The following is a 72,089-nucleotide window of genomic DNA, read 5'->3' as shown; positions in this document are numbered from 1 at the left end:
CCAGATGTCTGACCCGACTATTTCCTTTTTCTGTCCGGAAAAACTCTCTGCTGAGCTGACTCAATCATGAGGGGTCTGTCCAAAGTCTCCAGATAAGATGCGCAACCAAGACCGGCAAGTCTTACTTTCAAATGTCCATCCAACCCCTAAATGAACTGCTGCATATGTGAACTGTCCTCAGCAACTAGCTTTGGACAAAATCTGGCTAATCTGTCAAACTCTGCATTATACTCTGTCACTAATCAGTTGTTCTGTCACAGACTCAGGAAATCCTACTGGGGAGCCATCTGATAAGCTCGTGGGAAGAAACGACGCTCAAAAGCCTCTCTGAAGTTGACCCAAGTAATGTTCTGCTCGCCGATGATGGAACGCTGAGTAATCCACCAAGTGTCGGCTGCGTCCCGTAAGTGAAAAGCAGCCAGCTCTGCTTTCTCCCACTCGGAGCAAGCCATATAGAAGAAAGTCCACTCCATTGTCTCTATCCATGACAGGGCCACACTCGGATCAAGGTCTCCTCAGAAGAGTGTAAATCGACTCTTCATCGACTCTGCCAACGCTGGAATCCTGGCTCGTGCCACGACAATGTTAGTGAGGTGCGTCGGAACGGCTGCAGGAACTGGCAGAACCACTGGAGCTGGTGCTACAGGTGGTACCGCTGAATAGACCGGAGGAGGTACTCCCGGTGCTGCTGTATAAACTGGAGCATATGCCGTCGGTGGCACTGCAGGGTGAGCATAGGTGGTCGCGGCTGGATGTACTGTAGGTAGTGGTACCGGAGGTGGAGCAATTGGTATCGCTGATGTAGGTGCTGCTGGGTACACCGTAGGTACTGGGGGCACAGGTGCCACTGGTGTCGGATACACGGTGGGTCCAGGTGGCAATGGTGCCGGGTACGCCGTAGGCTGCGCTGGAGCAGGTGTAGGGTATGCCAATGGCACCCCTGGTGGTACCGTAAATACGGTAGGGGTGGATACAGTCAGTGCAGCCGGTGTAGGTACCTCTAAAGGAGCCATCGGGATCTGAGAGCCCGACGCGCCCGCAGTATGCTGAGTCTGTCCCTGACTGACAGGCTCATCCCCAGTAGGCATCTCTGGCAAATCCAGAGATCCCACGGTCCTCGTATGTGGCCGTCCAGCACCACGTCTCGCAGCAATACGTGTAGATCTCCTCATATCTGTTAAATTATATCACAGATATTACTACAAGTATAAACAATTACAAAATAACATCATACCTAATTGTTGTCTGGAGATGTTCCGTCGCTGTCCAGTCCCCAATTTACCTCGAAATTCCATACAAGAAAATCACCGGAAATCCATACTAAAATCCGAAACAAATACCCAAGTTTAACTCGCAAACTAGGGCTAACCCAAATATCCAGAACACCAAAAGCAGGTAACATAACCCGCTCTGATACCAAATAAATTGGTATCAGATAAATCTTGAAAATTCGTAACACGAAAATCAAACAAGTATCGCCAAACCTTGGCGCTCTGATACCAAATAGATTGGTATCAGGTTATCCCAAATATCCAAAATACGAAAACAAAGATCGTAAAACTGTGCTCTGATACCAAATAAATTGTCACGCCCCGGAGGAGTCCCTGTCCGAAGAAATTTTGACAGCATCTTCCCTGTACGGCGGACAATCTGAAACTTTCTACATCGCCCTCTGGGCCACATATACCTCAGCCAACACGGCCGGAACAATAACAATAATATAAACAATCACCCACACAGTTAATAATTTAACAAACTATAACAGTGATAATATGACTCAAAACAACCCTACTCAACTACACCCATAAAGCTCAAAACATATTCCTACTCCACTACACTCATAAAGCTCAAATCCGACGATAAGATCAACTTACCTCTTCTGCCGTCCAGGCAGGCATGTAGTAAAACAAATCCAAATAAAAACTCATCGACAATGTCCATATAAGATCCAAGTGTATCAAAATAAAACAAGTGTCAACATAGTCTAGTAAAAGACTCCAAAAGACAAATAAACATCCTCTTGGACTGCAGGGGACTAGCGACTGGAACTCTCTGGACAACATCAACCTGAAAATAATAATGGAGGAGGGTGTGAGTCCAACACTCAGCGAGTAACAACTGATATGCATAATAAAGAATATAACAACTAGCACTAATCATGCGTACAGTCTCCTGATACAAGAAAGATAAATGTAACTGAGGAATACAGGAGAAAATTGTACTAACTAGGACCAAGGTATAAGGATAACAGGGTCGTCAGACTGAGAGTGTCATAATCCTGTATGCATGTCAATCATATGCATCCATATAAATGCAGCAAGTAAATGCAGCAAACACAAGCAATAAATGCATCATGCATATGATGCAAATGTCATGGTCACCCTTGACGCTAGTCAGTCATGTCACACACAATGGTGAGACCGAGTGGGTAGAGCTGTGACAACCGTGCACTCTGCCGTCACTGCTCCTGATGAGTGATCGAGTGGACGGGATGTTGTCGGAGTACACACATACTCCTACCCCAAATCATAAATGGGGGAGCGCAATGCTCTCATCTCCCGGTACACCATGACAGGTAGGGATCCCTGACGTGCTACCACGTTGCGTCACACTACCCATGAGCGGACCAATAGAGCACCGAACAGCAAAACTGACGTGCTTCCACGCTGCGTCACACTACCCATGAGCGGACCAACGGAGCACCGACAATGATGAAACTGGCGATGTGCTCAACAATAATAGAGCAGACTATCGCACAGCATGCAATCATGTGAATGGTGCATGATACTAAGCATGGCAAAAATACTGAGCAGCATAGCAATAATCCATATACATGTAAAATGTGTACCATTGGGAAGTGAATCAAATCAAAGTACACAAACCAGATAAGGTATCAAAAACCCTAGGTCCTGAACATGATAAATAATATGGTTGTGTCACTACCTCTATAAATAGGCATAATCAGGTATACACTAGCATGATGTGCAAAATAAATAAACAACTAAACATGTAACAGGTCAGGTAGTGATCAACCGAAGCAATTGAGAAGTATAATCATTGCTATATGTTAAAATCATTATTATGCATATCAAAAGACATAAGTCAAAGTACCCTCCTCCAATCGAAATGTCCAAACCAGTCCAAATCGGACGTAGAGATACTCGTCTCGCGTCAAAGTCCTGTGTCACCAATATAAATATATTTTATTTAACTACAATTACACAACTAGCTAAATAAAATTCTTAAAAACTATTTAGGGCAAAACCCTAAACCAACCTCCTCGACTTGCCTAAATTAAATCCATATCATACCTAATTTAATCCACACCTCTAATCAAGCTATACATGATCATCTTACTACAAAACATATCAAATTCCTTCCCTTTACCTCAATTCACAGTAGTGTCTGTTGATCCACAGCAGGGGGCGTTGCTGCTAACAACAAGATGGGCTGCTAGACGAAATAGCTGCCGGAACCAAGAAACAGTTAGCACATTCAAATCCCAAATCCATCTAGTTAGGAAATTCTAGCACTAATTTACCTAAATCCACATCTCTGGTGGAAGTGAACAAGAGTTTTACCTACTTCCTCTTCACTGATGATGGTAGCAAGTAAATCAGAGGCTATGAGGGCACTAGGTCAAAGTGGGAGGCTCGGCAGAACCTAGTGGCCGACAACAGTGAAGATGTAGGGGTACGGCGGCGGCGCTTTGCCGAGATGCGACAGAGAGGAAGAAGGGTACAGGCTGGTGTCGGGGCAGAGTCGCCACGAGGGAAAGGTGCTCAGCTCGGGCAGAGGAGAGGAGGAAGGCGTCAGCGGCAATGATTAGGGCACGGGGAAATCGGCGAAATTTCCTCTCCAGGCGAGGGGATCGGAGGTGGGCAACGCCGGCAAGCTTGGCCTCGTCTCGTTGTCGCAATCTCGACATGAGCAGGGAGATGGAGAGAAGACCTTGAGCGCACGGAAGAGAAGATGGCTAGGGCACGACAGGGGAAGAAATAGGAGGAGTGGGCGTCGGCGGTTTGAGGAGAGAAACTGTCGGGTTGGGAACAGAAGAGGTTCGGCGCGAGAGAGCTTCGGCTGGGGAGAAAGGAAACGAAGAAATAAAAGAAAATAAAAGAAAAGGAAATATAATTAATTATAAACATTTCCTCGCTTAAATGGGTAGCCTAAACAGGCTTTCCCCGGGCCACATTTTTGTCCCCGTGAACTTGTCCATACGAGCTCCGAAAAATTCCAGAAAAATTTCTAAAAATTCTGAAAAATTCCCTTAAGGTATTATGTCCATTTTTGGTATTTTACATTGATGATGATGGCTGCGGATTGAGGGGGATCTTCCCTGGAAAATCCTTCGCCTAGCTCAAGCAGACCTTCAGGTCCAAGGCTGCCTCCCTCGTGTCGTAGCAGCTCTCTAAGTATCCTCGAAGTGAGAGAGAACTGATTTACCGTGCATGGTGACGAGGAAATATCCTCTTCCAAATCCAAAACTCCTACCCCCATATTGATCTCAAAGTCCCTCGCTCTTGTCACTCCGCCTCCCCCCGCCATCGCTTCCAAATCCCCCCTTACTGGAACCCCATTGCCGCCAAGAATCCCTTGAATGCTTTTGTTGCCACTGTCACTTCGTCTTAAATTCTCTCTTGTCTGAACTAGTCTCAAACCAACATGATACCTTTTAAGAAGTGCATCGTCAAGATTGTCCGCAAAGTCATTCGTAAAACCAAATCCAAAACCCCCACTGTAGCTTCAGTCATGAGTCCCATCACTCCTTTTGCAGTCATTGTACCCTTGTGCCTCTGTATCCCCCACGCTTGTCATGTTGCCCTCCTCTTCCATCGGTTACAAAGGTCCCCTCTTTGTTGTAGTTCCCCTGCACTATGAAGCCCACACTGTGTGGCTATGGAGAAACCCCCTTGAAATCTTCTGCCATTGCTAGCGCTTCTGCCGGAGAAGAGAAAATTGGAGAAGGTGGAACACTGGCAGAGAGAACAGATCTAGTGTGCACGACAATGTGGACATGGTGTTAGTGGCTCGAATGATTGACGATGATTGAAGAAGGATTTAGCTTCCACCTGATTTAGGGAAGACAAAAAATAGACTAAAATCAATCTACGGACGGATTTACAAATCCGTCCGTCTATTATTTCGTAATAAGTAAATAGAGGAAAGATTAATAATCCATCTTTCCTTACAAAATAAATAATGAAAAGTTTTATGATTTCCTCAGTTTTTTGAATCCATCCCCCCAAATAAATAGAACATAAAAGCAATAGGAAGGAGCCTTTGTATGAATATATGACAATCATAACTTTTCATGCCAATCAATTTGTATTCATTCATGTCAACACATCTTCCAAGATTAGGGACATAACCATCTAGAAATTTTAATAATTTCAACCATTCACAAACAGTAAGTCTTTGATCTTTATTCAATGTATAAACTACCTTTGACTTTGATCCCCTACTACTTTCATCAACATCAAGAGTGAGTCTTTTATAAAGGAGGCACATATCTTTTCTTGCATTCAAATTGTCTTTAGTTCTTTTAGCGATATCCATCACTATATTTATCAGATTATCAAAAAATATTCTTCTTAATATGCATTATATCAAAATTATGATGAATCAAATGACTAAACTAAAGGATTGAAAAGGTGCGATAGAGAAGGGGGGGGGGGGAGGGTGAATATCACACTTTAGATTTTTTTTTTTTAAACGTTAAAACAAGAGTAGTGCAGCTGAAAACAAAAGACTCGTTTCGGTTACTTGGTTCGGAGCCTAAGTCGACTCCTACTCCAAGTCTCACGATCTCTTGATCGTACCGTTGGACAATCCACTAGAATTCTTATTTCCGAAATCTTTAGAAAGAAGTAATACGTATAAAATGATGAATGTAAGATAGAAACACACTGCCATCTTTTGGAATTAAAAGAATACAAGCCTAAAAAAATATACCGACAATATGTAGTAGATTGAGCTCGGTCGATACTTCTGGATGGTGCAGTAGCTTTCTTGAAGATGAGAAACAGAGTAGTAGCACGAATAGAGATTTAGTAGAGAGGTGAACCGAAAACTGATAATCTGCCTTGGACCTTGAGCTCCCCTTTTATAAGCATGGTTCGGTCGATTGATAAATCCATCGATCGACTGATCCGTTCGGTCGATCGAACCTCCTATTGGTTGACTGAACGTGCTCCCTTCCTTCTTCGCCGAGATCTAATCTTCGCGCATTTATGAGATTTAATGGTTTGGTCGACCGATCACCTTGTTTAGTAGATTGAACAATGAACTTCCCTGTTTGCCGAGATTCATACTTAATTCTATATTAATGAAGTGGTTGTTCGGTCGATCGATCCTTGGTTTCGATCGACCGAGAAGTCAGGATTCCTTTATTACTTTGGCTCGATCTGATCTGTGCCACATCATCAAGGTTCGGTTGACCGATCTGCTAGTTTGGTCGATCGATCAGGTGTTGATTGAACTCTGTTCTGCTCTAATTTGAATTCTGATCTAAGTCGATGTTGTTCAGTCGATCGATCCCTGGGTTCGGTCGATCGATCCCTCGGTCAACGGATCAGGTCGATTCCTGTAAAACAGAGTTAAACACAATATATCCCTATAAAACAAAGGTTAGCACAGTATAGTATGATGCATGAGTAGTAATTGACAATAACACTATCTTGATCTCAACTTGGAAACTTTTCCGATTTCTTCAATTGTATCAACGACCTAGGGTTTGTTCCTTCTTGGAACACGACCTCACTATTGCTCCTCTCCAGTTTGCTTACATCAACCTACCTACCAAACATTTATCCTCCAGACATGTTTGAACTTTACCGCTTAGCATCCGATCGGCTCATAAGGACTTTCCCTTGAACTTCAGTCCTCTAGACTTATCGAGATTCTCTGTCAAGGGTTGGGTCCTCTTGACCCACTTGGGGTTTCTACCTAGCTTCCACGATCTGCTAAGACTTCCCCGATTGAGTAAACATCCTGCACACTTAGTCAACTTATTAGATCACAACATGACTTAACTTGAACCTTTGATAACATCAAAACTAAGGTTCGACTCTAGTGTACCCTGCACCAACATATACCAATACGGTAAATCCTAAAATATACTCTATTTAGTCCATTTATGTTTACTTTCATATTCATATATTGTACCATTGACTCTTTAATAATAGATGGAAAGTTAAATACTTTGTACCAAATTTGTTCACCTCTTAATCTTAATGATGTAGGTATTCTTTCAATTCTATTCTTAATGAATTCATATTTATTCCTTCTAAAATTATGATTTGGTGGTAAAAATTATCTATGACAATAAAAAAACTTAATTTCTTCTCATATTTTAATCTAATTGACTTTGATCTCTCTATACATATTGGACATCCTGAGATCCCAGCGATACTCCGTCCGGATAGCATACCATAAGCTGGAAAGTCATTTATGGTCCAAAGAAGAGCAGGTTCATTGTAAACATCTCATTAGTATGAATATCATATGTAGGAAAACCTTCATCCGATAGTTGTTTCAGCTTTACAATCAGTGGTTGTATATCAACATCTATTAACTTCTTCAAATTTTACAGGTCATACACAACTAATGTTAAAAAGATATACGGTGTTTTCATACACATTCCAGGTGTAAGATTATATAGATTTAAGATAACTGACCAACAAGAATAATTTCTTCCTAATTTTTCAAATGGAGAAAATCCTGTAGGGGATCGGTGGCCGGCTAGAAGGAGGGTTGAATAGACGACGCCCCCAAATCCTCGCTTCTTCCTACACTTGTTAGTTATGCAGCTAAAATACAAACAAACAAGTAGAAAGCTAATCTAAATACAAGACAAGAAATGCAAACCAATACACGTCGATTTACGTGGTTCAGAGATAAAGTTCCTACTCCACGACTGTCCGTAAGGTTGATGATCTTGATCCGTCGGTGAATAACTCCCCGACAAACTCCGGCTAGCTCAAACCTCCTTGTGGGTGGAGAAACCTCATCACAACTCTCACAAGAACTCTTTTGACTCTAGGGCACAGGTAGACTACTAATAGGGGTTAACCACCTCTATTTAGTCAACCTTAACCAATCTCCGAAGGCTTGGTTATATAGGTCGCGGGTTGGAAAACCCCACCAATTAGTCGACTGTCTTCTGTGGAAATTCAACCGTTACATCCCAATAGCTTGATATCAGTCGACTGGTAAAAGTACCAGTCGACTGCTCTACACTGGTAGAGCGAACAGAAGCATTCTGTTCGCTCCTAGTTGACTACACCAGTCGATTGGTATTTTCACCAGTCGATTGCTACAGTAGCTGCTATAATACTGCTACAGTACTGCTACAGTAAAATCCTAAACCTAGGATTTTACTCTGAGTATAATCTCTCATGCACTCGTACCCTCACGACTCACTTGACCCTTCATTATAGCCTTGACCTCTAGCCTTCAAACCTACTTCCTTTGGCTCTCGTCCCTCGGATGCATCCAAGCTCATGGCTCGTCTCCAATGTCATCTTTCGCGTATGCCACGAAGTCGCTTCCCTCGACCCTTGTGCTTGCTGCCTTGTCTACGGTCTCTCGGATGCTCTATCCTTCACCGGACCCGAAGCCATCAAGCTGAGTCATACGTGTATTCTACAAACCTGCACACTCACATACACATATCAAATAACAAGGGTGAACCTAACTTAAACCCTTTGCCCAAACACCAAAACACATGGTCGCACGGACCATTGAAATTGCTCTAACAATCTCTCCCTTTTTGATGTTTGACAATACATTTAAGTTAGGGAAAACAAATAACAAATAACAATACTAATAATAATGGACTTACGTTGCCAAAGCTACACACTTGGACTTACACCGTCGAATGGACTTACGATGCGAATGCTACACACTTGGACTTATACTGTCGAATGGACTTACATTGCCAAGGCTACACACTTGGACTTACACCGCCGAATGAACTTACATTGCCAAGGATACACACTTGGACTTACACCGCCGAATGAAAAATAATGCAACATGCATTGGAACCTATCCCAAGGCTCCCCCTATATCTATGCTCCCCATTGAGCTAGGAATTTCCCATCGCAAAGGTATTTTCAGGTTTTCCCAACTAAACCTTACTTCTCCCCCTTTTCCTAACATTAAAAAGCTCCAAAAATATCTCAATGGTTGAAAACTTGATCATAAAATTGACCCTAAACTCTTATATTTACCCCCCATGAATCTCATACACATATACGAGCTGACCTGATCACTAACCAGGGCTGAAAATAATTTCATATTGGTATCAATCGACTGCTAGAAGTACTAGTCGACTGTTTTTATTGAAATGAGCTTACAGAGACATTCTATGCTCAAAAATACTATTACCAGTCAACTGATAACTGTACCAGTCGACTGGTACCCTATTTCTGTAAAAATCAATCTTTTTTGATCAACTTCATAAATGCACCAGAAATTCCACAGACCTCCAAAAATTCTCAAATTTTATTGAGATGTCTGTTTTACCCATGTCTACTTGGAAAAAATACATCTAAAAATGTATCTATCACTAATCCCAAGATTGACACAAAACTCAAAACTAGCTAAATGGTTCAATTAAACTTTGACCTAAAGTCCTAGTTTTGGCTTCCTCTTGATGTATTTACCCATACTAACCCACAATGCATCCCTAGTATTAGTTTATATGATATCTATACATCCAAAATTAATTATCATTCTATATAACCCTAATGTCATATTTTTAAGCATGAAACACAACCCATGTGTGTGCCAATTCCCTAGGTTTGAGACACAAGTCCGTCTCCAAACCACTTGGCACATTTCATGACGCAATCTAGACTCCCAAGTTGTACCCACTTGAGATCCATTTTCCATGGGTCCCAACTTGACTCTTAGAGCTCCCCCTAGAGCTCTTAGTCTTAGCCACCTCCCTAGGTGATTCATCCACAATTACTAGGCCACATCGGTGCACCTCCGGTGACGCTTGGCCTACAAACCTAACCTTGGAAACCTTATCCTTGGTTAATTTCTTCTTATCATTAAATGATTTTCCCTTGCCATTTATTGGCTTCTCCTTGCTATAGTCATATGCAACCCTAGCATAAGACTTTCCCTTAGCATTGGAGACACTAGATCGGTATCCTAAACCCGATCTATCATTGTTGGGTCTTTGGCTATCCAATACCATATCTAAACCCTTAGATCCAACATTGAATCTATCTAGGGTTTTCTCCAAATGATCAAGCTTTACCTTCAAAGCTTGATTTTCTCTTTCTAGGTTTCTAACCCTAGAATTGACTTGTCCACATTGGACATTCATAGATCTACCCTTCCTAGGCATATGCCTCCCTTTCTTGGGATTAATGCCTTGGTTCTCCATTACTTTCTTCTCCTTAGGTAATGAGAGGCTAACATGTCTAGGTTTATCATGCATATGTATCTTAGGGTTATAATCTACAATGCCCCTATTTCTATCATGATATTTGAATTCAAAATTTTGCATGGGCATATAATAGAAATTATTTCTAGCATGCATAGAGGAGTTTAAATTTGAATTAAACTTCAAGTTAGGATATACCTCCCTTATCCTTGAAGCTCCCCCTAGACTCGAGCTCTTTTTCTTTTTCTCCCATTTCTTCAATTGCTCCAACTTCTTGAGCTCTCCCTTCCTTGGGCATTTTGTGTGGTAGTGCCCTATTTCACCACACATGAAGCATCTAATGTGCTTCTTCTCCTTCTTCTTCTTGGCACCATCATTCCTACAACCCACATTAGTATCTAAAATAATTTGGGTGGGTTTAGGTTGTACCTTCTTGAGCAAAGGGCATCTACTCTTGTAATGTCTCTTCTCATTGCAATAGAAGCACACAATGGAGTTCTTTGATTTGACTTCGGTGGATGTGCTCACTAGGTTGACTTCCAAGACCTCTTCTTCATCCGTCTTGGATTTTTCTTCCACCCTTGAGGATGTTGATGATGCCTCATCTTCCTGTAGGATCGAAAAAAATTTAGATATCTCCATGATAACCATGATTTTGCTACATTATTTTAATTCATAATGCATGTTTTTATTGGATTATTCACAACATAATCTCACATTTAGATTGCATTTCATAAATTGCATTTGAATTTGGACTTAATTGCAAATTAGCCTAATTTCATGGTATTTGAAGCTAATATTTGTTTATTATTTTGTAGGCATCAAAAGGGTCATGGACCCGATCAGATTGGACCACATTTGGGCTCAAATCTAGGGCTAAACGAAGTAATCAAGCCTTGGAGTGTTTTGGACCATTCATTGAAGATCAAGCAGATCTAGGCCATCCGTTGAAGATCCGACTCATCCAACCTAATGAGAAGTAGATCTGGACCATAGAGGAATATCAGTACTGTTGGATCATATTTTGGGCTATTTTTCACCGTTGAATTGAGTCTTGATCATTCTCAGCCATCCGATCAGTTTTGAGGAGGTTTAAAAGCTTCGTGAGAAGCTACAGTGTAGCTGAGCTCGGTTCGCGATTTCTCTACAGTGCCTTCATATTCTTCGCCGCGACGCCGACGCTTCCATTCCTCGATCCAGATCCGTGAGCTAGATTTCTTCGACGACGACGATCATCAGCTGCCGGCGTTCATCTTCCGGTGATCAGAGAGCTTGAGGGAGGTTTCCCGAACGGCGATTTGGGTTTTGTTTCATCGTCGCGATTCCGATTGTGGAGGTCTCCCAATCGGCGATCTTCGCATCCACCAGAGCTGAAGGGAGTTTTCTCAGATGCTACTGGACCTTTTCCGATCTCCATTCCGCAGCCAAACTGTGTTGAATTGGCCATTCGATCTGGTTTGCAACTTCACAGGACCTGGGCTCTGTTTCTTCGGTCGATGAGGTTTCCAGATGGATGGAGCTTGAACGGAGGTTTCCGTGAGCTGTGAGTGCCCTATGGAAATAGCTGGAAGCTTGTTTGATTGTTGTTGAATGCTTATAGGGGTTCCGAGAGCATTTCTGTTGGTTTTACAGCAGATTGGAGGAGTTTGAGCTTGGATTTGAATTGTGGAATGTTTAGGGTTTTTGTTTTGTCTTTATTTTATCTTTGATTTGTTTCAAACTTGCTCAGATTGTCAGATCTGATTCATTGTCTTTACAATTTCTCTTTGTTTCAGTTTTGTTTTGAATTTACTTTGCAAACCCGTATCTGATGTTATGATTTAGCAATTCTGATTTGTTTGAATCACTAATTAGTTAACTACTAATCTTGTTTAACTACTAATTAGTCAGCTAACTAGTTTGTGTTTTGAATTAGAAGTTCTGGTTCACATTAGTTGCTTAGTGTAGGTAATTTAGTTAGCTAATCTTTATTTTCTGCATTCAATTTATGAAACTGAGATGGAGCTTATTGTTGAATGATTAACTTGATATTCGGATTGTTTACATCAGTTATATGTTGCTGATCATGTGTGAGATTGGATAATTTGTTAGTGGAAGAATTCGATTCAATGATACTAAATTGATCCTAATGTGTTGAGATGAAGTGGAAAATGTTTGGATAAGGAACACATTTCTTTGAGCCATTTTAAATTGTTCTAATGCACTTTTGGAGATTAGATGTATTCAAGTTAAATTAGATTTTTTATTGGAACCAATTCTAGAATGCACACATTTACTAGTTAACCTTGGGAAAAAAATACGACTTGGGACTCCTTACTACACGCATTTTCTTTAGCTTAAATGAGTTCCAATCTTTATTAATTTGGAGCGCCTTGTGACATGCAAAAAGGCTGACACCAAATTTTGGCGTCGTTGCCGGGGAGCAACTAACTAGTAGTGTGTTTATTTTAGATTGATGCATTGATTGATTTTATTTGTTAGCATGTTGATTGATTTGATTGCTTATTTCTCTTTTGTATTTTCATGTTGGGTTGTTCTTGAAATGTTTAGTGATTTTACTGTTCATGTTTTCATGTGTATGAAACTTTATGCTCTTGAATCTTCTAACATTGATTTGTAGTATTGTTTTGAAAGAACAGGAGATTTCTTTAGCATGGGTCCATATTTTCAGAATTTTGAAGGTGGAATGGAGAGTTATCAGTGTTTTCAACCTGAGTATCAAATTTACCCAAATTTGGATCAACAAAATAGGTATGAGTTATTTTCAAATGGTTTTAATGCTAATTGGGTGGATACTTCATGTTTCAGGTATGAAAGTGCACAAGGACCATTTGTTGAGCCATATCCAGTTTACCAGAGTTCATATGGGTTCCAAGAAGTTTCAACAAATTTTATGCCACAACCTTTTCAACAAAACGATCTTCAGATGGATGAGTCAACATGGAAACTCAAGGAGATGATGCAACAAATGATCGAACATCAAGAGCAACAATTTTCAAGGATACAGAACATACAGATTCAGTTAGATCAAATTGCATCATCCATCAATCAGCTGCAAGCACAAAACTCCAGTGGAGAGATGGAAAGTAGCGATTCTGTCAGGCCTGACCCTACTTCCATTAATTCACATGATTTTTCTAATACTTTTTGTGATGATTATGTGATTATGTAAATTTCTGATCCTATTGATATTGTTGTTGAAGATGTTGTTAGTGATTCAGGTTCTGAACATATTTTTGAAGATGATCTAAGTGTAGGGGAATGCTTACTGGAAGCATTACCTCAAGAATCACCAAGAGTTGAAGATGTAAGTGTAGGGACTTGTGCTATGGAGCCAAGCACCCAAGAATCACTACATGAGGATGTACAACCACCAGAACAAGAGCTTGAGCCATATCTTGATGAAAAGGAGGTAACAATCACCACTCCAGGTACCTTTCAACACAAAAAGGTTAGTATTTTTTGTGATTTTTCAGAGAATTTAATTGAGGTATCAATTGTTGATTTTATTAGTTGTGATTCATTGATTGACAAATTTTCTACCAACACTAATATTCTCCTATTTTCTTTTTACCCCACATGCATGTGGGAGATGTTTTATTTGATTGATGTTGTAGGAGAATATAAGCTTCCGGAGTGGATGCTTACACTGAACCGCCTTAGACCTCCAGAGAGAATTTGCAATGGAAAAATGGTCAATAAAAAGAAGTTAATTGCAACCAAAAGTACTCCATTCCCGGTGTGGATTTTGTTGCTAAATCTTCTTCGACCGCTGGAATTAAAGGGGAGTTGGTTCTAATTTTGCTTAATCTTTCATTTTAATTCATGCTTTGTTAATAAATTCTTGCTTCATACGTGTCTTTAGTTCCATACTTAGCAATTGCATTTTATTTCCGCACTTTGCTTACACACTTTTGCATTTAGTTTGGTATACATAGCATTTCAATTTGAATAAAAGTCTCCATGGGAATTTTCTAAGTAATATTTTTAAGATGGTAAAAGTTTATTAAATTTGACCATCAATTTTAGGTCATTTAACATGATTAGATGCTTTTCTTGCATGATATTGGTTAATTTGGTGGTGGATTCCAATTTGATCAATTAAGCTTGATTGCATAAAAATACCTAGAGATGACCACTTTAAGCCTATACACTATTTTATTTTTTGTGTGACATGCACTCATAGCAATTGAAACTCTTGAACTTGCTTAGTTTTTTTTAAAATCACAATAGCATTTGTGTGCATGGAAATTGAGGATTTTAATCAATTTTGTTCCCCTTCATACTTTCAAATTCCTTTCCTCACAATTTTCTTTATACATTTTCATCTAGCATTTTAACCTTTGATTATCTTTGCTTGTCATGTTTCTATTGAGAGTGTTGGTTGAATTCTTGATGAGTTAAATTGTGCAAGATGACAAGGTTGTAAGTGTGGGGGAAGGATTTGGATAAAATCAGAAGTCTTGAAGATTTTTAATGGATTCATGAGGGTTGTTTTATTTTTATTTTCAAGCATGAAATGGAAATGAAAAGAGTTCTTCATTTGTATGATTTATAAATTAGAAGTTACTGAATCTGAAAATACACTATTGTGTGCCAAGGAATGTTTCAATTTCCTGAAATCTTTGGATTTTCTTTGCTGGCCCTGTTTGTGCAGTGAAGTTCCCTACTTTTATTGCTAATGAAAGAGCTATGTTTTGTGTAACTAGTGCATGTGCAAACTGTCCAGAAATCAACATTGCCTATTACTGGTTGAATCAAGTGGTTGTAAAGAGAACAAGAACTTAAATTGAATCTTATTTATGAAATTCTGAGCTTGTCTTGTGGATTCTTCTGATGATCTGTAGTAGTGCTGAATTTTGCAAAATTGTAGAAACATTCATCAAGTGCATGATTAGTGCAGAATCTCTATGATGTTAAATTTAGAAAAAAAAATTTGGTCAATGGATTTGTCAGTGAGCTTGGAGTCAAGGAAATAGCAGTTGTAAGAAGGCTTAAAGATGCTGGAAATCGAATTATTGGTAGCTGGATATTTTAGTGATTTAAACTATGAGCTTGTGTGCCAAGATTTCATTGCAGTTCTTTGGTCATTGACGTTCTGAAGTGCTGATTTCCTGGTGATTCTGGACTATGTAGATGGTATCATCTACTTCCTATTCTTAGGTCTTTCAATAACTGGAATTTCAGGATTTAATGATGATACATTCAAACTCAAGGAGATAATTGTTGGAAGAAGAAGTTAATGTGCTGGATTCTACAAAGATGTTTCTGGAAGAAGGAAGTTTACACAAATTTGTGAATCAGAGAAAGCTGGAAATTGTAGAAGGAAGAAGAAGAAAAATTTGCAGAAGATTTAAGTGCAGAAACAAGGAAGCTGGGAATTATTTTGTATCAAGTAGTGTATCAAAATCTAGTAGCAAGTTTAAACCAGTGAGAAATTCAAGGAGAGTCCTATATTGTGCAGCAACAAATGGTATCTGGCCTTGCAAAACCTTTAAAACTCTGGATAGAAAAAAAATGCAGGATGACATTTCTGCTATACTGTACTCTGCAGGAATGGAGATATCTGATGAATTGCTAAATCTGTTTTGAAGTTTCAGAATGCTTGGAAGATTTAGTGAGGAAACCTGGCTAATGGGAACTTGTCTCAAGATTAAGGAAATGGAAGTTGCTGTTGGCAGTAAATTGGAAGACAAATGAATGCAGGAATTGACATTGCTAATATGCAGTAAAACCATGGAGTGGATGTTGGGATAAAGAGGATACTGGATAAACAGTTTGCAATTCAGAAATAAAACTTTGTATCAAAGTTGTATCAGAAATCAAGAGCAACATCTAAACAAGGAAGAAATCAAATTAAGTCTTGTATGATGCAGAAACATTTAGTATTTCAGCCTTCTATAGCCTTTATAATGCCTTATCCTAATTACTGAAAAGAGGAACAGGTGATGGATTTAAAGTTGTTCAGTGAGACTCATTCAAGGATTATAATTTCAGCTTTAGAATAAAACAAATGAAGGTAAAAGAAGAAGTTTCCTGCAATGACATAAATGAACAGAAATGCAGGAATGAACTCTGATCTCTGAAATCTAGATGAAGCAAGTATTGTGTCGAGTTCTTTCAAAGTTTCTTGATCAATCAAGAACCCAAGCAAAGTCAATTTCCAGTCATAGGCAGTGTAGATTTCTGAAAACAATATCTGCATATGCAATTTCTGATATGCACGAATTCTCTTTTGACACCTTTTGTTCCTTATCTGTTTGAGAATGAAGTTGAGCTGAAATTCTGCTGTGAACAGATCTGTAGAGGTAGATTACAGAAATCGGAATCCATTTACAGATTGCAGCTGGACCTTAAAACATTTGTTGGTTTTCAGTAGCATAAATGTTGAGTTCAAATGAAGCTTTAAAATGCCAAGATTCAGTGGATAGCTGTCAAAGATTGAGGAGGAAAAGGAGTGTCAAGTGTTTCAATTGATAACAGAAAAAATCAGAGATTCGAACCAATTTTTCTAAGAAGCTCTGGATCATAACTGTAGTGTGTCAAGATTTGATTACAAACTGATTTTTCTAGTGTTACTACTGAAATCTGAATTATTGATTTCTGAAGTTTATGTTGCTGTAATGCTTGAGCAGTTGAAATTCATTTCAAGTTGTGACTGGAATCTTAAGTAACTCAATTCAGTGAGGAACTCTGCAGATTTTACTGAATTGGCTTTCTGAAATTATTTAGTTTTATAAGAATTCAGGGAAGTAGGCTAGTTAAGAAAGGTGGCATTGGATACAGTGAGTGCAAAATGAATAATGGAAAAGAATACATTTCCCTTGCAGCTTTGAAATCAGAATTTAGAAGCATAGTGTTCTTCATCAGGAATGCAAGACAGAAATTTAAGATTGCTGTGCAGAAATGCTGAAGTTTTAAAATTTGACAAAAATGAGCAGAAATGCATGTAAGTTAATATGCAGGAGATGTGCTGATTTCTGGAACTGATCTATGGAATGGAAATGGTGCAAGAACTGAAATTTGTGTTATTAATGCTGAATTTTGTGATCAAAGCTGCATTTGGTGGTTAATGAAATTTGATTTGGTCTTCTACCAATGCAATAGAGATACACATCCTTATTAAATCTGCCAAAGACAGAAACAGAGGAATAGAAGAGAACTTGCAGAAAAAAAAAAAAAAACAAACCAGTAGCTTGACGAGTATCAAGTATGTGTATAGCAAGATTTGTTTCATTGACCGAGACGGACAATGTTTTAAGTGTGGGGGATTAGGGACTTCTTTCTCATTACATGATGTGAGATTAGCTTCAAAATGCTGGAATTTAAGTGCAAAAACAGTGAAGAAGAGAAGAGAAAAATGGCACATCAAAAGAGTATCAAATATGGAAGATAGAGTATCAAGATTCTATATTTGCCATCAAATTGAAGGAGAGGTTAGCTTGATATGTTGAATTGGTAAAAATAAATGGTATTCATCTTTTTACACTTCAAAATGGGTCAACTCATCAAGTATATTCCTCCAATACTCTCATCTTCTCAATGTCTTCATTAATGCATTTTCTTTTGCTACTTCATTCACTTTCATTGTTCTTTTTGATTCCATTTCAATTCTTGTTGATAAAATCCTTTTGATTCATGTATGCTATGTTTATAGTGGTGGAGAATTAGACACTAAGCAAGCTTATGGTAGTGAAATGTTGTGAGTTGCATTGAGTGAGCTCCACTAATACATATTTTGAGTGTGAGAGCTAGAATAGGTAAATCCCTTGTGAGATTGCGTCTTGCTTAATTTTTCAATTGGATTGAAACTACCATACCTACTGATTATTGTTTGGATTGTATTTATGATTGTTTGTGATATTTAAAATGATCGTAGTTAAATTCTTTTTACCATCTTCTAGGTATTGGTAGGGAATTTGTATGGAGATGATTTTAGGTTTTATTGACTTGTACGGGACGTCCAAGGCTAAGTGTGGGGGATTTGATAACCATGATTTTGCTACATTATTTTAATTCATAATGCATGTTTTTATTGGATTATTCACAGCATAATCTCACATTTAGATTGCATTTCATAAATTGCATTTGAATTTGGACTTAATTGCAAATTAGCCTAATTTCATGGTATTTGATGCTAATATTTGTTTATTATTTTGTAGGCATCAAAAGGGTCATGGACCCGATCAGATTGGACCACATTTGGGCTCAAATCTAGGGCTAAACGAAGCAATCAAGCCTTGGAGTGTTTTGGACCATTCATTGAAGATCAAGCAGATCTGGGCCATCCGTTGAAGATCCGACTCATCCAACCTAATGAGAAGTAGATCTGGACCATAGAGGAATATCAGTACTGTTGGATCATATTTTGGGCTATTTTTCACCGTTGAATTGAGTCTTTATCATTCTCAGCCGTCTGATCAGTTTTGAGGAGGTTTAAAAGCTTCGTGAGAAGCTATAGTGTAGCTGAGCTCGGTTCGCGATTTCTCTACAGTGCCTTCATCTTCTTCGCCGCGACGCCGACGCTTCCATTCCTCGATCCAGATCCGTGAGCTAGATTTCTTCGACGACGACGATCATCAGCTGCCGGTGTTCATCTTCCGGTGATCAGAGAGCTTGAGGGAGGTTTCCCGAACGACGATTTGGGTTTTGTTTCATCGCCGCGATTCCGATTGTGGAGGTCTCCCAATCGGCGATCTTCGCATCCACCAGAGCTGAAGGGAGTTTTCTCAGATGCTACTGGACCTTTTCCGATCTCCATTCCGCAGCCAAACTGTGTTGAATTGGCCATTCGATCTGGTTTGCAACTTCACAGGACCTGGGCTCTGTTTCTTCGGTCGATGAGGTTTCCAGATGGATGGAGCTTGAACGGAGGTTTCCGTGAGCTGTAAGTGCCCTATGGAAATAGCTGGAAGCTTGTTTGATTGTTGTTGAATGCTTATAGGGGTTCCGAGAGCATTTCTGTTGGTTTTACAGCAGATTGGAGGAGTTTGAGCTTGGATTTGAATTGTGGAATGTTTAGGGTTTTTGTTTTGTCTTTATTTTGTCTTTGATTTGTTTCAAACTTGCTCAGATTGTCAGATCTGATTCATTGTCTTTACAATTTCTCTTTGTTTCAGTTTTGTTTTGAATTTACTTTGCAAACCCGTATCTGATGTTATGATTTAGCAATTCTGATTTGTTTGAATCACTAATTAGTTAACTACTAATCTTGTTTAACTACTAATTAGTCAGCTAACTAGTTTGTGTTTTGAATTAGAAGTTCTGGTTCACATTAGTTGCTTAGTGTAGGTAATTTAGTTAGCTAATCTTTATTTTCTGCATTCAATTTGTGAAACTGAGATGGAGCTTATTGTTGAATGATTAACTTGATATTCGGATTGTTTACATCAGTTATATGTTGCTGATCATGTGTGAGATTGGATAATTTGTTAGTGGAAGAATTCGATTCAATGATACTAAATTGATCCTAATGTGTTGAGATGAAGTGGAAAATGTTTGGATAAGGAACACATTTCTTTGAGCCATTTTAAATTGTTCTAATGCACTTTTGGAGATTAGATGTATTCAAGTTAAATTAGATTTTTTATTGGAACCAATTCTAGAATGCACACATTTACTAGTTAACCTTGGAAAAAAATACGACTTGGGACTCATTACTACACGCATTTTCTTTAGCTTAAATGGGTTCCAATCTTTATTAATTTGGAGCGCCTTGTGACATGCAAAAAGGCTGACACCACTCCACAATTGCATGATATTGTCCACTTTGAGCCTAAGCCCTCATGGTTTTGCTCTTGGGCTCTACCCAAAAGGCCTCATGCCAATGGAGATATCTTTTCTCTTATAAACTCATGATCTTTTCCATGTGTTTTCAATATGGGACTATGTTTGCAACCTTGCAACCCCAATAATCCTCCCCTCAAACAAAGGACCATAGGCTTCCCACGTCTGATCCTCGACCCACCAGGTCTTCCTGCCCCTCGGTCCACCTGACCTACTAGGACTTCCTGCCTGGTGGCTGGTCCTCTTTATCCGAACATAGGAGCCCCCACTTTCTTTGTTCGAGGTCAATATTGTACCCATATGGCTTAATCAGACCATAGCTCTTGTGCACAGTAGGCGGTTAAACCTTCTGATAGTCCGGGCTCTGATACCAATTGTAGGATTGAAAAGAATTTAGATATCTCCATAATTGCATGATATTGTCCACTTTGAGCCTAAGCCCTCATGGTTTTACTCTTGGGCTCTACCCAAAAGGCCTCATGCCAATGGAGATATCTTTTCTCTTATAAACTCATGATCTTTTCCATGTGTTTTCAATATGGGACTATATTTGCAACCTTGCAACCCCAACACTTCCTTCTCCTCCTCGGATATTGAGCATGGCTATCCTCAACTTGAGCCACTTCATCCTTTTCTTCGGATTTTATTTTTTCTTGTGTAGGCATGAGTTCTTTCCCTAGAACTTTTTTCAATTTGCTCCACAATTCATGGGCATTCTTGTATTCACCTACATCACTTAACATGTTAGAAGGTAAAATATCTACCAAAATTGATATAACCTTATCGTTTACCTTTGACCATGTGGTTTGCTCTTCCGTCCAATGTCGTGGTTGGAGTTTCTTCCCTTTCTTGTCCTTCGGGACTTCAAATGGTTCCATCATAGTGTCCTAATCTCTCTCGAGGAAGTTCTTCATCTTCACCATCCAAAAGGTGATGTCCCATAAATTTCCTCCTTCAAACTTTGGTGGTTCTATCAAGCCAGTAATCCTTGCTTCTTTGGTGATAAGTCCAATGGACGATCCTGATCCGTCGATAGATGACTCTCCGGCAAACTCCGGCTAGCTCAAACCTCCTTGTGGATGGAGAAACCTCGCCACAACTGTCACAAGAACTCTTTTGACGCTAGGGCACAGGTAGACTACTAATAGGGGTTAACCAACTCTATTTCGTCAACCTTAACCAAGCTCCCAAGGCTTGGTTATATAGGTCGCTGGTTGGAAAACCCCGTCTACCAGTCGACTGCTAAAACCATCAATCGACTGCCCTCTGTGGAAATTCGACCGTTACATCCCAACGGCTCGATACCAGTCGACTAGTAAAAGTACCAATCGGCTGCTCCACATTGGTCGAGTGAACAGAAGCATTCTGTTCGCTCCCAGTCGACTGCCTAGTCGACTACACCAGTCGATTGATGTTTTCACCAGTTGACTACTACAGTAACTGTTACAATACTGCTATATTGGTTGCTACAATATTGCTACAGTAACTTCTACAGTAAACCCTAACCCTAGGATTTTACCCTGAGTACAATCTCTCATGCACTCGTACCCTCACAACTCACTTGACCCTTCATTGCAGCCTTGACATCTAGCCTTCAAGCCTACTTCCTTTGGTTCTTGTCCTTGCTGCCTTGTCCACGGTCTCTCGGATGCTCCATCCTTTACCGGACCCGAAGCCATCAAGCTGAGCCATATGTGTATTCTGCAAACCTGCACACTCACATACACATATCAAATAACAAGGGTGAACCTAACTTAAACCCTTTGCCCAAACACCAAAACACATGGTCGCACGGACCATTGGAATTGCTCTAACAAATCCATCAGCACAAAAATCTAACCTAATGTTTCTAGTCTTCTTTGTAAATTTAGGATATGTTTGTTGGAACCCTGTGGTAGTTTTGATGTGATCAACCAGATTAAGTTAGGTCATATTGTGTTTAATCCTTGTCTCTAAGTGTGCAGGAGTAAAGAACACAAGAAGTCGAGCGGAAGACGCAACTGTTGGGGTTGCAAGGTTGCAAACATAGTCCCATATTGAAAACACATGGAAAAGATCATGGGTTTATAAGAGAAAGATATCTCCATTGGCATGAGGCCTTTTGGGGAAAGCCCAAGAGCAAAACCATGAGGGCTTAGGCCCAAAGTGGACAATATCATGTCATTGTGGAGATATCTAAATTCTTTTCGATCCTACAATTGGTATCAGAGCCCGGACTGCCAGAAGGTTTAACCGCCGACTGTGCACAAGAGTTATGGTATGATTGAACCATGTGAGTACAATATTGACCTCGAACAAAGAAAGTGGGAGCTCCTATGCTCGGATCAAGAGGACCAGACACCAGGCAGGAAGTCCTAGTAGGTCGGGTGGACCGAGGGGCAGGAAGTCCTAGTTGCGGCTAGGCAAGGAAGTCCTAGTATATAGGTCGGGTGGACCGAGGGGCAGGAAGTCCTAGTTGCGGCTAGGCAAGGAAGTCCTAGTAGGTCGGATAGACCGAGGGGCAGGAAGTCCTAGTAGGTCGAGTAGACCGAGGGGCAGGAAGACCTGGTGGGTCGAGGATCGGACGTGGGAAGCCCATGGTCCTTTGTTTGAGGGGGGGATTGTTGGGGTTGCAAGGTTGCAAACATAGTCCCATATTGAAAACACATGGAAAAGATCATGGGTTTATAAGAGAAAGATATCTCCATTGGCATGAGGCCTTTTGGGGAAAGCCCAAGAGCAAAGCCATGAGGGTCTAGGCCCAAAGTGGACAATATCATGCTATTGTGGAGATATCTAAATTCTTTTCGATCCTACAGCAACTAGCGAAAAGGATGGTACGGGAAAGGAGCCAACATGCTCGGTCCATCCGAGGGACGAGGTGCTGTAGAAGATTACACTGGTGGATGATAAGGACGTGCGCGACGTTCTGAGGGACGAGAAGCCGGAGCGGAAGCTTGCTCAAGGAGAAGGCCGGAAAATGGGTTCGGGTGAGACCTATTTCGGATGGTCGTGATCATCCAGGCAATTAGAGCAATAGAAGAGTGAAAGGAGGCTAAAATTGCTGCTGGAGGCGCCTTCAAAGTGAATTGAAGGCGCCCCGTACCTTCACTATGGAAGGCGCCTTCCATGGTTGGAAGGCGCCTTCGATAAACAGTACGAAGACACCTTCCAGTCCTATGGAAGGCGCCTTCGACCAGGCTGAGTTTAGCTATTGCCAAAGGATAAAACTTTATCCTTTGGCTCCTCGTTGGAGGCACCTTCCAGCCTGTTGGAGGCGCCTTCCAGCCTCGGATAAGATTTTCTAGGAGCTGTAAAATGACCCCTGGACTTAGAAAATAGATAACAACTCCTGTATTCTTTTCCTAGCAATAGTCTAAGAAATTGACAAGTGTAAGAGGCTTCTCCGCCTTCACTGAAGGAGATTTTTAGAGCTTTCATTGTCCTTGGATTAACAATCACCTAGGTTGTCACCAAGTAAACTCTGTGTCTCTTTCTTTATTTTCTTGTTGTCTATTTTATTATACTATTGCTGCTAATCTGAGTTGAACTAACGAGAAAGGTGTTTGTTTTACTTTTTGACAGATCAACTCAACCCCCTCTTGCCGACCCTAACTGCTCCAACCATAGTTTGCAAAATCGCGATCCGGATCGTAGGATCGTACGATCCTACGATCCGGAAACCCAAAATCGATCCAGGATCGTGCAGAATCATTTTTGCAGTAGGATCGCAGCAGGATCGGTAGGATCGGAGCAGAATCGATAGAATCGGAGCAGAATCGGAGCAGGATCGGTGGAAGCTTTGAGAAGTCATAACTTTTGACTCGGATTGAACCACGGGGCCTATAATATATCAAATTAAAGATCGTTCAGAGATCTTTAATAAATTTCAAAGTTTATCCTTAACCATTATCTTTTTTTCATCTTATTAGAGTTTTAAATTATTTAAATATATGTTTAATTATTTTTGAGTTAGTTTTTTTATCAATAATATTCTGCCATTTATTTTTCTCAAAATAATAAGTTTTTGGATGTCTATTGTCTAGTATTGTGTGACATCAACCAGTCTTTAGAAGATTATTTCCGGCATTCATATTTGAATCAAAGGATTCAATAGCTTCTGTTATATACGTTAGATGCTTTGTTGACATTTAAATTGAATTATCTTATAAATCAAGGAAATATTTTTGACATTGTATGTGTTATTATTATTGTGTTAATAGATATTTTATATTCTTTCATTTTATGATATGAAAATATAAATATTATTACTATGCGAGAATGATAGTTGAATTACAAGTTAATTTAAATAAATTTGTATATGTAGTAATGTAATTTGATGTGTTGAGTGTAAATAATTGCATATATATACAAAATTAGTTATTTATTTATATGTAAATGAGTTTTTTAGGTATTTTTTCTAATTATTAATCATGTATGATAAAATTTTAAGGGTTTTTGGTAGGATCGTACGATTCTACGATCCGATCCTGACCGATCCGATCCTGACCCTAAATCGATCTTACGTAGGATCGCGATTCTACAAACTATAGCTCCAACAATGTTCTATCAAAATTTATACACCTCTCTACATCTGATGGATGACACATTAGCCCCTTTTCTGTTTGATGATTTGCATTCCATGTTATATGTTTAACAGTGCCCTTTTATGCATAAAGTCTTTGTAACCCAGGAGTTAAAGGCAAATAAAACGACTGAATGTGTGATGTACGTCACTGTTGATTCCTTCTAGTGCTCTTATACCTGTCTTGATTATAGAATTTATAAACATTTACATCTTCATCATCTCCCAAATATAGCATACAATCATCTCTGCAAATATCAACTTTCCATCGAAGACCTAATTATTTTACAAGTTTTTTCATACTATAAAATCGTTAGGTAGTATGTGATCACGAAACAATGTCTCTCTAATAATTTGAATAAAATATTAAAATAATCTTGTGACACATTATTCACTTCCTTGACATTCAATAATTTTATGGTGAGAGATAATTTAGTATGACTGTCACAACCAGTCCACAATGATTCTTCTATAACACTCAACAATTCTAGAAATTGGAGATATACATCATCAACACCTAATACTTCTGCCTCCGCCAACGGTGATGTATAAGTAGTAAACATTTGTTCAACTCTTGGAGGACAACTAGAACTTGTACCACTTGGTTCGGAAATAAAATTCTGACTGTTACATCGATTATCATCCTTTAATAAGGATTTAATTTATCAAAATAACTCTGATCTCTACTAACTGAGACTTGTATGTTTACCCATAATTCTCATCAAATATGAATGATTCACAATAACATGTCGAATTATAGTAATTCGAGGTAAAATCAAATCTACAAAGATGTTCTGAAACTTTATCGCACTGTAAAATTTACTATTGTGACACTTTCTGTATGAATACCTTATCTTATTGTCATCCATAAACTTAACATTACTAGATGTAAAATTCAAAAATTATTTCAACTTGGTCATAAACTCATCAGTTAAACTCTAACATTCAGGTAAATTATTTTTATACATCAAACTCCATTCTTTCTGTATTTTTCCTATTTTTAATTTATTAAAATATTAATAAAAACTACTACACATAAAAGGTAATATCTCATCATTAGGGATGACAATTTTCCTCACTGATTCTGGGCCCTATGGGAAAAACCCAAAATGGGGATTGGTTCTAAGAATTTTTCTGGGTTCAAGTTTAGGCAATTTTTTCAGGTTCGGATTAGAGTGGGTATGGGGATGCTATCCCCATCCCCAAACCCACCCTAATATAACATGATGGAGATAGGGACGGGGATGGGGATGGGGATGGGGACGGTGACGGGGATAGGGATGGGGACGGGGATAAGGATTCTCTGATACCTTTTAAATTTTTTCTAGAGGATGGAAAACAAGGATGGGAACGGGTATGGTGATTTAATCGACGCAGGGTCAGGGATGGGGATTCTCCAATTAAATATAATCGGGGATGGGGCGGTGATGGTGATGACAAACCTGCACCTGCCCCGACCATGCCCCTGCCCCGCCCCATTACCATCCCTACTCATCATCACCTAGGGTTACGGTGCAGCGGAAGGGTGCCAAGTTGTTACCCAGGTACCCATGATTCGATCTCCAACTACGACGCATTTGTAGAAATTTTTTCTCCAAATGAGATGCGCAACCACGGGATGCTGGTATTCTGGGCCGCTCACCGCAAGTCTTCTCAATTTACCCTGTCAACCGGTATAAAATTTCTATAGGACTAAGCCGGTCAACCCAAGTTTAATGTTATCTAGTTCATCATTTTTTTTAAGTACCACATCATACCACATCATTATATATGACATCATTATTTTAAGGCACATAGATGGTTTAATAAAAAAAATGAAAGAAAAATAGAGTTATAATTATATATTTTGTGAAATAATACATTAATGGTCATTGAGTTATTACTGTAATTCACCTATGTATATTTTGTGTTGGTTTATAATTATTGTAACACGTGAATTATTACCGAAATTGGATGCACATGGATGGTTTAGCACCTATGCATTAGCAAAAATGAGATATTAACACTTTGAATCTCAAATACATATTATATGAGGGTTTAATCTAAACAGGCACATGGATGGTTTAACCTAAAAAGAATGAAAGAAAAATCAAAGGAAAGAAATTTATAAATGCATAGAAGAATACCAATCAAATTTCACTTTCAAATCTTTACACGCTAATATTTAACTCTACATACACAACCTATAAAAAAAATGAATCTGTGAGGAAACAATTGAATTACTAACAATAAAATTATGAAGGGGACTCGACGCCAGGAACCAGGATGTGCATGAGCTAACCTCCAACCAAATGGATCCATCCTATGTAGATTCGATGGCTGGGCTGCCAAATCCAATGCGCAGGACCGATTTGGCATGCGACCTATAGATCCAGCACCGCCGAATCTATGCAAGACTATGCAGTATAGATCTAGCGCCAACTACACAAATCGGGTGCCGTTGGATCTGTGCATGACTGTGTAGTACATATCCGGTGCCGCCTGCACAGATCCGGACAAATTCGCAGTGACACAACCGGATAACGCAGTCTGAAATGCGCAGCGACACAGCCAGGCGGCCGTAAATCTTTCCTCCAGAAATCTAGGAGCCGGCGACCGACCGTCGTCTGCCGTATCAACCAACGGCTGGATCAACTAGCCATTGACTACTAGATCAATCAGTTGATTGTTGACGATGAATACGAGAGAGAGAAGGAGATAAACCTAAAAATCGGGCGGTTAGTGCGTGTTTTAATTTTCATAATCAGGTGTTTAAGTTAGAATATTGTGGCAAACCTATGGATTTGTCGTAAATTCAAACTGAATCTATGGATTAGTCACAAATCTTATATAATAATTAAAAATACTAAATCAATGATTCATCGTTAAATTTATGATAAATCCATGGATTCATTGTCAAATCTATGATAAATCCGTGGATTTGTCGCAATATTCTAAATTAAACACACTTAGCTTACCCAATTACAAAAATTAAAACACGCGCTGCCTTGATTTTTTATTTTTAAATAGGTCCTTCTCATCAACTAGTTGATCTAGCAGCCGGTGGCTGGTTGATTCGACTGTTGGTAGATTTGGTGATGAATTCATGGATTCGTTCCTGATTTGCTGGATTCGTCGTAGATTTGGTAATGAATTCATATATTCATCGCAAATCATTAAAAAAATAAAAAATTAGCAAATATTTGCGTAATTATTTTAGTAAAATTTTAGAATGTTGCGATGAATTTTGAATTGATTAACTCATCCAAGTCACTCACCTCACCTTGCTAAATCATTGAACCCATTTGACCTCCTTAGATTGTCTAGTGTGTTGATTCTTTTAACCAAAATAGCTCATCTAGCTTATTAACTAATTTGTTTGCTCCATCAAGACTCCTCCTCTCACTAGTATGATCAACACAACCAAGTTCCCATGGAATTCCCAGTTGATTAGAGGGTGATAGGCTTACTACAATAGGGGTAAGGGATCAATTCTCGGTTGGCGCATGACCTTGATGGAAAAAATTCCTTCCACCCCTAACCAACTTAGTGATCGACTATAAGCTGTCACTACAAAATATATCAAGTTTATCGACGGAATATTATTCCGTCGGTAATGATATTAATTTATGAAAAAGGGGGATACAAACGGAATTTAATTCTGTCGATAAATTATTTTTGGGATTCCCGATGGAATCCTATTTCTGTCGGGAATTTGGAATCCTATTTCTATCGGCAATCCCGAACATAATTAGGGCACGAGTGCCCTTCCTTCCTCTCACGCGCGTGTTTCTTTTCTCCGGTGGCGATTTTCTCTAGTGATCTTTGGGTAATCTCTCCTTCCCTACTTTTTTTTTCTCCTTTTCCCAATCTCCGGTGGCTAGTGGAATTTTTGGCCCCCAACACGCGGTTGGCAGTGTTTCTGCCCGCCAGCACATGGATAGTGGCGTTTCCACCCTCTAGCAAGTGGTTGGCGGCGTTTCTACTCGCTAGCATGTTTCTAGCGGCCTTTTCGCCTGCTAGCATGTGGCTGGCGACATTTCCACCCACCAGCATGTGGCTGGTGGCGTTTCCGTCCTCTAGCACACGGCTAGCAGTGTTTTCAGCTGCTAAGCCGTTTCCGATAGCTAGCAGGTGGCTTGTAGCGTTTTCGGCAGCCAGCACACAGCTGGCGGTGTTTCCCGCCGCTAGCAGCTTGCTAGCGGTTGTGCAGGCTGCTAGCCACATGCTGGTGGCCAACATGAGGCTAGCGGCTGTGCTAGCGGCCAACATAAGGCCAACGACTATTGGCAGCAGCTGCTAGTAGCGTGGTTGACTGTCAACTTGCCCTCTCGCAAGCTCGCGACTACAAGCTCGGTTCGCCGCATATTCTTTTGTTATGTTTATTTGTGATTAAATTTTAATATTTTTTAGTTTTTGTGTAGTATACTACATTTGTTGCTCTTCTCCGATTAGACTACTCTTCTTCATGTATAATTTAATAAACAGTAAATATGTATTATTTTACATGGTTGAATTTAGATGTACTCTAAAAGATAACATTGTTTGTTATTTGTTTGATATAAAATTTATATTTTTGTGATTTAGTTTGATAGATACTACAAGTTTAACATATGAAAAAATAATCTAGGTTTCTTGTGGTTCCCTAAGTTGAATGTTCAATAGAAAGTGAACATTATGTCTGAGATAACCTATTAGGCTATTAAATGGAAACTACCCACACTATATTATGTTTGATTACTTTATTTAAGCTTAAATCAAATTGTGCAAGTTTAATAGTATTTTAAATTATATTCTCATTAGGTGACAATGTCTATGAACAAAGCTTGAATGTACAATCAATTAGAAAATAGATTTATTAGAGATGATTTTATTACTGAAGTTGAAGAGTTTATGAATTTTGCTAAGAGTCATCCAGAATATATGAATGGTGTTAAGTTACAGTGTCCGCATAATTATTCAAAATGTAGAAATAGAGCCTTCCATGATGAGGATATCGTGAAAATACATATATATAGAAATGATTTTGTGTCAAATTACTACAATTAGTACTGTCATGGAGAACCTTATTTGTTTGAACCAATTGGGTTTTTGGTGGTTAATCATCTGACATAACTTTTACTGTGCTTGAATCATCAACTAATAATGTTCGAATGCAATCAATGGTTCATGATGAGATGAATACTGCAGTTGATTATTCAAATATAGATAAAATACCAACGACCTGAATATTAGCAACTATATGAAATGTTAAAGCTAGTGAAAGAGAAGTGTGAGAAGACAGCCCCTCTAGTCATTCTTAACTATCAACTACTACAAGGTTATTAAATATGAAAGCAAAATATTATTTTTTAAAAAGATGTTATGATGATATATGTCAATTAATGTCAGAGTTGATTCTCGCTAATAACATCATGACTAATAGTTTTTATAGTACAAAGAAATTGGTTAGAGATTTAGGTTGTCTATAGAGAATATTGATTGTTGTATAAACAACTGTATGATATTTTGGATTGAAGACAGTGATTTGAGTGAATGCAAAATATATACTCACCCTCGTTATAAGCATCACACTCGCATACTAGGGAAGAAAAGGAAAAATATTGCTTGGAAAGTGATGTATTACTTTCCTTTAATTACTAGATTTCAATGCTTGTATGCATCTCCTGCTACAGCTTGCCACAGATGTGGCATCATAAACATGAGCACAAAGGAGGTATTATGTGTCATCCTTGTGATTTCCCTGCATGAAAATATCTTGATACTATATTTTCCTCCTTTGTAATGAAACTACGTATTGTGGGATTGGGATTTTCCACAGATGGATTTCAGCCATTTAATGAGTCGCGACAACAATATATATCTTGGCCAGTTATATTAACACAGTCCAATTTACCATCATGGATGTGTATGAAAGATAAATTTATATTCTTTTCAGTGCTAATTCTTGATCCAAACAATCCCAAATAGAAGATTAATATTTTCTTGTAATCTTTGATTACCGAGTTGAATAAACTATGGAATGTAGGGTCGGTCACTTATAATATTGCAAGTAAAACTAATTTTAGATTGTATGCTATATTATTATGGATGATCAGTGATTTTTCAACATACTCAATATTATCGGGATGGAGCATAATTGGTAAATTAGCATGCCTACACTACATGATAGATTTTGATGCATTTTCTTTACCTTCTAGTGGGAAGGTATCTTAATTTAATAATTATCATAAATTTTTACATGTTGATCATCCTTTCAAGCAAAATAAAAAAAAAATCTTAAAAAATATTATAGTCAGAAAACCTCCTCTAATAGTCCATGATTTAGGTGAAGAAATCATTGAGCAAATAAACAATTATGGATTTCTACCAGTATCTTAACCTAGTTCTGATAAGTTAAATAAATACATTGTTAGAATGTGCAAATGTGGTTAGAAGAAAATGAGTAATTTTTGGGAGTTGCCATATTGGAAGTATCTACTTATTTGACATAATTTAGATGTCATGCATATTGAGAAACATTTTTTCGATAATATCTTCAACACTGTAACGTGCTTGGAAGAACTAAAAACACTGTAAAATCATGTGAGGAATTAAAACAATTAGTCAATAAACCAGAGTGTCATCAGGATGAAATAACCAATGGATTTCCTAAGGCTTGTTATACACTGGATAAAGATGGTGAGCAAGCTTTATGTAATTGGTTGAAAGAAATCAAATTTCTAGATAGATATGCTTCAAATATGGATCAATACGTGATATGAATAGGTTAAAGATGTTTGAAATAAAGAGTCATGATTGTCATATATTCATGCAAAGACTTATTTCAGTAGTTTTCCATGATTTACTTCCTCATAATGTTTGACAAACACTCACAAAATTAAATTTATTTTTCAGAGATTTAATAGCGAGGTATATTATGATGAATAATATGTTTCGGCTAGAAACAGATATTCTTCTCATACTATGTAAGCTGGAGCGCATATTTCCACCAAGTTTTTTTTAATTCAATAGAACATCTACCAGTACATTTAACATACGAGGCACAAATAGCTGGTACTGTATAGTACAGATGGATGTATCCATTCGAACAATTTTTAAGAAAATTAAATAATAATATTTGTAACAAAGCAAGATTTGAGGGGTCAATATGTAATTTTTATCTAGTTGAAGAAGGTTGATAATGTAAAAATCAGACATCACAATTACCCTAGAACTTATGATGATACTCAACCAATAGACCTATCAATGCTTTCTATTTTTAAGTTTTATGATAAGCTAATGGATGCATCTGTTTCTAGATTCTTAACTCAAGAAAAATATCATGTTGTAATAACATATATACTCTTAAATTGTGATGAGGTCAAACCATATATAAAATAAGTTGACTTCTTTAATCAAACATTTATCCCTCATTTAATTTGTTTGCTTGATATCTCAATTATCTTAAAATTACCTTATTTCCCAGCTTTTACGAAGATCAACTATATCTGTTAGGATGTATACTAAAAGCCTAGCTTTTGGTATAAATATTTATTTAGAAATAAGAATCACATTGGTCAAATGTCTACATTTATGATAAATGTAGTTGTTCAATTAATTTATATTGTAGATAACATGGTGTGTGGTGTCACACACAGAAGATCTTGTTATCAGTACCTTATAAATTATAAATAGTAGCTCACGACCAAGATGGAAAGGAACAAACCATTGGAAGGTCGTAGTGTAATTAGGTATTAGTTTATCTTAACTATATAATTACACTAGTACACTTAGAGTGTATTGAGTAGGACCATTAGAGATCATTTCTTTTATACTGACTTTATAAAGGAACAAAGACCTCAGTTATTATGGAAGTGTGTGCTCTTAATCCTAATATAATAACAAGCACATATATTTGATATTTATTTCTTTAATTTATCAATGGGTGAGATTTAGTTCGATAAATCAATAAGCCCGATAAGTTGGGAAATGATATCACTTATAGTGTGTGTTGTTGATTATAGAAGGAAACTGTGTCCTAGTAATCTAGGTTGAGAATGTCCCCAAGAGGAGCTCATAAGGATTGTCATGTTAAACCCTGTAGGTGGACTTAGTCCGACATGACGATAAGGTTGAGTGGTACTACTCTTGGACTAAGATATTAATTAAATGAGTTGTCAGTAACTCACTTAATTAGTGGACATTCGACATCTTAAACACAGGGAGACTAACACACTCATAATAAGAAGGAGCCCAAAATGTAATTTGGGATTGGTGCGGTAGTTCAATAATAGTTCTCTAGTGGAATGAATTATTATTGATAAAATTAAGTTATGTGTTCGGGGCGAACACGGGATGCTTAATTTTATCGGGAGACTAAAACCAATTCCTTCTCTCGGTCCCTACCGTAGCCTCTTGTATATAGAGATTTATACCCACCACATACCCACCTTCTTACCCATCCAATGGGGCCGACCAAGCTAGCTTGGAACCCAAGCTAGGGCCGGCCAAGACTAAGTGGATGAGCCAAGTTGGTGGCCGGCCAAAGCTTGGGTCCCAAGCTTAGGTGGCCGACCACTAGAATATTAAAAGGAATTTTTATTAAAATTATTTCTTATGTGGATATCATGATTTTAAAAGAGAGTTTAAAAATTAAAAATTTCCTTTTATAGCTTTCTACAAAAGATTAAGAGAAGAGATTAATCTCTTTCCTTATTTATAGATTAAAAGGATGATTTTAATTTTTGGTAAAAACTTTCCTTATTTGTAAATCATCTACATGTTTAAAAGAGAGTTTAAAATTTGAAATCTTTCCTTATTTGTTGATTAAAAGGTGGATTTTAAATTTTAAGAAAACTTTCCTTTTTAACCATGTTCATGATTTAAAAGAGAGTTTAAAAATTAAATATTCTCTTTTATAAGTTTCTATAAGAGATTAAGAAAAGATTTGATATCTTTCCTTATTTGTAGATTAAAAGAGATTTTAATTTTTAGAGATAACTTTCTTTTTATCCACATGTTTAAAAGAAAGATTTTAATTTATTAAATTTCCTTTTTATAAACCAATCATGAAGGGATAAAATTATTGGAGAAATTTTTATAAATTTCTAGAAACAAATTAGGAAGTTTTAATTTTTGTTTAATTAAAACTCTCCTTGATTTGGGGAAATAAGTGGTCGGCCATGTTATAATGAAAAGAAAAATTATTTTTAATTAAATAAATTTTTCCTTTTCATGGCAAAAGAATTAAGGAAGTTTTTATTTAAATTTCCTTATTTGCCAAGATCAAGGATTATAAAAGAGGGGGTAGAGGAGGCTTTATGTAAGAACAACTCTATTATTTTTCTCCCTCTTTTCTTCCTTGGTGTGGCCGGCCCTTCCCTTTCTCTTCTCTCCATCTTTGTGGCCGAAACCTTCTTTTCTCTTGGAGATCAAGTGGTGGCCGGATCTTAGCTTGGAGAAGAAGGAGAGAAAGCTTGCATCCCTTGGAGCTTGGTTGGTGGAAAAGGATCTTCTTCCTTTCAAAGTCTTGCTTGGCCGAAACTTGAAGGAAAGAAGAAGAAGGTGGTTTGGTGGTTCTCGTCTCGGAAGATCGTTGCCCACACAACGTCCGAGATTAGAAGAGGAATACGGTAGAAGATCAAGAGGTCTTTCTAAAAGGTATAACTAGTATTTTTTCCTTTCCGCATCATACTAGTTATTTTTGGAAATAATACCAAATACAAGAGGCATGTGATTCTAGTATTTCGAATTTATTTTCGATGTTGTGTTCTTTGTTTTTTTTTCTTTTCCTTGTGATTTGATTGTTCCTTTCGGTTAACCTAAAGTTATTTTAGGAAATTAAATATTAGCTTTTCTTAAAAGGTTTTGTCTAGTCGGTGGTGGTTGCTCTCATATCCAAGAAGGCCATGTGCCTCGCCACATCAGTACTGGGAACCAATTATGAAAATTAATATTTAATGGAATTAATAACTTAGGTGATTTGGATCGAACGTGTTAAGTTCCACAGGAGATCCAAGTCAAAACCTAAAAGAACAAATAGATTAAACTTTGGATCAAACGTGTTAAGTTTCGCAGGCGATCCAAGTTTAATTTAAAAGAACACATGGTAGCTAGGAAAAGGTTCAGACCTTTGTACAAAATTTTTGTACAGTGGAATCATTAGGTTTTCTGAGTAGCAACCAACAATATCTACAAAATATATCAATGAGTGCAAGTGAGGTAACTAAAAAGTTAGAGGCTGAATTTGCATTATGGTTTCAAATATATGTAAGTTAGAGAATTTATCAAATTTTTAAGTTCATGTGTATTAAGAAGTATCCTACTATCTACTATTTTTATAGGTAAAAGATAGTAGAATATCAAATATGCAAGATGATAGGATTATGAATCTTCCATTAGGTTCCCTCCGTAAAATAAAGTATACTTTGGTTACTATGTTTATGGCCTCAAATTCCACGTGGCACAACGAGATTCATGGAGATTAACATATAATTTTGATGTTTGCATCAAAGGATCTATGTACAACAATAACACTTAGTATGATTACTATGGTAGACTTGAGGAAATTATAGAGGTTGAATATTCTACATTACCTATAAAAAGGTGTATGTTATTCAAATATTCATTGTATGATCCTACCCCAAGAATAGGTACCAGAATACATCCAAATTATAATTTAGTTGAGTTTAATGCAAACAAAAGGTCTAACAAGTTTGAACATTTCATTTTTGGGGTACAAGTGGGTCAAGTTTTCTATCTTGAATATCCTATAAAGAGAAGATGTAGTGAATGATTGTTTGTTAGTCAAATGAAGTCTCGCTTAATTATAAAAATGCCGAACACCATCACTGTTCAAAATCATGATGCATTTCAGAATGACGAAGTGGAGAGACATTCAGTTGATTCACAACTCCAATCCACATCTCAATTACTTGTAGATATTAATGTCACTTATGATGGAGATAGATGATGGAGAGATGTCAAACAGTGATGATAAATTTGTACTAACATAGTCTAGCAATGAAGACTTTGGAACTATTAATGATTATTACACAGATGTTAATGTGATGTTGAAACTGTTAATTTTCATATTATTTTATATTGATGTCATGCATGTTTGTAAACTTCAGCATGTTGTGTTGTAATGTTATTTTACAGATATTATTATGGCTGAGCAGCAAGTAATATCACCTTGTGGCTACAAGGTTCTTAGAGTTGTCGAAGATTCATATCTATTTTTTGTTATTAGTGATTCAAGTTCATATATTTTTTCAATAATTTTCATACCTTAATATTTTTTCTTACAAATTTATTCTTGATGGCCACCGAGTTGCATCTTATATCACTGGAAAAATTTAAAGAACGTGTATGCACTTCTGGTATTACATGGAGGCATATAGACCACGAGATGAAGACATTTTATTATAATGAATTCATAGTGAGTAAATGTAATATATTTGGTATTCCATAATATATTTATCCTTTCATATACTAAATTCTTAGCTTATAATTGTAGAAAAGATATACATGGGAAGAAAGGCAAGAAGAATAATTTAAAGCTACATGGAATAGCTACTATGCCAAACTTTACAGAGACCTTATGTACTATGTAAGAAAGAAGGGCATTATGCCGACGTATGTTTTCAAGGTGACATGAAGTGCATGGACAACCTCCTGAGTTGCAGAAAGGTGGCAAGAAAATGCTGAAAAAGCCCGATCAAATAGAAATACAGAGCCAGATGGCCTGAGCACCGAAACCGCTCGATATACCTCAGGATCCAAATTTATTGTTGAGCATGTTATGGATCCGATGAGTTTAATTTTAAGTTATACTTTGTAACAAATTTTATATTTATTACCAAACTTGTATATTTTTATCCTAAATTATTTGTGTATGCTGGAGCATGATCTTGCCCGACATCCCATATATATGCAGGTCTTTCTTAAGATCCATATAAGAAAGATGAGACATTCGTTGATTCTCAATCCTGGGCCCTACACGTAAGATTATTAACTTTATTACATTTGTTTATTTTTATCTTGATTAACTTTAGTAATTGTGATCAAATTAGATATTAATCAATATTATATTTTTCCACACAAGAGCAAATGACAGAAAGAGTGACTCAGGCATCTCAACCATCATCGGTGGAGGAGGGGGAGTCACAGTCTCTATCCACCGACATGCTAAATGAGATATATATATTATGATGTTGTCGGTGGAATGACAAAAAACTCCATCCTCTACGTCCTTGGCTCCTAGGCCAAAATAGTATTTAATCATTTGAGAACTCCTAGGAGTCATGCTAGTTCCTCTTCATTTATTGAGATGTAGTCTTTAAGATGCGAAAAATAAAGAATTGCGCACTCAACTGAACTCAATGGATGAGAGGGTGACTTCTATGGCTAGTGGTAGGCTGCTGAGGAGCAGAAGAGGATAGCTGAGGACTAGAAGAGAGTTGAGGAAGATCGGATCAGAGTGGCACATGACGCGGATAATGAAGCTCTCTTTGCCCATATGCGAGTGATTGTGGCTAATTTGGTCGACACCTAGACACCACATAGTTTTGAGTTACAAAAGACTCAAGACCCATCAGACTGTGGTGATTAGATTTTTTTGAGGTTTGTTCAACTACAACTTAATTTTTTATTTATCATACATAAACCATATAAAATATATTTAGTTTGAGATTCTAATATACTCATTTCTAAATATTATATTACTATATATTTCAGGAATCCCTATTTACATATTCATCACGATCATCACCATCATCTTCTTTCGATCCAGGTATCTTTTTTATTACATGTAAAATTCGTTATACATATATGAAAATTTTTGGATTATACATCAATCTGATCATAATCTATCGTATTTGACTTTCTGTAGGATTTTATATTACTAGTATTATTTGGAGTATTTATTATAATGGTATGGATTTATATATTTGATTCTGTACATTTAGATTTAGATATGAATATTTGTTTCTATTATTGTGTTTATACTTTGTTTAGATTTTGTTTGTTTCTATTTATTTTTCTATCCATAATACTATTTATTTATTTATGATATATGAATTGTTAGAATTGTGCTAGTTTATTTATACGTGTGGATTGTTATGTTGTATAAAATATGATTGTATGTATGAATTGCTAGGAAACCTAGGATGTGTAAAATGTGATTGTATATATAGATTGTAAAATATGATATTTGTATGTATAAAATGCCATCGCCTATGATGGTTTTATATAGATATGTAAATTGTAAACAGGGTAGATCTTGAATGTAAAATGTCCAATTTTATTTTTTTTATTGACGGAATACCGACGGAAAAATGTTTCCGTCGGTAATCAGTTTCGATAATCACCGATGGAAATACCGCTTTTGTCGGTAATCTAGCTTTTGGTTACCGACAAAAATAGTATTTCCGTCGGTAATTCTGGCTATTGGGTACCGACGAAAATACTATTTCCATCGGTAACTGATGGAAATACTATTTCCGTCGATAAATTTGGTTGTAGGAAACAATGTTTCTGGCGATGTTTACCAACAAAATATTTATTCAGTCAGAAAAAATATTGATGGAATTTTGATTTCCGTTGAAAAATCTCGTTTTGACAAATGATATACCAACAAACACTTTTCTGTCAAAATGTCGTTGGTAAGCGAATATTCCGATGGAAAATTTCGTTAGTAAACCTAATTATTTTTGTAGTGTGTCCCCATGATTTACCTCCCTTCACATAACCTATGAGGGACATTTAGAATGAGTTTAATTACCTTTTTACTACAATGATCAACACGACCAACATCATTGACTTAATTGCCCTAATTAACTTAATTGGTTCATTTAAAGCCAACCAAATTTGATTAATACAATTAACCAACTCATATTCTCAAATTGTTTATCCTAATTGACAATCTTTTTTAGTTGCTCAATTCATTTAGCTTCACTTGTCCACTTCGCCAATTTAGAACAATAAGCCTACTTAGTATGCTCTAGTTGACCATTAAACTCATTCAACCTAACAATTTTTAAGTTAGAATTTTGTGATGAACCTAAGTAGAGCCAGATTGGTGATGAATCTGTGGATTTGTCACAAAACTTAAAAAATTAATTAAAAATAAAAAAAATTAGCAACCATTTCCGTGGCCATTGTAGTAAAATTTTAGAATTTTGTAATGAATTTCATTTATATTCATTGCAAAATTTACAACGAATTTAGAATTCGTTGCAAAATTTTGCAACAAGTTTAAATTTCGTTGCAAACCTTTGTGAAAAAATTGTAATTCATAGCACATGTTGAAATGAATTTAGAATTCGTCGTAAAATATGCAACAGATTCTAAATTGGTTGCAAAATTTGCAACGAAACTTATATCCATTGCAAATATCCAATGAATATTTATTTTCGTTGTTAATTAACAATGAATTTTACGACGAAAGCATTTTTGTTACTAATTTGTGATAAAAGATTTTTGTTACTAATGTCGTTGCTGATTTGTGTCGATTTCTATTTTTTGTCGTCAATTTTGTTATAGATTGGCGATGAAAATAATATTGTCGTAAAATTTCATCGATAAATCATTGTTTTTTTAGTGGACATTTGAGGCCTATATCAAGGATACTTTGGCTAAAACCCCTTGATCAATCATAATCTGTTGATATTCAATAACCTAGACCATAACCTCATCATTTATTCAAAAAGGAATCCACAGATGACTCTGCACTTTCCTTACAAATCCATTTTTGATGAGCTAATCAAGGCAATCATTGTTGAGTACTTTTACAACTACCTTGAACTGACTGAGTAGCTATTGAACGATGAAGAGGAGGGTTGAGGGTGATAGATAGTTGAGAATAACTGAGCCAAATTAAATAGAATGAATGGAAGCTGATAGAAGGACACTCCTTTTCCCTTTCAGAGTCACCTGATAATTAACGAACAGGCAAATTAAAGCACCCAATCTCCATGAATTCCGATCGATGACCTAAAAGACACATCATGCATCGTGGTTACAGACTTACAGCAGAGAAAAATAATATAAGATTCTACGTTGTCACTCATTCTTAAATCCCTAATACAGCTAATGGCCTTCGTCCGAAACGTGGCTAGCTGCGAGGAGACACTGCCCTTCAATTCGTGTCTGGGTTAACACTGCCGATCCCACTGACAATTACGAGAAACCATGGCTCCCACCACCAGTGAGGGGCTTGACATACGTTAGCGAGAGAGTTACCTTGGCTTCGAAGGTACAGAGAGCGAGATCAGGATGAGGAGCGGAGAGGCGACGACGGAGGCGGAGGGGAGGAGGTCGCGGCGGGGACGAGGAGGAGGAGGAGGATCCAGCGGCAACGGGCCGAAGATGTGCTGCAGCAAGGTCGGGGTGAAGCGGGGCCCCTGGACGCCGGAGGAGGACGAGGTCTTGGCGAGTTTCGTGCGGCGGGAGGGGGAGGGCCGGTGGCGCACCCTACCCAGCCGCGCCGGCCTCCGTCGCTGCGGAAAGAGCTGCCGCCTCCGGTGGATGAACTACCTCCGCCCCTCCATCAAGCGCGGCCCCATCTCCCCCGACGAGGAGGACCTCATCCTCCGCCTCCACCGCCTACTCGGAAACCGGTACCGATCATTCCCTTCTTTATCTCTTCCATTAATCCTAATCATCAATCCACTGACAAGGAAGAAGAAGTTATGGAAACAGGTGGTCGTTGATCGCCGGGAGGATTCCGGGGCGCACGGACAACGAGATCAAGAACTACTGGAACACGCATCTCAGCAAGAAGCTCATCAGACAAGGCATCGATCCGCGCACGCACAAACCCTTGCCACTGCCCACCACCTCCGCCGCCGCCGCCGCCGCCCCAGCTGTCCATGTGATCTTTCCACGACAGGCGCCTCTCCCTAACCCTAACCCTAGTCCTTATCACGCAGCAGGATCCTCCGGCGATATCCGCACAGGCTTCTCCGCCCATGACGACGGCGGATGCTGGAAGGAGAGTGGCGATCAGTTTATGGATGCCAACAACGTGCCGGAAGCTGGAGACCATCTTGAACCAGAATTGTATGACTTCAGCTTCGACGAGGACAACATCTTCTCCTCCTTCCTTGATTCGCTGATCAACAACAGCGAAAATGACATCAATGATGATAATTCAGACGATCGAGTTGGCTTCGTCTGGGAGAAGGACCTGCAGGACGATGCACACGAACAATTTCCAGGTGATCATGATGCAGGAAACTGAGCAATTTAAGACGTGTGTGTTCAAATATATATATTTATGCTAAATGCTTGAGAAAAACTAGTATCTGGTACATGATTGCTTGGTGTAATAATGTTTGAAAAAAAAAAATTTCTTCTGTATTTTGAATTAATCTGCATGCCATACGTACCCATGCATGCATGCATTACTCCAATTACATGCATGTTTTGTGACCTTATTTTCAAAGGAAATATCACAATGGAGTAAGCTCACATGAACAAATCTAATTATCTTGTGAAAATGTATTCATTCTTGATGCTGGACGACTTCTATATCACAGTTTCAACTATTATATATCAGGAAAATAACACACGGCTAAGTTTCAATATAGTTTTACAAAGCCCTAATTGATCTCTCTTTATTGGCCCGCATATTTAAGTCTATGTTGAGGACATATTAGTGTAAGGCGGACAACTTAAACTGATTCCTTAACGGCCGATACATAGGACTAATGCTACATGAAAAGCCATAACAAACACATAGCATGAGACTCCATTAATGGTGCCAATAATTTCTCTAATTACTTGGATACGAAATATAAAAGAGAAATGGAAAAAAAATCATAAAATTGAATATTTATTTATGACAAGAAGGATCACTTTCATGTTTCAACCAAATAGTAAGACCCTAAAGGTTAAGAACTTTTATTGAGGAAAACTCTAAAAAAGAAGAAGAAGATCGGGTCATTGAGGAACTCACTCTTGAAACTCAATCTAATTAATATAATCCCCTCAATTGAATGCTCATGGAATGTTTATGATCATCTAAAACTCCTATTGTTCCAAAAAAAAAAATATCAAAAGATATCTTTGATTTTTTTAAAAATATTTAGCGCGATATAAATTCATGCTCAACAAAAAAAATATTGGTTGATAAAAAAATATGATATTTTGGAGGGGAAAAAAATCCCAGTGCTCGAGAAAATATTGACTAATTCAATCTTCAATTTTGCTTGACTTATGCCTCTTAAGCCCTTGCAATCCTATGAGGTCAAGCTCATACATAGAATACAAACTCATGTTACTCTATTGAAGGCTCTCGATCAAGACTATTTAATCTAAAATTGTGAATCTGAAGATTATAAGTCACACAATCTCTCGTAGCTCAATATCCTCTAGTTATCACAACTTTACATTGTCCAAGAATTCTCTTTCTGTTAGATCCTCGGCCCACGAATGCACTAAGCTCGCGGTTTGTCCTACATGTCATCCTTCACTATATATCAACTAAGTCCACCTCTTGCGACTCCCATCAAAGTTGTCAAACCAACTCTAATTTCCTCATCTTGCGATCCTTCAGGTACAATTTACCATTCTTCTCAAAATCCAGCAAACATCTTACACCTGGAGTTGAATCATCTTAGCAACGACAAGTTAGTATCACAATTTGAGCTTGTTGAATCACAAGTTTTAAGAGAGTCATGTGCATGTTACCAAATCCTTGCAAACTCCACACACATTAATAACACCTACAAAAACCAACTTAAAATCCTTTTTCAAATACATCAATATATGTTGGTCAAATAGAATCATTTAGGGTATGATTGTACGAACACAACTAAGGAATAATGAGTTCCTAATTGTAATCTATAGTCAAGGTCGATCTTGTTGGTGTAGGCAACATAGATAATCAAACTTGTATTTTGATGTCTGACAAAGGGTTTAAAGTTAAACATTATGTATTTGATATTGGAGCTAGGTGTACTTGCAGGATACTTAACATAGAAACTATTAGGACTTGTGTGAGATAGAAGAGGATGAATAGTTTTGATCGTTTTTTTTTTTTGATGTTTATGTTTGTCGTTGAATGTGCAGTGGAAACCTTGCTACAATCTTGACTCCACATGCACAATACCTTGGTTTACTTGGTATCCATCTCTTTGAGGTAACTAATCCAAGGGTCCACTCTTAGCCATCTCTTCTACTAAGAACTCTCTCCTTTTGGAAACTTTTTGGAGGCGGAGAAGGCTCTTATAAACTCGTTCTTTCAAGAACACACCAAGAAATAAGAAAGCAAAGACAAATACAATAAAAAATAATTTTACAATCAAAACCTTGCTTGCTTGATCTCTTATAGCTTAGAAATGCCTCTTGTTGGTACAGAAATGCAATAACATTATCCTCTAAAACCCCCCAAAACTATCATCTAAAATCTCTTTAAGAACCTTCTTTATAGCATTCAAGTTGGGGTTGATTTTCGCCTATCAGTCGACTGATCTTGCCCATCAGTCGATTAATATGTCGAATCCAACCATTGAAACCTACTGAATGACTATTTCTCGACCTATTTAAACATCACTAGTCAATTGATAAAACTCATCAGTCGATTAATATCATCAGTTGAGTCTAATAACCAAATTGACTTGCTTCTATTTGGCTCTGATCATCATCAGTCGATTGATGCAACTCATAAATCAACCTATTCTATCAGATGAGTCGAACAACCAAATTGACTTGCTTTTGTTCGGTTTATAAAGCCATCAAATAACTAATACTTAAGTTTAACAAAAATAGATATCTGAACGTGCTCTGTTTCGTAATGACATTGGCTTGTTCTGATATCCAAGTCAAAAAGTTATGACGTTCAGAAGTTTGCTCTATCGAAACTTTTTCATTGCCTAGCATTCGATCAATCTTGGCTTGCTGGAACTTCACACCCCGTTGCTAAGTGTCTGGTCACCCGTGATCCTTTTAAACTTTCTGTCTCATGTCAAGTGTTCAATCCTCCATGATCCACTTGGAATTTTTATCTCATGAAGTGTTGGGTTCTCCATGATCCACTTGGGCTTCCCTCTTGCTAACTCCTCGTTGGACTTTCGATCACCAAATTTTCGATCAACCTTGATTCACTTAGATTTTCCTTTTGCCAACTTCCCATTAGATTTCTGATCACCAAGTGTCCGATCAACCTTGATTTACTTGGACTTTCCTCTTGACAACTTCTCGTTGGACTTCTGATTACCAATTGTCCGGTCAACCTTAATCCACTTAGACTTTTCTCTTTCCAACTTTCTGTTGGAATTCCGATCACCAAGTGTCTAGCTGACATTGACCCACTTGGACTTTCTTCTTACCAACTTCCATGTTATACTTCCTACTTCTAGTCAAGTATCCGGTCAACCTTAATATACTTGACTTCACGTACCAACTCCCTATTGTACTTTTGACATCATCAAGTATCCGGTCAACTTTGACCTACTTGACTTTTTTACCATCAAGTATCTGATCAACTTTGATCTACTTCACATCTTACTAATATATTGATCAAACATTGAAACTCAAACTCGAGTCAACCCGAGCTTAGTCAACCTGGCAAACCTTGACCTAAGGTTGATTGAATCAACATAAACTCCTATTGGGTTAGGAAGACCGAACATTAGGCATCAAAGTCCTAGTAGGTCAGGAGAACCGAACACTAGGTAGGGGAGTCTTAGTAGATTAGAAGGACTAGACACTATACAGAAGATCAGATAAATTGATCTGGCAGAACACTTGATGGGTCAATTGGACCAAACATCAAATAAGGAAAGTCCTGGTGGGTCGATTAGAAACTAAGTAAAAGGAGAAGTCCAAATAGGTTAGTTGAATTGAAAGTTTATCGGGTAAGTAAGATAAGTCCTCGAGAGACCTTTTAGTCTTGAAAGGCAATGAGGACGCACCCCATTTGGGACAGACTATAAGTGTTGATCCGACTGAATATACTAATGGAGGTTTCTAAGTCGAGATCAGATAGTTCTAACTATCTAAATAAGTCATGCATAATTATTTATTTCTAACATTGTTTTGTAGGATTAAAATTATATATATTGTGTTAACTTTATTTTACAAAATATAAAGTATCTCTTCACTGAAGGGTTTGATAGACCAAACAAGGTGGTTTGGTCAACCGATCAAAGAAGATAAGCACAAATCAAAGTCAATCCGAGATCAGAAGGAAATAAGGGTTCAGTTGATTGATCAAGAGGATTAGTGGACCGAACACATATGGAAAGCACAAATTGGATCTGATCGGATCAAACAGTAAAAGAAGTTCTGAAGTTTAGTCGATTAATCACAAGGATCAATCGACCGATCAAGCAGATTACGCGGGACTGATCTGATCGGACAAGTGCAAGCAAGGAAAGATCGAGTTCAATCAACCAATTTGAAAGTTCAATTGATTGAAAAACTCAGAAATCAAGCACAAACACTATGAGATTTGATTGGGTTCAGTCGCCTTAACGTGTTTATCAGTTGGCTAAACAAGTACTGTAAAAGAGGCTTGAGGCCTGAGACTCAACATCAATTCTCAACTCTCCATATGCAAAGCCTTCATCCATTTTACTATTCATGTAAGCAAGTTTTGTTGACATGTCGAATCTCTTCGACAACCAACGCTGAAGTTCTGCATCTTCTTGTTGTCAGTAACTTTGTACTTGTATTTGATTTCATTAGATGTATAGTAAAGTTGTTACTATCCTCTATCTTTGTAACGACTCCTCCTCTGAATGTTTTTTGGAAGGAGAAACTATAGCGATTGCCTATTCAAAAATGGTTCAAGGGATCATAGATCTTAGAATAATAGTAGTTAGATTGTGAACCAACTAACTGTCTAAGTTCTCATATTTGTTTTTCCACTATCTCTCGAATTTTAGAAGGTTTTGAAAAGAAAGAAAATTTTTAGAAGCATGATATTTACCCATTTATTGCACTATCCAGACTTATAATTGATATTAGAGCCAAAACACTCTAAATCAGTTTTACCACCTTAGAGCCTTTTTCAAAATCTTTTTTTTTTGTAAAATTTTCTTTTTATTTTATTTCTTTTGCATCACTTACCCAAGACCTTAAAAAATCTTGGAATTTTTAAGTTAACTTCTTTGCAAGACAATGTCTCAACAAGAAGGATTCAACACCGTTCACCCACCCCTCTTCAATGACGATGACTTCAGTTATGGGAAAAGATGAATGGAGTGCTACTTAAAAACATAAATCGACATATGGTTCAACATCAAGAAGGGGTATACATTACCAGTTGATAATTTTGGAGAACATTTGGATCTAGAGACGTGGACTTTGGACATCAAGAAAAGAGCACAAATCAATTTCAAAGTTATGAATAGGCTGCAATGTGGACTAACCAAGGAGCAACTCAATCGAGTTGAACCATTTGAAAATGCTAAAGAATTGTGGGACAAGTTGGTCGAACTTCACGAGAGAGCTAACACTTCAAAGGCAATGAAAATAGATCTTTTATTAAATAAATTATTTAATTATAAAATATAGGAAGTGAGACTGCAAGCCAACCACATATGCAGATAAAAGACATATTGAATGGACTCCACTCGATAAGTCATCAAATGGAAAATTAGGACATAAACAGGTATTCTTTAAAATCATTTCTCCCCAAAATTTTTTGTGGGCATCAATGGTAGATACATACAAAGTTTCTAGAGATTTTTCTATTATAAAATTAGATGAAATATTTGTTGGTACAAGAAGCACCAAACGATCGAACCTGTGTTTTGATAATGATAAAGGGGTTCAGAGTTAAGTTGTCTTGTGATATAACAAGTATGACTAAGTGTGCAGGAAAGTTCTAAGTGATCTTATGCAAAGGAAAGTCCTAACTACTGTTAGATAGGTGGAAAGTCCTAGCTACGGTTAGGCAACAAAGTCCTGATGCAGGGGACTCTGCAAAATCTTGGCGGGTCGAGAACTTTGGGCGAAATCCTAGAGTCGAGGACTCTAGGTGAAAATCCTAGAGGTTGCGGATACCAGGTGGAAGACTGGACGAGTTATGGATTTGACGTTCGACTTGAAGTCCTGAAGTTTCGGACGTAGAACAAAAGTCTAGATTGTCCGGAGGACCGGCCTAGCACAAGGTAATTTTTCTTGAAAGGAGCAGGTGAGGACACGTTCCCCAAAAAGAGAACAGTAGGCAGCTGTCCGACTACTGTTCTTAATTTTGTACATGCTATAATTAAATTTTTAATTTTTCATAGGAGAGATATGATCAACTATCACTATCACTTAGAAGTTTAGGTGATGGCGATGAGAATGCCCTTTCTGAGCCGTCTGTTACTAATAATTTGGAGTTATGGCTGGAAGCATCTGGGGGACCCGTCAAAGGAGGAAGGATATTAGGTATGGGTTCTATGAGCAGAACCCATCATGTTCCTCGTAGATCTTTTTCTTCTTCTACCCCACCAGCAGTAGTGGCACAAATCCATGACTTAACTTAAGAAGTTAGTAATTTAAAAGACATAATACATGAAAGGGATTAGCAAATTCAAGAAATACAACAACAAAACTCACAAAGGGATCATATATAATAGCAATGTGCCGACAACAAGAATTTCTTATGCGACAATTTCAACAATTTAGCTTTGGTCCAAGTTATATTCCTCCTGGTACTGGTGATGATGCCGCCGAGGACGACGACGATGATATTGCATGAATATTTGAACTTAGTATTTTTTATTTTATTGAGATTTAAAAACCTTCATTTTTATATTTTTAATTAGTATTGCTATTTTGTTTCAAACAGGGTTGGTGAGACTATGTTTGGAAATCCATGTAAAAATAAGTAAGTCTTTACATATTTATTTTTGTGTTAGTTTATAGGATTTTTATTTTGTTAAAAATGATACTTTTTATTTGTTTATTTTCTGATGCAGGTAGCAGAAGAAGATTGGAATGAGAATGATATCTTAAGTACCAGATTATCTGCGATTTTATCTTTCCTTGGTTTTGAGACATTGCTTATATGAGATTGTTAGATATTATGTTTGTTCTAACTTGGTTGTATTTATTTTTGTTGTTGTATTATTGACTATTCTAAAACTTGGTTAGTTGTTAGTCATATGTTGTATTGAAACTTGGTTGATGAAACATATTATTTGTTAGTTGTATTTAGAGATATGGAACATGTTTGGATATATTTGTGATGATGAATATTTTCGGTTATGTTGTTGTGTTTGTATTGATTTTTGATTATTTGTGTGATAATTTAGTTTTGTTGCATTCAATATATATGGTAAATACCAAAAAGGAAAAATTATTGATAATTTTTATTACTTTTGCAACGAATTTTGCGATGAAAAATGATTTGTTGCAAATTTATCGTAATGTACTATTTTTTTCAAAATTTTGCAACAAAAATTAATATTTGTCGCAATCTGCAACGAATCCAGATTCGTTGCAAATCTGCAACGAATCCGATTCGTTGCAAATCTGCAACGAATCTGATTCATTGCAAATCTACAATGAATCTGATTCGTTGTAGATTTGTAACGAATTCAGTTTTTGTAGCGGATCTACAGCGAATCTGAATTCATTGCAGATCCTCAATGAATTTAGAATTTTTCTTAGATTTGCAAGGAAATTCTGAATTCGTTGTAATTTGCAACGAATATTAAAATTCGTTGCCAATTGTGATCAATTTAGTTTTCTTTGTAGATTGCGATAAATTTTGATTTCGTTGCAGATTGCAATGAATTTAGAATTTCGTTGCATAAAATAGATTTTCAGTTGAAGAGAAGTTTGCAACAAATTTTTTTTATCGCAAAATCAACGATAAATTTTGCAACGAATAGAAAATTCATTGCAAATTTTGCAACGAATAGAAAATTCGTTGCAAAATTTTAGTTTTTCGTCGCTAAATTTAGGGACGATTGATTTGCAATGAATATTTTTTCGTCGCAAATTTTGTTACAAAAGCATTTTGCAACAATTTTTTTTTTGTTTGAAATTCGATGCTAAATTCATCCCTAAATGACTGATTTTTTGTAGTGCAAGTGGTAAAAACAAAGGGAAGCGCTTGTCTTAGCATCCCATCAGTTTGTTCTAGAATTAACACGGAAGAGATAAATTATGGTGACTATGGCGACGGAGAAAATAAGTATATGTGAGGGTGAGTTACACAGGGTGGAAGTATTACTTGAATTTGCAACAATAAAAAATTTGATTAACCAGGTTAGGTAACGTCGAATCTGGGACGACTGACCTAGTCCTACGGATGTTTTCCACTAAACACCAAGGTAAATCGGGGAAGTGTACATAGAGACTCATCTTGACAGCCAACATTCTCAGGTTCACTACCCATTAAGGAGAAAAATTCTCAATAATACATCCCAGCCGAGTCTCAAACTTTAGATTCCTGATTTATCACTACACTATGGGGGTATATCCTCTGGTCTACAAAAAAAGTAGACCAGAGGATGGACCACTTGCAATTACGGCCGGATCCTAGCTGTGATCTGGCCGGAATTGGTTGTGATCCCTCCCTAAGTTCACCGTCCCCCTAGGCTATAGTTTGGGTTGGGGCGGGTGGTTGGAGGCCGCTCATAGTGCGCAAGTGACCAAACAGCCTAGCGCCGAGCAAGGGGCGGCCTCCGGCCCTCGCCTTGACCCAAACTATAACCTGGAGGAGACGGTGAACTCATGGAGGGATTGCAACGAATAGCGACCGGATTGCGACTATGATCCGACCGTAATTGTAAGTGGTCCATCCCTAGTCTACTTTTTTGTGGACTAGGAGATCTCTAGGCTCTAATACTATGCCCCGGGGCACTTGAATGTGCAATCAATGTGGTAAAAGGTGATTCGCTCGCCTCCAATATCCCCGCTAACCCGTCTCTATGTCAACATGGAAGAGATAAATAACAGGTGACTACTAACTATTAATATAGTAACCAAAATATGAAAGAAGATATATTCAAATGTGTTAAATTTCGAACTCATGACCTAATTTAATAACACCTCATGGTTAACACCGCACCACCCGGTTCCTAGGGGACATTGAATTTGCAACCAAGGGTATATTGCAAGTGGAGAAGAACCTCAACTTGAGGTTTGAACGACATGAATCATTGTGCTAATAACGATTTCCTTTTGTGTTTATTTATTCTTTATTTTCAACGTGTCTCTACACAAACACAGACACTCGCACAGCAATGAGATTATTTGTCCTTGTGGCTGTTAGAGAGCTCAAATTTATATTTATAGATTAATGAATTATTCATCCCGTCTAGCACATTTGGTACAAACCCTAACCGTACACACAATAATAATAGAAGATTAGAAATCTAATATAGAGAAAGGATTTTCTTCTCAAAAAGTGTATAGAACTAGCATGAATTAAGGTCCTCTTTTAGCATGATTGCTTGAAGATGTGTTCGTGCACTAGTTCTAAAGTGGATTTATGTAAAAATGTTAAAGTACTATTCTTTTTTAATTCAGTAGCATGTGTAGCACGTAAGATTAAATCTGATAGCACCTACAATATAATTTTAAAATACGTATAATAAAATTTATTAGCATCTATAATAAAATTTATAGTACTTATAATATGATATTATAATTTGGTAGTATCTATAGTTATGGCACCTAAATTATAATTTAATAAGACCTAGCTGGTATATATACAATATAATTTACTAGCAACATCATACAACTTGCTAACTCTTATTATATAATTTAGTAGCACTAATAACTAAATAACACATATAATATAATTTGATAGTAACTTATAATTATGTATACAAATAGTATTTTAAATTGAACAAAAGTCAAAAGCATATTCTCTTTTACAAAATCGGCAAAGAGGCGCTCTTGTTGATTTTTTTTAATCAAAAAGTACCCTAACTTCAGTAAAAATAATATAACTATCCTCTACTATTATTCTCATTATTATCTTATCTATATCTCTCGTCTAAATTAGGCGTGATGTAACAACTATAAAATTATAGTTACTACACACTTATAACAATTACAAAATCATAATTACTATAACATGTATTTTTTTTAAGACTAAAATTATTCAAAGCCTTCAAAAAGATTTTAAACAATTTGAACTTGAAATCGGACCTTTATGAGTTCTACCCCATAACCAGTTATAGATTTTTGAACAAGTTTTGATTTAATATATTATGCTTTGCATGGTTCAACTCGAGATAAAAATTATGACCTTTTAAAGTTTAGGGTTTAACATTCACGTTATAGCAGCTACGACATTAATGTTAAACCCTAAACATTGAGAGGTTATAAATTTTGATTTGGCTTGAATAACATAATGCATAATATATCAAATTGAAACTCATTTAGAGATCTACAACTAGTTTTGGGGTGGAACTTGCAACGACCTGATTTTAGGCTAAAAAATCATTTAATTCTTTTTCGAATGCTCCAAATAATTTTAATCTTAAAAAAATTTACATTGTATCAGATACAAAACTATTGTTAGAAAATTGATTTTAAAACAATTAGTGTGTGAATGAGAAATCACATAGATTGGTGACATGACTTAATTTGGACCGTCAGATTAAGATGAACAAACCAAATTCATCCAAATGAGAAGGGATAAATTTCCCTTTGGATGGATCAATCTCAACCATTGATCTCAAAAGAAAGACATCCAAATGAAGAGACATTGTGTCTCTTGGGAAGGGATGTGATCTAGATCATTCAACTTGAGATCTAATTAAACCAAGAGGTTCTTCTACCCCTTCATTTGGTATAAATAAGATCTCTCACAGTCTCATTTCATTCATTTCATTTCAAATCAAAACAATAATTGCATTTCATACTTGTTTTTAGAGAGTTCAAGAAGCCTCTTCAGTTCGGAGACCTTGCGATTTGCAATTCTTTGTGTTGGACGATTCAAAACATTGTAGATTTTGCAACGTTAGACGTTGAGGAGATGATTGGTTCATCTCCCTCCATTTATTGCAATGAAAGGTCATTAAAGCATCAGTTTGTAACTGATGCAATCTTCCTATATATCTACGCGTCCAAGAGCAATAAAAAAGGGAGCAGAGGTGGAGGTGATCGTAGCAATAAAAAAAGGATCTAGTGAGATTCGGATTTGGTTCGTGAAATCTGAAGAGTTCTTCGATTTGTCTGTGATTACTCTTTCGATGATAAGCATGAAGCCAAAGATCTATCGCCGACATTGATTCGAAGTAAGTGTTTACATTTGATCTTGAATTTCATGCTAAATAGATCCTACAATGGTATTAGAGCTAGATTAGCATATATGATAAAAGCATGAATTAAACCTCTATTGGATGCCAAATCAATTGCCATCATTTGCGACTACATCGAAGCAGAATCGCATCACGGGGGCACACCGACGATGACATTCCAGGGCTGGTGACAACATTCCAAGAGGTCAGCCAATAGCTCTTTGCATTTTCTACATGTCGCATGGTCCGACGACAACGTCGGACCATCGCCGACTGGTGTCCTTCACCGGGGAATGCCGACAACTGCTTCCAGGGGATGACAATTGATAGTCGCTCCAGTTGTGTTCATCGCAACAGAAGATGTTGAATCAGTTAAATTGATCGATTAAAAGAGAGTTTAATTGATTAAAATCAAGGTAACGATATTTACTGTTATTGTTCCTCCATCAAAACACTAATTGAGGAAAAAGAGGAAAATATTTTCTACTAGGTTATGTTTTAGATTTAGATTTATTCAATCTTTTCTACGTTGATTAAATCAAACATACCCCATGAACACGTTTGATTAGATTTAATTAAATATATTTATTAATTAATTATATGCATATAGAAATTTATTACTATAATATTTTGTTAATTAATAAATACTTGTTTAATTAATTTATGGTTCAATTAATTAAAAATTTAACCAGAGCAGCTTAGTCTAATCAAATCTAGGTCTAGTTCAAATTATTAGTTGATTTAAACAGACCAATTTGATCCTTTTAGACACCGATCTGTTTTAAACTATTGGTTAGTTTGACCAAATCAATTTAGTTTGGGCTAATCAAATCAGACTAGATTCGTTCTAATAGGTCAAGATTTGATGAAATGAGTTAAATATAGATTAGAACAAACATAGATAAGATATTCCTGATCAAATAGATTAATTCTTATTGGAAAAAGGACTAACCACAAAAGATGGTCAATAGATCCAATAAGTCAATCAACTGAAACACCCTAAATGTAAGAAAGTTTATTTTTCTTAATTACTTACGGATTCTGTATATTGCTCCATACATATGTGAGAGTTAATTTGACCGATTTTGTTACTGGTTTGTTGGTTTTATACTGACATTGATATTTTCAATTCCAGATACCACGAACAATATACATGATGACTAGTCACTATGAATGATAACATGAGCTTTGGGATAAGATCAAGGATCTTGATTATGACACGGATCATGGAGTCAGATGGCTTATTGGTCTACTCGATCGGATATTCTGGAAACTCTAACGAGAAAATTTTTCAATCTTGGACGAACACAGAAGATGGGCTCTGATTCAGTCACTGACGGGACATCTTCGTGAAATAGCACACCAACTAATGAATCGCTCTGAAGGGTGCATCTCATATTCATATATGTGTAGGGATTTACTTCATTTGGCATGAGATCCTAAAGAATCTGAAGAGGATCCAAATCCTAAAAAAAATGGATCCTGTAGAATCTAAAAAGGATCCAGATCTCTAAGAAATGGATCTAGCAAAATACGAAGAGGATCTAGAAAGGATCTCGACGAATCTGAGGAGGATTTGGAAGTGTGTGGAAGATCCAGAAATAGATTTGAATATGGATTTGATGGATGATACTGAGGCTGATCCTGCCATCATTGAGTCCAAGATGAACGTGATAGTATTGCCCATGACACTAGTATATATTATAGTGGGAGTGGTACTAGCTTATTTATGGTATTAGTGTTCTGTTATTGTCGTTATGTATGAACTTTTTTTTAGATCATTTAGTTTTTCTGAGAATAATGTAATAGAAATTGTTGTTATGTTCAAATATTGTTATTTTTAATGAAAAAGTTATATTATGTGTTAAGGAACTTGGAAAAAGAATGTTATGTATTAACAGTCTTAAAAAATAATTAGTTCATTTAATGATTGGTTTATTTGATGGAATGTGTATAATATAACTGATCAATATTGATTAGATTTGGAACATACAAATGATGAGTGAAAATATAGTTATCACTTGATTTGGTAAACCAATTCTAATTTACATTGAGTCAATAATTAATTACATACATATGAATTATACTAAAATAATAAAAAATATGTTTATTTATTATATATTATGGCAACTAAGAACATCATAGTGTTGGGTTGCAAGGTCACAAACATAATCCCACATTGAAAACACATGGAAAAGATCATGGATTTATAAGAAAAAGATATCTCCATTGTCATGAGGTCTTTTGGGGAGAGTCCAAGAGCAAAACCATGAGGGCTTAAACCCAAAGTGGACAATATAATACCATTATGGAGATATCTAAATTCTTTTCGATCTTACAATTGATATCAGAGTGAGGTCGCTCTTCACAGGACTAACCACAAGAAGAAGCACGAGCCAGAGCCATGATCAAAGATTAAACCATGTGGGTGAAACCTTGAACAAAGTAGAGGAAGCCCTGAGTAGGTCAAAAGTGACTCGATGCTCGAGGGGAGGCCCTAAGCAGGTCAAAAGTGACCCGATGCTTGAGGGGGACCCTGTGGTCCTTTGTTCGAGGGGGTATTGTTGGGGTTGCAAGGTTACAAACATAATCCCACATTAAAAACACATGGGATAGATCATAGGTTTATAAGAAAAAGATGTCTCCATTGGCATGAGGCCTTTTGGGGAGAGTTCAAGAGCAAAATCATGAGGGCTTAGACCCAAAGTAGATAATATCATGTCATTGTGGAGATATCTAAATTCTTTTCAATCCTACACATAGTTGAACTCAATAAGGGAAAGAAATTATATGGAGTTAATTACAAAATTTGACATCTCAAGATATAATATGTTCTTAAGGAACAAGAAGTTCTAGAGGTTATAAATCAGTTCATGGAAGAACTGACTAATGGTTCTACATCGTAGCACAAATGAGATCTTGATGCCTATAAGGTACGGAAAAAAAGGACTCCACTACTAAGGTAATATTGATTAATTCAATGGTGGATGACCTAGTATTTGAGTATAAGCCATTACCATCAGCTCATGCTATTTAGGCAGCCCTTAGAGAGAAGTACAGTGGAGTAAGTCTTAGTAAGGTTTGTCAGCTAACAATTAAGTTTGAATTTATAAAAAATGCTCAAATGTTACCATGGTCCAACATTTGATGGAAATGGGTAATATGATTTGAGAGCTTAAAACTGCTGACCATGAGTTGACCGATGAACAACAGGTTCAAGTAGTGATCTTTTCCCTTCTTGATTCTTAAGAAATGATGAAACAGAACCAAACACATAGTGAAAGTATCAAGACTTTCACCAATGTCTCACGCTATGTAGAACTTGAGGCGGAGAGGATTGAATCCATAAGGATTTCCGACTAAGTTTTTGTAGTTGAAGGTTCTAGTTCCAAGAATAAGAAAAAATAATTTAAGAAAGGAAAGGGAAACGGAAAGGAAGCTGGTGCTGTTTCTGGGAAAAACCAAATCAAGAAAAAAAGGAAAGAAATATGTATAATAATCTAAGAGCAAGCTGACTTGCTACAACTGTGGAAAGAAGGGTCATTTTGCTCTGGATTGTACTGAGCTGAAAAAGGTAGATCCATCTTTGTCTTCTTTCCATGACTATTATATGTTGGAAATTTAGTGTTGTTAACTGATTCTTATCCTTTGTGGATTGTAGATTCAGGAGCAACAAACCATGTAGCTCGTGATTAAGCTACATACGTAGAGTACCATCGGGTACTAGCTGGCAATAAATGGATATATGTGGAAAATAATACAAGGATTAAAGTTAAAGGCATTGACAATTGCAAACTCAACCTACGTGGTGGACGTACCTTGTTTCTACATGATGTCTTATATGTTCCTGAGATTTGATAGAATATAGTTTTTGTTACTAGTCTTCTTGATTTAAGTTATTGTGTAAACTTTTATAGTTATTGCATAGAACTTCAAATTAACTCTATGTTAATTGGGAATTGTTATTTAACAAATAATTTCATGGTTCTTGATGTAGAACCAAATAATAATTATAGAAATGATGGTTGTTTTTCAAATATTACTCTTACTAGTCATACTAATATTAATGATGAAATTTGGCATGCTAGACTAGAACATATAGGACAAGAATGAATGAATAGATTAGCTAAAGAGGGTCTATTAGACACTCATGCTAAGATTAACTTGTCTAAATGTGAGAATTGTTTTGCTGGAAAAGCAACTAGGAAACTATTTGATAAGACTATTAGAGATGAATCACCATTGCAATTAATTCATTAAGATATTTGTAGTCTAATGAATGTGAAGGCTAGAAATGAAAGTTCTTATATCATTATATTTATTGATGACTTCACATATTTTGATCATGTGTATTTGATTTCTCACAAATCTGAAGCATTAGATTATTTCAATCATTACTTGAACAAAATTGAGAATCAATTGGAATGTAATATTAAAACCTTACACATTGACTCTGAAGGTGAATATATATTTGATCAGTTCAAGACAATGTGTAATGAGAAAGAGATCATTAGACAGCTAACAATATCTGAAATTCCACAGAAAAATGGAGTTGTTAAAAGAAGAAATTAAACTCTTCTAGATATGGTTAGGTTTATGATGACGTAGGCTAATTTGCCGATCTCCTATTAGGGAGATGCATTATTAGTTGTGACCTATATACTTAATAAAGTACCTTCAAAGTCAGTTCCATCTACCCCATATGAACGTTGGACAGGTAGAAAATCGAATTTGAGTAATTTGAGACCTTGGGGGGCTAGTTGTTTATGTTTATGATAAGACTCATTAATACAGAAAATTAGGATCCAGAGGTAAGAAGTGTATCTTTATAAGATATTCTAAGACTTCTATGGGTTATATCTTCATTGGTGAGTGACAAGATGAAACTATCTTTGAAATAGAGTCAAGAGATGCTACTTTTCTTGAAACTAAGTTTCTAACACGAGGTGAAGTTGATAAGACAATTCATCTATTTGCAATAGAGGAGGAGGATAATATTCCTTTATTAACAAATCAAGTATCACAAGATATGCCTAAATCTAGCCAACTGAGTGGGAGTGATTTGTCGCTGAATGAGTCAGTTTCTCAATAGTTTAATCTACGAAGAAGTAATTGTTAGATTATTTCTCAAAGAAGGTTTGACATTGAGAATGAGGCATTGATGATTCTCCTAGTTGACAATGAGGAACTTGAACAGTTGAGGAAGCTTTGAGATACTCAATAAGATAAAAATATAAAATTACAATTGATAAAGAGATGGAGTATATGAGAAAGAATCAAGTTTAAGATTTAGCTGATCTTCCTTCGGACCAAAGAGCTATTGGGAATAAATGAATTCTCAAAATTAAGTAGATGGATCAATTAATCGATACAAAGTTCGTTTAGTTACAAAAGGATATGCCCAAATGGAGGGTATTGATTTTGAAGAGACATTCTCGCCAATTGTGAAGTTTGTGTCAATACATGCCATCCTAGCTATAGTAGTAAAATTTGACATTGAATTACATCAAATGGATATAAAAATAGCTTTCCTTAATGGTAATCTTGTTGAGGAAATTTATATGGCACATCTAGAAGGTTATATTGCTGAAGGCTAAGAGAATAGAGTATGTAAACTAAAGAAATCTATATATGGGCTAAAACAAGCGTCAAAATAATGGAATATAAGATTTAATGAAGTCATTTTATCTTATGGTTTCTAAATGATCAATGAAGATCATTATATTTACCTAAGAAAGGAAAAAAAGGAAAGTTTGTCATCTAATCATTATATGTTGATGATATACTAATAGCTGGAAGTTACATAAAGTGTGTGATAGAAGTCAAATCATGGCTTTCATCACAATTTGATATAATAGATATGGGAGAAGTTGAGTACATCATAGGAGTGAAGACCATTAGAGATCGATCAAAAAGACTTTTAGGTGGTCTCAAGAGACTTATATCACTAAGATACTACAATACTTCAATATGTCAGATTACAACATTGAACATACACTTATAGTGAGAAGTATTGTTCTGAGCAAAAGTATGTATTCCAAAACAACTAAAGAGATAATCGAAATGAAGCAAAATCATATACTAGTGTTATTGTTAGTTTAATGTACTCTATATTGTGTACTCGTCCCGATACAAGCTATACTGTTGACTTAGTTAGTCATTTCCAATCGAACCCAAGATCGAGACACTGGAAAGTGATGAAAAAGATATTCAGATATCTCAAAGGGACAACGGATTATTGTCTCTATTTTCAAGGATCAAATATGAGTCTGAGTGGCTACACAATGCAGATTGGGCAGGAGACCTTAATGACAGAAAATCCATATCAGGTTATACCTTCTTACTGAATGGTGGCGCCATCTCATGGATTAGTAAGAAGCAGACTTGTGTAGCCCTGTCAACAATGGAAGCTGAGTATGTTGCTTATTGCAAGAGGTTGTCTAGTTAAGAAGGTTCCTGAGGCATCTGAAGATTGCTGAGGACAGTGAGAGTCATGTTACAGTGTACTATGTAAGTACCCCAAGGTGGTTTTGATGTGATCAATCAAGTCAGGTTAGACCCTTTTGGTATTTAACCCCTGTGTCTAAGTGTGCAGGAACTTAGGAGCATAGAAAGTCAAGCCAAAGACGAAGCTAGCGAGAAAGATGGTACGAAAGAGAGCCGACAAGCTTGGTGCGTTTGAGGGACGAGGTGCTGTGGAAGAGTACACGGGTGAACGAGAAGGAGGCGCGCGACGTTTTCGAGGGACGAGAAGCCGCAGAGGAAGATTACTTGAGAAGGCCGGAAGTTGGGTTCGGGTAAGCCCTATTCTGGATGGCCGAGATCACCCAAGCGAGTGGAGCCAAAGTAGAAGACCCGAACCACCCGAACCATTGCGAGCAGAGACAGAGCGAAAGACCCAAATCAAGGCAAGTGGAAATGGAGTGGAAGACAAGGACTGAAAAATCAACAAAAGCTGATTTTTCGGTCCGGGGCGCCCCGAGCTAGTCTGGGGCGCTCGGACCTGGTTTAGGTGCCCGGAGCAGAAAATTATTCGGAACGTGATGTGGCATGTTCCATTGTGATGGAGATAAAAGTTTATCCCCTCCCAGACACCTGTAACCCTTCCAAGCACCCCGATTAGGGCTATAAATACAACCCTAGTCCCAATGGTTATGAACAACACTTGTAAACGCTTTTAGTTTGTTCTACTATTTGTTTGTGAGCCATCAATGCTGTAAGAGGCTTCTCTGCTTGAGGGAGACTGTTCACTAAGCTTTCAACTTCCTTGGATTAACAACCTCCCCGGTTGTAACCAAGTAACCTCTTCCTGCCTCTACTCTTAGTTTACTTCTTTTTCAGTCTTTTATTTTGTTTATACAAGTGTTAGTTTAATTAAGCTGCAAAAGTTTGAAGAAGGTTCATTTTATTTTACAGGGCTATGCAACCCCCTCTAGTCGGCTACCAAGGGTCCTACAATTAGTATCAGAGTGGGTTCGCTTCAGGAAGACTAACTGCTGAATGAAGCACACGAGATGGCTGGATCGAACATCTACCCATCGAAATTCGAGGGGGAATTCCCGAGTTGGAAGAAAAAAATGGAGGTATTTTTCAAAACAGATTTTGAATTATTAATAATTATGAAATATGGTTTTGTAGCCCTGAAAGATAAAGAAGAATATCAATGGACGAAGAAGGAGTAAGCTGACTTTGTGGCAAATGACAAAGCAGAGTTTCATCTGCTTAGTGTTTTACCACCTCAAGAAGTCAACCGTATCGGAGCCTATGAATCAGCTAAGGAGCTCTAGGAGAAATTCTTAGAAGTACATGAAGGGACCTCGGAGGCAAAACTAGCGAGACGGGACCTGTTTCGGAACCAAATTAGCAACTTCCGATTAGAAGAAGGCAAAACCGTCGCACACCTCCACTCAAGAATCAAGGAGCTCATCACTGGACTCACAAATCTCGGAGAAAAGATAACCAACCGAGATTCACTAAGGTACTCGCTTAACACATTTCCTAGAACTCCGAAATGGTCAACCTTAGTAGATGCGCATTTTATCTCTAAGGATTTAGAGGTAAGCACTTTAGAAGAACTTTTTTCAATCTTTGAAATTCATGAGTCAAGATGTGCAGGTATAAAGAAGGAATCAAAGTAAAACATTACCTTTAGGGTGCGTTTGATTCGGGTTTATTCTTGATAACCTTGGTTATCCATCCAAGGTTATCAACAAAAACCTTGTTTGGTTTAGGCATTCGATGATTCCCGAGTAATGTTCCATGCCCGACATGTCAGCAAAAGGGTTATGCAGCCGGAATTAGAAAATATCAGGAAACTAAGGTTTTTCTTGATTACGGGGTTAACGATTTTTTTTTACCAAAAATACCCTCCGATAAGAAAAAACATGGAAAAAAGAGAAAAAATGTAAAAAAAATATTAAAAAATGTAAAAAAAAATAAAAAATTGTTTAAAAACTTTTAAAATTTTTAAAAATATTTTTTTAAAAAAAAATTTAAATTTTTAAAATAAAAAATTTAAATTTTTAAAAATTTTAAACAAATTATTTTTTTTTAAAAATTTAAAAATATAAAAATTTTAAAAAATTTAAAAATAAAAAATTTATAAAAATTTAAAATTTTAAAATTTTAAAAATTTAAAAATTTAAAAATAAAATAAATAAATAAAAATTAAAATATAAAAAAGTAAAAAATATAAATATAAATAATATAAAAAATATAAAAACATTAAAAAAATAAAAAAACACACATAAAAAAGTAAAAAAATATACAAGAAAAAGAAAAGTAAAAAAAACATTAAAAATAAATAATAATAATAATAATAATAATAATAATATTATTATTATTATTATTATTATTATGTATAGTTGATTTTGTAACTGAGGGGTAATACAGTAAAATATTAAACTAAGGTATTCATTAAAACCTTCAAACAAACAAGTTTTTGTTGCATTACCTAGTTTGAACCAAACAACATTTGGTTATGTTTTATTCCCCATAACATTGGTTATGTGATTACCTGGTAATCACATAACAAAGGTTATACATGATAACTTGAACCAAACACATCCTTAAAGCAAAAATGGACGAACCAGATTCTAAGATATCACTTGATGACGACGAAACGTCACTCATGGAAAGAAAATTTAAAAAATTATTTAAAACTAAAAAATTTAATCAAGTGCAGGGTACATAAAGAAAAAGGAAGTAAGATGCTACGACTGCAATGAAGAAGTGCACGTCAAAGATAACTGCCCAAAATTGAAGAACAAGGACAAGGAGAAGACAAGAAGCTAGCTTGACCCAAGCATAATTTAAATTCAACGTGGGACGACACATCATCCAAATATGAAATCGAAGCTTGCGCCGGATTAGCCCTAATGGTAGACCATCAAAAAAAAGACAAAAGTAGCTTAGAGATGAGCATTGATGAAGGGGGAGGATCATCATAGGAAAGCTACGATGAAGGGGGAGCATCAGAATATGTGGTATGTTAGGAAGGTGCCTTATCTCCTGAAAAGTCATTTCAATTTATTAAGATTCTTTCCAAGGATTTAGTAAAATTAGAAAAAGAAAATATAGACTTGAAAGGATAATTAGCCAATGCATGCCTCTTAGATTTGTTTGATAAAATTAGAAAACAATAAATTAAAAATACAAATCGAAAGTTTAAAAAATTATCATGCATGTTTGAAATTGAATAACTTTCAAAAACCAAAGTATGGTAGGCTAAATTGGTACATTAGAAAATACCAGGGTTAAATTAGAAAAGTCCCCAGAAATTAAGTACCTCCCAAATTTTTAGTAAATCCAGTAGGTAGGAACCTGTACTAGGTTACAAAATCATATTAAGGTTAACTGTTTTTCTGGACTTAGGGCTTTCAGAAAGAAATTAAATGTTTAATTTCTTTAAAAGGTTTTGTCTAAAAAGTAGTTATTGTTCTAATAACCAAGAAGGCCTAGTGTCTCGCTACAGCCTAGAAGTCAATTATTAAAATAAATATTTAATTGACTTATTGTGAAGCATTTAACTAATGCTTTAAATTTTTGTTAGAAAGATTTATTTAGGTCTGATCATTAAAATTTGTTTAAGTTATTTTTTTGAAACTTTAATCTAAACAATATGTTGATTTTTTTTTGCATTAAAATTTTTTTATGAACTAATTATCAAAATGTAACCTTTTTATTTTTTCCTAAAATTTAACTTTTTGTGAAATTTTTATTTAAACAATCTGTTGAAATTTTGTTCCATTATAAAATTTTTATGAACTAATTATCAAAATGCAAACTTTTTATTCTACCTAAAATCCAACAATTAAAGGAGTTTTTTTTAAATCAAAGTTTTTAAAACTTCACCTTTTATATATTTTTTCACTTAGACTTTAAAGTTAGTTTTTTGAAAGTCATTTTAAAGTACCCCATGTTTACTATGAATAAAAAGGGGAGTAGTAAAGATTAAGTCTATGGGGAGGGTAGTTAGTACAAATTCTTTTTACCTGTAAAATTTTTTTTACTTGAAAAAATTATAACTATTATTTGTTTATGGTTTACGCTAACTTAATTTAGGTTTGCTAACATTAAAAGGGGGAGATTGTAAGTATCCCAAGATAATTTTGATGTGATCAACCAAGTCCTGTTAGGTCGTATTGATATTTAACTCGCGTCTAAGTGTGCAGGAACTTATAAGCATAGAAAGTCGAGCGAAAGACGCAACTAGCGAGAAGGATGACACGGAAGAGAGCCGACGGACTCAGTGCATCTAAGGGATGAGGTGCTACAGAAGTGTACGCGGGAGGATGAGAAGGAGGCGCGTGACATTTTCGAGGGACGAGAAGCCGGAGCGGAAGATTGCTCGAAAAGGCTAGAAGTTGGGTTCGGGTGAGCCCTATTCTAGATGACTAAGATCACCCAAGCGAGCGCAGTCAGAGAGGAAGACCCGGACCAATGCGAGCAGAGCCGGAGCGAAAGACTTGGACCAAGGTGAGCGGAAATGAAGCGAAAGATTAGGACCGAAAAATCAACAAAAGCTGATTTTTTGGTCCAGGGCACCCCGAGCTGGTCCAGGGCACCTAGACCCCAGAACCTTCTAGGTGCTAGGAGCAGAAAATTATTCAGAATGCGACGTGACAGTTCCATTGTGATGGTGATAAAAGTTTATCCCCTCCTAGGTGCCTGGAACCCTTCCATGGCCCCGACCAGGACTATAAATAGAGCTCTAGTCCCAATGATTAATAACAACACTTATAAACACTTTTAGTTTATTCTACTATTTGTTTGTGAGCTATCAACACTATAAGAGGCTTCTTCGTCTAAAAGAGACTATTTACTGAGCTTTCAACTTCCTTGGATTAACAACCTCCCCGGTTGTAACCAAGTAACCCCTTCTTGCCTCTACTCTTAGTTTACTTCTTTTTCAATCTTTTATTTTGTTTATACAAGTGTTATTTTAATTAAGCTTGCTTCGTGTTCATTTTCTTGATGACTTGTCATTAACGCAAGTCCGGAGAAGACCTCAAATTCTGATTTGGATGACATTTCGTCCCACGTCGCCTTCAGGTTTTTGTGCATGTTCATTTGGACGGGCTTCTTATTCTTGCCCTTGTCCTTGTTCTTCAATTTAGGAAAGTTATCTTTAATGTGTCATTCTTCATTACAGTGGTAGCATCTTATTTTTCTTCTCTTTCAACCCTGCAGATGGTTAGATTTTCTAGATTTGAAGAACTTTTTAAATTGATTTACCATCATTGTCATTTCTTTGTCGTCGAGAGAGGATTCTGAATCTAATTCATCCATCTTCATCTTTAGGGGAAGATTATGTTTTAGCTCCTTCTTTGAATATGCATATCTTGTTTCATGGACTTCAAATGTTGAAAATATTTCTTCTAAGGTGACATATTCTAAATCTTTAGATATATAGTAAGCATCAACTAATGATGCCCACTCGGTAGTTCTAGGAAATGCATTAAGCACGTACCTTAGCGAATCTCGGTTGCTTACATTTTCTCTGAGATTCGTGAGTCTGATGATTACTTTCTTCATTCTTGAGTGAAGATATGCAACGGTTTCTTCTGCTTCGAATTTTATGTTACTCAACTAGTTCCTTAGTAAATCTCGTCTTGCGAGCTTGGCTTCGGACGTCTCTTCGTGTAGCTCAAGGAACTTCTCCCAAAGCTCCTTTGCTGAGTTGTAGGCTCCGATCAGGTTGACTTCTTATGGTGGTAGGATGCTCAGTAGATGAAACTCTGCTTTGCCGTTTATCATGAAGTCAGCCTGTTTCTTCTTCGTTCACTGATATTTTTCTTTACCTTCAGGTGCTAAAAAACCAAATTTCATTATTAAAAGCAATTCAAAATTGGTTTTAAAGAACACCTCCATTTTCTTTTTCCAGCTCACGAATTCTCCCTCAAACTTCGGTGGGTGGATGCTCAATCTGGCCATCTCGTGTGTTTCATCGGTGGTTAATCCTCTTAAAGCGAACCCGCTCTGATACAACTTGTTAGGACCCTTGGCGGTCGGCTAGAGAGGGGGGAGGGTGAATATCCCCTGCACAAAAATAAAACAAAAAGACATTTCTTGGATTTACAGCTTTATAAATCTAACACTTGCATAAGTATAATAAAGAAACTAAAACATAGAGGGATCGAGAATTTACTTAGTTACAACCGGGGAGGTTGTTAATCCAAGAAAGTAAAGCGCACTAATTTCTCCTTTAGGCGGAGAAGCCTCTTTACAGCAATGACATCACAGAATTAGAGAGCTAAGTAGAAAACTAAAAGCGTACAAATGTTATTTTACAATTTCTTATTCTACATAGCTTCTGGGAGCAGAGCTGCTTATATAGCCTTGGTCGGGGCGCCTAGAAGGGTTCTAGGCACCTAGAATGGGATAGAAATCTATCACAATGCAACGTTCAAATGCCACGTTGATCTGGATAAAAATCGGGTTCTGGGCACCCCAGACTGGTCCGAGCGCCCCGGGCATCGAAAGTCAACCTTTTGTTGACTTTTGGTCCGGTCCTCCTTCTTTGGTTTCGCTTGCCTTGGTCTGGGTCTTCTACTCCAATTTCGCTTGCTTGGGTGATTTCGGCCATTCGGAATAAGGTTCATCTGAATCCAACTTCCGACCTTCTCGAGCAAACTTCCGCTCTGGCTTCTTGTCTTTCGGAATCGCTGCTTGCTTCCTTCTCGTCTACCAGCGTACTCTTCCATAGCTTTTCGACCTTGAGCAATTTTTCGCTCCAACTTCTCATCTCTCGGAAACACCGCATGCTCCCTTCTCATCCGCCGGTGTACTCTTCCACAACACCTCGTCCCTCAGATGCACCGAGCCTGTCGGCTCTCTCCTGTGCCGCCCTTCTCACTAGCTGCGTCTTTCACTCGATGCCCTATGCTCCTAAGTTTCTGTACACTTAGACACAAGGTTAAACATAACAGGACCTAACTTAAATTGTTTGATCACATCAAAACTACCTTGGGGGTACCAACATGATGTATGTCATATTCATTTATATACATTAATTTAATTCCTTATAATCAAAGACAAATGACATTATTTGGCATTCTAAATATGATGATGAATTTAGAAATGTCTAAATAGATATGCATGTTCTTTTAGTTTAGGAAAAATTACTTTACATATCCTAAGAATCATAGGCTGTGTGTGTATTGAGATGCAAGTGAGATGTTAGGATGATGTATTAAATTCAAAGGAGATAAGCTAAGTATCACCAAATCATATGGATTTTACATGAACCAATCATGGGAAAAGTTAATGTGTAAGTTATGTATATTTAGCCCATAAATAGTTGAAAATTAATTTTAAAAAATATTTTAGAAAACCTCGGTGAATTCTATTTTTTAATAGAAATCACCATTAATGATGTTGATACAAAGTTAGAATGAAACATTGTAGGTTTCAATGACTTTCAACTTTTTATCATTAATTAAAATAAGAGTCATTTTCTTAAAAAGTTTTTTTTCATGATAATATTTGACATAAGTAATGTTTGTTGGTACAATCGACCATTGGTCAAAATTGACCAAGTTTGGTTGACTAAACTAGATGTGACTCAAGGTTTAGTTTTGAAGTTTGATCAATATGTTAGTTAGTTGCAAGAAGAAAGTCCAATGAGTTATGGTTGATAGAACACTCAGTTTTCAAAAGCCCAACACAGAGTTGGTATGAGGTGTGAAGTCTCGATAGGTCAAAGTTGATCAGATGCTAGTCAATGAGGAAGTCCCAACAAGTCAAGGTTGATTAAATGCTAGACAATAAAAAGTCTCGACATGTTAAGGCTGATTGGATGTTGAGTAAAGGAAGTCTTGGTAGGTTGAGGTCAATGAGATACTAGACAAGGTGAGAATTCAATTTTACTAAGGCTGAAATAGGAGTATTAATTGATTGATAGAGTGTATTAATCAATTAATCGACGTAAAACTCTAAAAATAGAGTTGTTATAATACTACTATAGTAATTATAATATAATAATATGGTATAGTGATTATGAACAACAAACTCCTATAGTGACAGCTGACTAATGGGTTTAATTAGTCAATTGATAACACTTTAGTAGAGACTAGAAGCTTCATAAATTGATTGGAAAACTTGACTAATTACAATCAGTCGATTAATAGAGTGTATCAATCAACTGATATCAGTGTTCAAGCGAACAAAATGTTCAGAACTCAACTACCAGATTCGACTAATTAGGCAATAGTCGACTGATGCTAAGGTAGAGGGAGTCATTAAACTAACAAGTTAGAGCAATGTTCAAATCTATAGTTGATTAATCGATTGATGGATAAGATCAACCTACTAAAAAGCAGAAATTAGCCTGAATAACAACCCTATAAAAGAAGGTTTTAAGATGTTTTGAAGGTACCGGTTCTTGAGGGGTTAGAGGCGAAGTATTGCTACATTTCCTACTATCAAGAGGCAATCCAAATGACAAAGAGCGATCTAAAGCAAAGTTCACTTGTAAAGTTGTAACTTTCATTTGTATTTGTGTATGTGTTTTGTATTTCATTTTTATGTTGCTTAGTAACAATAGGTGTTGTAAGAGGCTTCTTTGCCTTTGGAAGGTTTCCAATAAGGAGAAGGATAGTGGTGATAGATCGTTAGGATTAGGCCTTAGAGTAGTCACCCTGGTAAGCAACGAACCAAGTAAAATTAGTTTGTTGTGCATGCGTTTACATTATTTTGTTTCTGCTATATATTAATCTTTGTAGATGGGCATAAGATCGAGACAAAACAATCAAAGTTATCCATCATGTTTGTATGAAATTTTAGAATGTTTTAAAAATCATAGAATTATATATACATTCTAAATTTCAGACTAAAAGTTATCAATGAATAGTCAATTTCCTCAATAATAGCAGTCGATTGTTGATGTTATCAATTGACTAATGAATACTATCAATCAACTGTTAGTGCTTATTTTGACTAGATTAGGTTGTTTCAGTCATTCTTAGTCACTCCAAGATATCTTAGTTATCCCTAACGCTTTGACATGGATGAACAAGTATTCAAAGGTATCTGTTTTAGTGAAAATGAAAAGGAGATGTTAAATGGGAGGAGAACAAGAATTGAAGGGAGGTTTGGATTCCATATTGAATTTTTAATCTCTTGATAGAGTTTAGAACTTCCTAAAGGTTTAGAAATTCTAAAACATTGTTGATGCAATATTCAAAGAGAATCATACTTTTGAGGGGAGGTCCACCTTAAAGCCATGAGAAAGGATTTAGGAAGAGAAGCATTTCCTTAAGGGAAAAGAGACTTCTTTGATTAAGGTTTTGGACAAAATGAAAGGTAGGGAATCTCCATTGTGATGTTGGAATATGTAAGGAATGAATAAGGAGAATGGAATTATAAGAGAAGATACTTTTTGATGTATAACAAATGGGGAGAATGAAGGGTTTAGGTTAGAAAACCTTCATTTGAGATATAACATAAGAAGTTAGATGTTCCATTAATGGGCTAGCCTAACTTAAACATACTGTCAAATATCAAAAAATGAGAGATTATTGATGCAATCAACCTCTAGTCAAGGTTGACCAAGCTTGGTTGCAAAACTCAAGTTAGCTCAAATTGAGTTTTGATATCTGATTAATATGTTTGTTGACGAGAGTGAAACATCAAGTAGAAGGAGAGTTTACTGGAGAGAGAGATTGTTGGTATAATCAACTTTGGATCGAGTTGACCAAGATTGATTTAGATGTGAATAATTGAGCAAAAAGTTAAGTAAGTCAAGGTTGGTTGGATACTTAATAGTGGAGAGGTCTGAGTATATCACAGTTGACACAATAATTAACAATCGGAAGTCTAATAGGGAGTTACCAAGAAAAAAAATTCAAATGGGTCATGATTATCCGAACACTTAATAATTGAAAATCTAATAGAGAGTTGGAAAAAGTAAAGTCTAAGTGGGTCATGGAGAATTAGACACTTGGCATAGACATGACATGAAGTCCAAGTGAGTCATAGTTGATCGAACATTTGATAATGAGAAAAGTCCAAATAAGTCAAGGGGGACTAGATGTTTGGTAGTGTGAATTTCTATTTAGTCAAGGTTGACCAGATGTTAGGTAGTGGTGAAGTCCTAGTAGCTTAAGGTTGATCGAACAGTAGAAAAAGGAAGTGCTGGTAAGTTGAGATCAATCAAATATTAGATAAGTGAGAATTCAACTTGGATCATGCTGAAATAGAGGTATCAGTCGACTACTAGACAATAACAATCGATTGATGAACTCTTTAACTTTGAGTTCAGAGTTTGAGTGGTTTAAAAGAGTTTGTTGCATATCAATTGATTGTTGGATATAAGTGATTAACTGATGATACTGTTGCAATAAACACAAGATCAATTCCACTTATCAACTTGACTAATTATGATCAATCCATTAATAGAGTAGAATAATCGACCACATGATCAATAACGATATATCAATCGATCAATGACATTATTGTAGCAAACACATGAAAGAGTTTTATTTGTTTGTTAATCCAAGTATCCAATTTTTTGAATCGATTAATCCTGAAGGTGATCAGCTCGGTCCTACTAAAGTTTCCATCGATCACTAGAATAAATCTGAGAAGTACAGATGATCCTAGTGGACGACCCAGCATCATGAGTGGTTCAAACACCACAGGCGTATGAAATATCTTGTGAAAAAAAATTAAACCCTCATTATACAAGAGTTTGCCCTGCCGTTTACCATGATACTATGCCCCTAACAATATTCATACACAATAAATATAAACATTAAATGAATTTTTAAATATATTTAAAATTAAAGTCTGTCCTTTACTAAATTGGTCACAGTGCATGCCCAACACTTGTTCATACACAATAAATCAAATAGTGTTTTGAAGCAAAAAGGTTATAGCATTAAACATGTTAGAAATGTGAATGAAAAATAAGAGGTGGAAGAAGGAGACTTCATTATGAATAAGTTTTTAGTCTCACATTAGAAGTTTTATGGCCTTAGTGTTAGTTTATATTATTGCATATGCATGTATGATGTGAACAAATGCATGGGGAGAGACTTTTTCTTATGCACGGGTGCACAGGAGGGTGCAAATCCAGTGTCTAGATTGCACTAAACCAAGTTGACTCATATGTGAGCATAACCTACATGCGTCGAATGTAGGACCGATTAGGGCAAAATTTGCCCAAGTAGAATATCCAACAGTTTACCATATGGATTCTTTTTTCTTGCCCCTCAATAGGGTAAAAAAATATTAACTGTTGTTAATGGTGATTTCATTCAATGCAAATGAGAGATGGTACTCCTATATAAGAAGACCATGGTCTTAAGTAAGGGAGAAACGCAGAAGCAAAAGCTATAACAAAGAAGAAAATCTCTATCCACCTTTGTTCCCCAAATCTTCTCTCTGCCATGCATTTTCACTCTATGGTTTTCCCATGATAGCGATCAGATACTTTCTCAATTCACCATGAACAACCAGTGCTTGGTTATGTATGTGGTTCTGCCATTGTATCATGGAAAATGGACGTCCATCATAACCTCAAAGCACAGTTGGAGGAGGATGATTTTTTTTTTAAAGAAAACTGATTGAAAGCAACTCTTGACATCTTCTTTCCTGCACTTAGACTTGAGAATCTACACTTGGAGTTGGGAATTGGCACTCAAACTTTGCAGTTAGGAGTCTACACTTAGGAGTCAGGAGTTTACACTTGGAGTCGGTAGCAGGAAGTCTGCACTACTCGGGCATACAAAGCAATCTAATTTTTCAGCAAACTTAGCCATCCCAAGTAGCTCTTCCTTCCCTGCTTGGCATCCTGAGATTTCAGCTCAGGTCAACCCAACAGATAAGTCTAAATTTAGTTTTTATAAATTCAGATCTTTTTCCTCTATATATGGCTACAATATTGTCCAACAATCTTAAAACACTCTTTTCTACTGAGATGACCACATAAAGTGTTGAGGTGAAATAGACTCATTATATGAAGGCCCCCTCTACCCCGGTTGGAAATGTTCCAATCAATCATGGGGAAAGGTCAGAGAAGTTCACTATGTTGAACTTTAAGAGATGGCAACATAAGATGCTTTTCTATTTAACCATACTCACTTTGTCTCAATACTTAACCAAGAACCCTCCCAAGCATACTAAGAATGTTAATATTTAGACCATCAATGTAGTGGAGACATGAACTCATTCTAAGTTCCTATGCTGAAATTACATCCTCAACTATCTTGCCAACTCACTGTATGTTGTGTACAACATAAAGAGAACATTCAAAGACCTATGGCAGTCCCTAAATAAGAAGTACAATAAAGAGGATGTGAGGGGCAAGAAATTCATCGTGGGTCTATTCCTGGATTATAAGATAGTTGATTATAAAACTATAATCAACTAAGTCCAGGAGATTAAGGTGATCTTGTATGAGATCCACTCAGAGGTATGGTTATAAGTGAAACCTTCTAGGTGACTACTACATTGACAAGTTGCCTCTTGGCTAGAAGACCCCAAAGCTTCCAAGATAGGACCCAGAGGAGGTATAAGCAAGAAGAAATTCTTTGGGAAGTGCTTCAAATATGATCGAGTTGGTCATAAATCTTCAGTGTAGAAAGTTGAAAAGGAAGTAGGAGGCCAACCTAAACAAGAAACCAGAAATGGATGACCTCTACGTCATAGTCTCCTAACTGAACCTGGTGGGTTCAAACCCACATCAATAGTGGATCGATATCGGAGCCACTTGTCTGCTATAGCAAAGAGCCACTCTATAACTTTGAAGAAGTCAAAGATGGGGAGAAGCTATTCATAGGGAGGTCAACAACATTAGACATCATGGGCCAAAGAAAAGTGATGCTGAATTTGAACTTGAACAAGGAGTTAACTCTCAACAATGTGTGGCATGTTTAAAAGATTTGGAAGAATCTAGTGTCTAGATCATTGTTAAGTAAGAATGACTTCCATATTGTTTTTTAGTCAGATAGAGTTATTCTATCCAAAAATAAAATATTTTTAGGAAGGTATTATATAACCAAAGGGTTATCCAAGTTCAGTGTAATGACTATTACACTGAAGGTTGATAAAATTGCAACCTCTTCCATTTATATGCTTGAGTCTTTGTGTCTATTGCATGGTAGACTAGGATATGTTAATTGCGATATGTTGTATACATTAATTAATATGCAAAGTATACTTACATTCCTCCTTGACCCAAAACATATGTAAAATTTGTGTTGAAGCGAAAATGACAAGGTCATCTTTTCAACATATTGAAAGAAGAAGTAAACCACTCAACCTAATTCACACTAATGTGTGTGACCTCAAAGGTACACCTACTCATGGTAGGAATAAATACTTCATCACTTTTATAGATAATAACACAAAATATTATTATATGTATCTTCTCAAAATTAAGGATGAAGTATAGATAAATTTGTTCTCTATATGAATGAAGTTGAAAGTTAACTTAATAAAAGATTAGGGTGGTTCGAAGTGACTGAGATGATGAATATGTATCACTATTCACTGAGTTATGTGTTGATCATGGAATCAAACATGAAACAATAGCTCTTTATACTCCTTAGCAAAATGGAGTTGTTGAGTGAAATAATCAAACTTTAAAAGAGATGAAAAATGCTCTTCTATTGAGCTCTATACTGCTAGAGTTCATGTGGGGGAAAGTATGTTAACAACAATTTAC

General features: G+C 36.6%; 1 protein-coding gene across 1 annotated transcript; it reads left to right on the top strand.

The window, feature by feature from the left end:
* The first annotated feature begins 39,857 nt into the window (after window positions 1-39,857).
* Window positions 39,858-40,996, top strand: LOC121987283 (transcription repressor MYB5-like). Its single transcript, XM_042541157.1, has 2 exons — window positions 39,858-40,333; window positions 40,416-40,996. Exons 1-2 carry the CDS (start codon window positions 39,990-39,992, stop codon window positions 40,954-40,956), a joined length of 885 nt encoding a protein of 294 aa, XP_042397091.1. The 5' UTR covers window positions 39,858-39,989; the 3' UTR covers window positions 40,957-40,996.
* Window positions 40,997-72,089: the final 31,093 nt, after the last annotated feature.

This window comes from Zingiber officinale, chromosome 5B, assembly GCF_018446385.1.
Source record: "Zingiber officinale cultivar Zhangliang chromosome 5B, Zo_v1.1, whole genome shotgun sequence".
In the NCBI taxonomy this organism is placed as follows: Eukaryota; Viridiplantae; Streptophyta; class Magnoliopsida; order Zingiberales; family Zingiberaceae; genus Zingiber; species Zingiber officinale.
Note: the sequence above shows the minus strand (reverse complement) of the source record. Positions and strands in the feature narration are given on the sequence as shown.

Excerpts from the sequence above, each read along its gene's own strand:
- LOC121987283 (XM_042541157.1), top strand. The coding sequence starts at position 39,990 with ATGAGGAGCGGAGAGGCGACGACGGAGGCGGAGGGGAGGAGGTCGCGG. Across the intron at positions 40,334-40,415 it reads CACCGCCTACTCGGAAACCG|GTGGTCGTTGATCGCCGGGA; the intron begins GTACCGATCATT and ends TTATGGAAACAG.